Below are 62,430 nucleotides of genomic sequence, written 5' to 3' on the forward strand. Positions count from 1 at the left end.
GCTGCCTAAGTAAAGAACGATGTTGGCACAATGTAATATTATTTATTATTTATTTATTCCTTTAGACCAGGGCACTTTGTATCGAAGGAGTTGTCGTAGAAACTTCGAAAAGGGTTCATTGGATTGGAAATTGGAGTGGCTTGTGCCCTTTTTAACAGCCGAAAGTGATTAGAAGGCAACTAATACCCCTTCCACGCCCACCATTTCTCCAAACACATCCAATCAAAATTTTTAGATGGCCATTTTGTTCAGCATAGTTGAAAGTTCTGAAAACTATACCTTTGAGCACGACACACAAATATAAATTATGAAATTATGTTTTTGAGGAGGAAACCCCCCCCCCACAGCCCTCAGGGAAAGGGTTGTAATTTATGCACTGGGGGCCTATAAGGTTTTTTATAGAAAGCGTTGTCGTAGAAACTTCAAAAAAGGCTCATTCGATTGGAAGTTCAAAAGGCTAGTGCCCTTCTTAATAATCGAAAGTGATTGGAAGGCAACAACCCCCCCCCTCTCTCATCATTTATCCAAACGCAGCCAATCAAAATTTTGAGATAGCCATTTTGTTCAAAGTAGTTGAAAGGTCTGGAAATTATATCTTTGAGGATTATACTCAACCCACAGCCCTCAGGATAAGGGCTGTAAGTGATGTCCTAGGTGCATATATGGTTTTTATTGAAAGCTTTGTCGCAGAACCTTGCAAAAGGGCTCAATCGATTGAAAATTCAAAGGGCTAGTGCCCTTTTTAATAGTCGAAAGAGATTTGAGGACAATTAACCCCCCTCTCACGCCAACCTTTTCCCCAAACACATCCATTCAAAATTTTTAAATAGCCATTTTGTTCCACGTAGTTAAAAGTTTTAGAAATAACGTCGTTGCGAATGATAACCCCCTCCGAGCCATCGGGGCAAGGGTTGTAAGTAATGCCCTGGGGGCATATAAGGTTCTTATAGATAGTGATAATGAAGAAACTTCAAAAAGAGCTCATTTGATTGGAAATTACAAGGGCTTGAGCCCTTTTCAATAGTCGAATGTGATTGGAGGATAACTAACACCCCCCTTACACCCACCATTTCCCCGAACACATTAAATCAAAAATTTGTGAAGGCCATTTTCTTCGACGTAGTTAAAAAGCCCGGAAATTATGTTTTTGAGGGGGACACTACCCCCAAAGCCCTCAGGGCAAGGGTTGTAAATTATACCCTGGGGGCATATAAGGTTTATTTTATAGAAAGTGTTGTCGTAGAAAATCCAAAAAGGAATCATTCGATTGGAATTTTAAGAGGCTAGTGCCCTTTTTAATAGTCGGAAGTGATTGGAGATAGCAATTTTTCAACGTAGTTGAAAGTTCTGGAAATTAGGTTTTTCAGGATGACAATCCCCACCCCCCTATCCCTCAGGGCAAGGGTTGTAAGTTATGCCCTGGGGGCATATAAGATTTTTATTGAAAGCGTTATCGTAGTAACTTCAAAAGGGCTCATTCGATTGGAAATTGAAAGGGCTAGTGCCTTTTTTAATAGTTGAATGCGAATCGAGAGCAACTAACGCCCCTCTTATGCCCATCATTTCCCCAAACACATCCAATCAAAAGTTTGAGATAGCTGTTTTGTTTAACGTAGTTGAAAGTTCTGGAAATTAGGTTTTTGAGGATGACAACAGTAGAGTACTAACTTATAATTTGCTTGTCTTATGTTCCTTCCTGTGCTATTTGCTTGCCTTATGTTCCTTGGTACCTTTCCAGAGCATGTACTTATGGATTTGCTTGCCTTATGTTCCTTCCTGTGCTATTTGCTTGCGTCATGTTCCTTGGCGCCTGTCCGAACAAAGTGATCCCCCACTTTTTGGGGCCAATCACGGAGAGCGGAGGCTACTCCATATACGATAAACTGATTAGTAATTGGATTCAAATAAAAGGAGTGATTTTCACTGTAGTTCATATTAGTAGGTGAATTGAATTTAGAGATAAAAGTATATTTAAGACAATATTAGTTGATAAACTTAGCAGAGCATTTAAATTATAGGAACTTGATGGTAGAGTAAGCAGTAGCAGAGATAATAGACGAGTAACAAGCACGGCCTTGAAATTAATACGATGATGTAGACTAGGCCTTGAATGGGACGATATGTATGGTAGATACGTGATATCATCGAGTAAATTTAAAATGGAGGAGCAATTATGTTTTGCTGCGAAACCGAACATTGTGCATATAAATAGACTTCAGGCAGCATTAGATGCACTAGTGAAATATATTGATGAAAACAAATTGAATCAGTGATTATTATTGTTTTAATTATGCTCAATAAAACTGTTTACAAAGATATTTTTTCTTTCTATAGTAGGTTAGCGTGTATTTTTTTTTTAGCGTGGAAAAAGAAAAAGTAGTTGGAAGTTCTGGAAATTAGGTCTTTGAGGATGACAACCCCCTCAAAGCCTTCAGGGAAAGGGTTATAATTTATGTCCTGTGGGCAAATAAGGTGTTTATAGAAAGCGTTGTCGTAGAAACTCAAAAAGGGCTAATTCGATTGGAAATTGAAAGGGCTAGTGCCTTTTTTAATAGTCGAAAGTGATTGGAAGGCTTGACATTCTTATAGTAAAGATCGATGTGGGTACAATGTATTATTTTTATTTATTTATTTATTATTTTATTTTAGACCAGGGCACTTCGTATCGAAGGAACTTCGAAAAGGGCTCATTCGATTGAAAATAGAAAGGGCTAATGCCCCTTTAATAGTCAAAAGTGATTGGAGGGCAACTAGTTGCCCTCCCGCGCCTACCCTCCAATTTGCCCATTATGTTTAAAAACTAAATGTGGCCTTAAGATTAAATCCGCACAGTATTAATGCTAATTCCATATAAGGCATCTCAGCAGTATCCCAAGAACGACTGAGGGTAGAGGGTATTATGTTCAAACTTTCGGGGCTACTTCTGCTCTCAAAATTAACCAAATCAAAATAGCGTAAGTGTATCCAAGCTATCAAAGAAAGTAAATAGATTTTTTTTGCGAATGGTATCAAGTTTTCTATTTCAGGTCAACTAGAGGAGCTAAAAAACTAAATTAAACACTACTATTTGTGTCCAATTTTTAAAAGGGTGTATGTTGTTAAAATTGCTGAAAATTTTTGGTCTGCCCAAAATTATTTTTTAAAAGAAAAGTAAAGAACTCCCTTAAACCAAAGATAAGCAAAAATAAAATCAAATAATCTACCAAGCGTGAAACTACAGCAAATCAGCATCGATAAATAAATGAAACCCAAAACGAACAGAAATTACTATAAATAACTGAGTCAAACTCAAAACGAGCAGAAATTAACATGAGTAGGGCTCAAAATTCCTATGCCTTCCCAAGGCCAGACCGTAATTTGCACTTTACTGAAAAATATACAAATGAATGTGCATTGTCAGTTTAATATACATATACTGATATTTAGTAATCAAAATGTTAATATTATTTGATTTATTAAAGTTATAAAAGTAAAAACATTATAAAAGAGAACAAGAACTATACATTTCAAATGAAATGAGCCTCTTCTAATGTTCAAACGACCACCCCTTCGATAAAAACCTTATATGCCCCTGGGGCATAACTTACAGCCCTTACCCTCAGACTTTGGGGGGTTCTATCCACCCCAAAGGCCTTGCTACATGATCTTTGGACGATTTTTTAACAAATGGGTATAAAAAAAATTTATTGTATGAATTTGTGGAAAATACGACGAGGAGGTTTCCGAGGCGCTTTCCGGAATTTATACAACCAATCTTTCCATAAAAACCTTATATGCCCCTGGGGCATAGCTTACAACCCTTGTGCTGAGGGCTGTAGGGGGGGGTCATTTTCAAAGACATAATTTCCAGACCTTTCAAGTACGCTGAAAAAAATGGCCATCTCAAATTTTAATTAGATATGTATTGGGAATTGATGGGTGTGTAGGGGGCGGGCTTGTTTCCCTCCAATCAGTTTTGACTATTAAAAAATGTACTTTCAATTTCCAATCGAATGAGCATTTTTGAAGTTTCTACGACAACACATGGCCATCTCAAAATTTCTATCAGAAACATTTCGGGAAAATACGAGGTGTGGAGGGTATACACCATCCGATCATTCTGAATCTTAAACAGGGCACTAGAACGTCTGATTACCAATTCAATGAGCCCCCTCCGAAGTTTATACGATCAGCCTTTCTATATAAACCTTATTTTCCCTGAGGGCATAACTTACAGCCCTTGCCCTGAGGGTCTGGAAGGTGGGTTTTATTCCTCAAAGACATAATTTCCGGAGCTTTCAATTATGTTGAACAAATTGGCTATCTTAAAATTTTGATTGGATGTGTTTGGGGAAATTGTGGGCGTGGCAGGGGGGCTAGTTGCCCTTCAATCACTTTGGACTATTAAAAAGTACACTAGCCCTTTCAATTTCCAATAAAATCAGCCTTTTTCGAAGTATCTCGTCAAAAAATGGCCATCTCAAAATTCTATCTAAGACATTTCGGGAATCCTTGCCCTGAAGGCTCCGGGGGGGGCGGTCATCCTCAGAAACATAATTTTCGAACGTTCCTTTACGTTGAACAGAATGGCAATATCAATATTTTGATCGGATGTGTTTGGAAAAAGGGTGGGCGTGGGAGGGGGTTAGTTGCCCTCCAATAACTTTCGACGATTAAAAATAGCCCTTTCAATTTCCAATCGAATGAGCCTTTTTCGAAGTTTCTACGACAACAAACTGCCATCTCAAAATTTCTATCAGATACATTTCAGGAAAATACGAAGTGTCGTCGGGGAGGTGGGGTATACACCCTCTGATCACTCTGAATATCAAAAAGGGCACTAGAATTTCTGATTACCAATCCAATGAGCCCCTCCGAAGTTTAAACGATCACCCTCTCTATATATAACTTATATGCTCCCAGGACATAACTTACAACCATTGCCATAAGGGCTCTGGGGGGGGGGTGTTTTCATCCTCAAAGATATAATTTCCAGAACTTTCAACTATGTTGAACAAAATGGCTATCTCAAAATTTTAATTGGATGTTTTTGGGGAAATAATGGGAGTGGGAGGGGCTTCAGTTGCCCTCCAATTACTTTCGACTATTAAAAAGGGAACTACCCCTAACAATTTCCAATCGAATGAGCTTTTTTCAAAGTTTCTACGAGAACAAACAGCCAGCGCAAAATTTCTATCAGATGTATTTTGGGAAAATTCGAGGTTCGGTGGGGGGGGTATCCACTCCCCATTACTCTGAATCTCAAAAAGCGCACTAAAACTACTGATTAGCAATCCAATGATCCCCTTCCGAAGTTTATACGATCACCCTTTCTATATAAACCTTGTATGCCCCAGGGCATAGCTTACAACCCTTGCCCTGAGGGTTGCTGAAGGGGAGGGGGTGTCATCCTCAAAGAAATAACTTCTGGACCTTTCAACTACGTTGAACAAAATGACTATCTCAAAATTTCGATTGGACGTTTGGGGAAATGGTGGGCGTGGAATGGGTGTTAGCTACCAATCACATTTGACTATTAAAGAGGGCACAAGCCCTTTCAATTTCCAATCAAATGATCTCTTTTCGAAGTTTATATGAAAACTCCTTCGATACGAAGTGCCATGCTCCAGACGACCCCCCCCCCCCAAAAAAAAAATAATACATTGTGCCCATATCGTTCTTTACTTAGGCGGAACTATTGCGCTGCCTATGAAAACTGACAACGTATAATTTTTTTTTCATGAAAAAGACTATGTCAGTGAAAACGAACAGAAACTAATTCAAAAAAACTTTTTCAACAAAATAAGTTTTTCAAAGAAAAGTAAAGAACTCCATTAAGTCAAAAATGAGTGGAAATAAAGTCAAATATTCTTCCAAGCGTAAAACTATAAAATTTCGGGAAAACACGTGGTGTGTGGTGGGGGGGGGGGGTATCCACCCTCCGATCACTCTGAATCTCAAAAAGAGCACTAAAACTTCTGATTACCAATCCAAGGTGTCCCCTCAAAAGGTTATATGATCTCCCTTTCTACATATACCTTATATTCCCCCAGGGCATAACTTAAAACTCTTGCCCTGAGGGCTGTGTGTGTGTGTGTGTGGGGGGGGGGGGGTTGTCGTTCTCAAAGACATAATTTCCAGACCTTTCAATTACGTTGAACCAAATGGCTATCTCAAAATTTTGATTGGATGTGTTGGGAAAATGATGGGCTTGGCAGAAGGGTTAGTTGCCCTTCAATCACTTAACTATTAAAGATAGCCCTTTCAATTTCTAATAGAATGAGCCTTTTTCGAAGTTTCTACGACAACAAATGGCCATCTCAAAATTTCTATCAGATGCATTTCAGGAAAACACGAGGTGTCATGGGGGGGGTATCCATCCTCCAATCACTCTGGATCTTAAAAAGGACACTAGAATTTCTGATTGCAAATCTAACGAGCCCCATCTGAAGTTCATAGGATCACCCTCTCTATATATACCTTATATGCCCCGGGGCATAACTTACAACCCTTGTCCTGAGGGATCTGGGGGAGGGGGGGGGTCATCATCAGACATGATTTCCGGACCTTTCAACTACGTTGAACAAAATTACTTTCGACTATTAAAAAGGGAACTACCCCTAACAATTTCCAATCGAATGAGCTTTTTTTCAAAGTTTCTACGAGAACAAATAGCCAGCGCAAAATTTCTATCAGCTGTATTTTGGGAAAATGCGAGGTTCGGTTTGGGGGGGGGGGGGGTTATCCACTCTCCCATTACTCTTAATCTCGAAAAGCGCACTAAAACTACTGATTAGCAATCCAATCCCTTCCGAAGTTTATACGATCACCCTTTCTATATAAACCTTATATGCCCCCAGGGCATAGCTTGCAACACTTGCCCTGAGGGTTCTGAAGGGGAGTGTTGAAAATTCTGGGAGTGTTGCAAGTGTTGCAAAGAAATAATTTCTGGACCTTTCAACTACGTTGAACAAAATGACTATCTCAAAATTTCGATTGGACGTTTGGGGAAATGGTGGGCGTGGAAGGGGTGTTATTTGCCAATCATATTCAACTATTAAAGAGGGCACAAGCCCTTTCAATTTCCAATCAAATGGACTCTTTTCGAAGTTTAACTCTTTTCGTAAAACTATAAAATTTCGGGAAAACACGAGGTGTGTGGTGGGGGGGTATCCACCCTCATATCACTCTGAATCTCCAAAAAATCACTATAACTTCTGATTACCAATCCAAGGTGCCCCCTCAAAAAGGTAATATGATCTCCCTTTCTACATATACCTTATATTCCCCCAGGGCATAACTTACAAACCTTACCCTGAGGGCTGTGTGTGTGTGTGGGGGGGGGGGGGGGTTGTCGTTCTCAAAGACATAATTTCCAGACCTTTTCAATTACATTTAATCAAACGTCTATCTAAAAATTTTGATTGGATGTGTTGGGAAAAATAATGGGCTTGGCAGAAGGATTAGTTGCCCTTCAATCACTTAACTATTAAAGATAGCCCTTTCAATTTGTAATAGAATCAGCCTTTTTCGAAGTTTCTACGACAACAAATGGCCATCTGAAAATTTCTATCAGATGCATTTCAGGAAAATACGAGGTGTTGGAGGGGAGGGGGGAGTATCCACCCACTGATAACTCTTAATATCAAAAGGGCACTAAAACTTCTGATTGCCAATCCAATGAGTCCCCTCCGAAGTTCATACGATCACCCTTTCTAAATATACCTTATATGCCCCGGGGCATAACTTACAACCCTTGTCCTGAGGGATCTGGGGGAGGGGGGGAGGGAATTAAATTAAATTTAGTTATAGAATTAAATTAAAAAATAGTGTTTGTGTCAGGATTAAAAATTGTTGAAAAAGTCTCTCCAACATACAAATAGCAACCCAAACTATGGATTCTTATAGAAATTAGTTTACAAAACTTTTTTCTCAAAACAAGTTTTTCAAAGAAAAGTAAAGAGCTCCATTAAGCCAAAAATTAGCGGATATAAAGTCAAATAATCTTCCAAGCGTAGAACTACGGCAAGTCACTATCAATAAATAAATGAAACTCAAAACAAACAGAAATCCCAGGCAGCGCAATCGCGCTGCCTAAGTAAAGAACGATGTAGGCACAATGTAATATTTATTATTTATTTATTTCTTTAGACCAGGGCACATCGTATCGAAGGAGTTGTCGTAGAAACTTCGAAAAGGGCTCATTCGATTGGAAATTGGAGTGGCTTGTGCCCTTTTTAACAACCGAAAGTGATTGGAAGGCAACTAACACCCCTTCCACGCCCACCATTTCCCCAAACACATCTAATCAAAATTGTGAGATGGCCATTTTGTTCAGCATAGTTGAAAGTTCTGGAAACTATACCTTTGAGCAGGACTCTCAAATATAAATTATGAAATTTATGTTTTTGATGAGGAAACTCCCCCACAGCCCTCAGGGCAAAGGTTGTAAGTTATGCCCTGGGGTATATAAGGTTTTTATAGATAGAGTTGTCGTAGAAACTTCAAAAAGGGCTCATTCGAGTGGAAATTCAAAAGGCTAGTGCCTTTTTTAATAGTCGAAAGTGATTGGATGACAACTACCCCCCTCCCCCCGCCCTCTCACCATTTATCCAAACACATCCAATCAAAATTTTGAGATAGCTATTTTGTTCAAAGTAGTTGAAAGGTCTGGATATTATATCCTTGAGGATGACACTCCCTCCACAGCCCTGAGGGTAAGGGCTGTAAGTCATGCCCTGGGTTCATATAAGGCTTTTATTGAAAGCTTTGTCGTAGAACCTTGAAAATGGGGTCAATCGATTGGAAATTCAAAGGGCTAATGCCCGTTTTAATAGTCGAAAGTGATTTGAGGGCAACTAACCCCTTCTCACGCCCACCTTTTCCCCAAACACATTTATTCAAAATTTTTGAATAGCCATTTTGTTCAACGTAGTTAAGTTTTATAAAATAGGTCGTTGACGATGATAACCACCTCCGAGCCCTCGGAGCAAGGGTTGTAAGCTATGCCCTTGGGGCATATAAGGTTTTTATAGATAGTGATGCTGTAGAAACTCCAAAAAGGGCTCATTCGATTGGAAATTAAAAGGGATTTTGCCCTTTTTAATAGTCGAAATTGATTGGAGGATAACTAACACCCCTCTCACACCCACCATTTCCCCAAACACATCCAATCAAAATTTTGAGAAAAAAAATGAAAATAAGGTATTGGAAATAAGATGATAAATGCTAGTTTCTTTGACAGGATTGTTTCAAATCCACCAAGCTTGTATTGATGTAATCATCTAAGTTGAAGTGTGGATGAAAATGATATATTTTTAGTTCATATAACACCAGTTCACTCAATCGTCAACGAACACTCAATCGATTACAATGAAACCACATTTGTAACGAATTAATATAAATAAAAAAAGAGATCGCCTGTTGATTCCTCGGTCCTCACCAGTCGTTGCAACAAGTCTAATAACCAAATGTAGCTTAGATTATGGGTAACTAAATTAATTCGGTCCAAATTGGTACAAATCCAAAAGAGAGCCCCTGGCGATTCCTCGTCCTTCACCACTCGATTCAGCCGGTGAATATAAGGGTTCCAGCTTCTGGTGCGAAAGCAACAAGTGTGTCTGCTTCTTCATGTGTGCTGCACAAGTTCGCTTCGTAGTCCGGGTTCGGATCTATAGTCATTTTGGATGGGACCAGTTTTAGCACCTTCATTCTATCACTGAATCCACCAGAGAGGTAAATGGTAAATCTCAATTCAGAAAGACAGACATGGCTCCACAATTCAGAAATACATTCGATAAGTCTTGCCTTACTCTGACTGCATAAGCAAAATATCCCAGTTTTCTAGCACCATGCTCTTCGTAACGATAAAACTCTTCGTCACTGTACTTCCTCTCCGCTCGTGACATCCACTACTGTTCTTTAGAACAATAGGATTCCCGAAAATGTTTACAAGGCCGAACACTCCGTCATACAGATCAGCTGCAATATGCAGCTCGGTTGTAAATTTTGGGAGTCGATTTAAAAGCCTTGCAAGGATTCGTATCGAAATGCCTCAACGTTTTTGGTTTTGTCTGGCACTTGCGACCGGGTTAACGGCATGAAATCTACCACGACACCAGTTCCCGTGACCGTGTTAATCGGAACTTCGCTAGGCCAACTTTTTGAACTTGCAGAGGTGCGAATTAACTCGAGAAAACTTGACTTCGTACCCGATCGAGGTTTAAAACGTTCACTAGCTACTGCTTCCTAAGCCCTGTTTAATGTAGTACTGATGGTGGGGTGTAGTACTCAAATTCTGAGGTACAGATCCCATGGTGTACTACTGCAGGGGTGAAGTAGTACATTATGTTGATGGTAGTACATAAGACAAGTAATATCCCTGACTCTAGGCTAGGGTAGGCTATGCCCAAATGATAGATAAACACAGCATTTGGCATAGGGTATCCAAAATAACAGATTTGTAGTAGATTTGCTTAAGTTGGTATCAGTAACATCAAGACTAATATATCCTAAAAAATCCCTGATCTAACTTAGCCTAATTACAGTATAGGCCAAGTCTACATAGAAAGGTCACAATAATTATGTTAATCAGACAGTTTGAGATTAAAAACTCATTCTTAATTCCAACCTGGTCTTGAGTTTTCACCTTGAAGCCTATCACTCATTTCCAGCAGTCTGAAAGTTATTTAGGCTACCTGTCCTTTATATTATATAGTTATATAAGGCAGGCACTAGGTGTCGTTCAGTTCCTTTTTTCAACTCTAACCGCTAAAATTATATCTTTTCAATCACAACACCAACCTCAAGCTTAATCAGCAACAGAGTTCACAAAATTGTTGTTGTTGTTGATAGTACTTCCGGGATGTTACCCACTGCACACATGACATAAACAATGTTTTCAAATACTCACAATCACTTAATCTTTCACAACTATATTCAAAGGTTGGCTTAATAGAGGACAATCTTTGCAGATGACCAGGGCAGGTTCTTGGCTTAGAATTTGTAAGGGGACTGTCACTGTCCCATTCTTATCAGCAGATAATATTTTAAGCTAAATTATAATATCAAGACCAGATTATGAAACCTCTTCTGATGCAAACAATAAGATGTTTCATGCAAGGGGAGCAACTTATCTGGCGTTCTGGAACATCGCTGGACTCCAGGATTGTACCTTCTGACACGCGCAAGAAGTGCTCTGATTGACAAAAAGCTACTAAAGGAAGTGAAAATGCTGAATCTCATACCAACCATACCTGCCAAGAGGAATTATCCTTGGAAGATGAGTCTTAAGCTCCCACAAGTAGTTTTTTACTGCTCAAATATTCCGATGAGTTTTGTGCCTTCATGAGATTTGTGCTTGCATTAAATGATTTTTTTGTTTTCCTTATATTTGATGTCGAATGATCGTTTTGAAATAAATTTACAAAGCGTCTTTTCGACAGTAACACAATAGTTAAAAAAATAACCTCTAGTTTCTGAGATTTCAAGATGGATATATTTCGGCTAAAAATGATACACTTTTGGATGCTCACGGGACATGTTTATGGACCGAAAAGGTGACAACCGAGTCTACTGATTATTTTATGAATTGCTGTCTTTTCATCAGCTTCCATAGCCAAAGAATATAGCCTACAGTTGGTAAGCCTCAAATAGTATATAGCAAGCATGGTTAAGTGTATAGTGTATCCAGTTTAGCTATGTTCCTGCTAAAATGGGATGTAAAAGTTCTAGTTGAGGAGCTTCTTGCTAGGCCTACCTTAAGGAGAAGCTGAGTTGGGTGAATAGGCTAAACTCAGGACCAAAAGTATAGCCCTGGAAGGCTGTTATCAAGCTACTATCTATCCGGTAAAATTCTACTTTAGCTACTTTTGGTTATCTGGGAAAAAGGTTAAGTCAGGAAAATGAAACTTTTATGGATGGGTCTACAGGCTAAAGTAGCCTATGTCCTGGGAAGGTAGGTAAATTTTTACCAAATCATATTATTGACTTACAAATAAAGTGAATAAGCCTATACCATTCGATGCCCTTTTTTATGCTGATTATGAATATAATAATCATTTTTGTCCATGGGCATAGGCAGCATATTGTCTAGGGGGGGGGGGGCAGTTGATAGTGTGATGGGAGGTCCTTTTATCAAATGCTTTTCCAAACATCTGCTTTTTCAGCCATATCTAATGTAAATTTGAAGGTCTAGGGGGGGGGCAGCTGCCCTGACTCCCCTCCCTATGCCCATGTTTTTGTTGGAAATGAATTTTAGCCCCTCCCCTATATGTCAATTCAGGATATATATTTGCACATTTGGGGGTGGGGGGGGGCTAAAATTCATTTCCAACAAAAATGATTGTTATATTTGTAATCAGCATAAAAAAAAGGCATCAAATGGTGTATTCACTTTAGTTGTTAGGCTACTCAATAATATGATTTGGTAAAAATTTACCAGAAGGTATTTTGAAGTACCTACCTCCACTCCTTCTTCCGCTAGAGGGTCCTGACCTTTAAAAATAGGCTACATGTGTTATAAAAGTGAAATCTTGCAAAATATATCTTCTGCTTAAATGAAGAACAATAAAATTATTTTCAGCTTCACAACCTTGCTCAACCCCAGTTTATAAGGATTTGAAGATATGCAAATAAATTTCCTAAATTTTGAAAAAAAAACAACATTGATATGGCTTAAAATTTTACTCACATAATAGGAATTGCATCTTAGGAACTAAAGCCAGAGAAAAAGAAACTCATAACTGTAATTTAAGGTAAAATGTTGTTTTTTTCAAATTTTCAATATGTATAGACCTGTCATGTAGGCAAATTTCAGGACCCTCTAGAGGGAGAAGTAGTGGATGTAGATACTTCTGGCAGTACCATATGAGTAGAGGGGATGGCTTTAAGCAATTGATTGGTTCTTCAGCAGCTGAAAGAGATTTGGGATTAGTTGTCATTGAAGAATTAAAATTCCACAAACACACACAAACAGCAGTTGCCAAAGTACCTCTAAGACCCTTGGAATAATTAAGCATACAGTACATAGCAGATTGTCTAAAGTCATTACAAAGCTTTACAAGGGTCTCATGCAACCATTCCTTGAATTGGGATGTGTGTTGCCACACCCCTTAATAAGGGTGACCAACAGAAAATAGTCTGTTCAAAGGCACACAACCAAAGCTGTTGATGGATCCAAGAACCTTGTCTATCCATCTTGCCTGAACAAACCCCTGCTCCCAACACTTGTCTACAGACAATGCAGGGGTGATGTCATCATGGCTTACAAGCTACTGAATGCTGATTCCTCTTCTCAGAAGCCTTTCCAACTTGACAAATCATTCAGGACAAGAGGGCATAGTAAAAAGCTGCTTTGGAAGAGAGCTCACAGCAGACTCCATAACCACTGTTTCTCCAATAGAGTAGTGGTCCTCTAGAACAGTCTTCCCAATGCAGCTGTCACTGCTTCCTCTGTTTATGCATTAAGATTGCCATTGGTAAGAATTGGTCCACCAAACCAATGGCTCCCCATCATTACTGACCAGCAACACTACAGGATTTTTTCCTTATTTTGCTGGACAATGTGATTTAAGGTAATGAAAAATCAGATAAAAAAGTAAAATAACCTAAAAACAAATAAAATCCAAAACCAAAGAAATAAAACAACCAATATCTACAATTGTTGCAACTGTCCACATAGGTCACAAAAGTGAATAGCATTGCTTTGACAAGAACACCAAAGCAACTAGATAAGAATAACTAAAATGAACAAAAAGTTAATTATTCTGTTGCAAAATAATTTTATTGCTTGCTACTATTGCTGCAATTCTCTTAGGTCTTTATCTGATATTTTCCCTTTGTAATTTTGTCAAACCTTATTAACCCCATTAACTACTGATTTACTTTTAAGAAGAATGTTATTGGGTCAATATTCAAATTACCTGTATTTCTATTTATTTGTTAAACAAAAACTTGGAAAAAGAAGTTTTTCAAAGAAAAGTAAAGGGTATTTTAAACTTAAAATCAGCAGATACAAACACATGCTAAATTCAAACTCAAAACAAGCAGAAAGTACTGTTAAAAAATAAATAAAACTCAAAACAAACAGAAATTAAATAAACAATCATAGCAAAAGAGCATACAACAAGTAATAATATAAATGAATAAATAAATCTTAAAGCAAGTAATGCTTAAAGCAAGAATATGCAAATCAAGCTTAAAACTAAAAAAAATATTTTGCTATTGAAGTATAAATGAAGCCCGAAACAAACAGAAATTAAATAAACAATCAATGCAAACAAACATACAATAGATACTAATATAAACAAATAAATAAGTCTTAAAACAAATGAAACTTATATTGAATATGCAAATCAAACTTGAAACAAACAAAAATAACTGCAAACAAGAGTTTGGGTATTGCCTCCTTCTCTCACTGTAAAAGTCTAAAACCTACTGCATCATCAGTGCTTTACTGAAAACCAATTTCATGACAAATATTTTCTTTTGTACTTAAGATTGAAAATAAACATTAAAATTATAGCAACATTTTGAACTGATGAGCTTTCAGCAATTAATATCCTTATACATCAAATATTCAGTTTAATTTATTAGCTCTTTTTAAAGTTGTTCATAACAAACACAGTCTCACTACAAACAAGTGTTTGGATACTGCCTCCTTTCTTAGCTGTAAATAAAAACCAAAAACCTACTGTGTCATTGGCACTTAAGTGAAATCAAATTATGTTACAAATATTTTCTTTTCCAGTTCTTACAGCATTGAAAATAAAATTACAATGAAATAAATTCTTGAACTGATGGATCTTTCAACAATTAATATCATTATACATCAAATTATACATCAATGCGAATTAAGGTAATTAAGGTAATATTCAATTTGATGTTGTTTATACTTTCCAAGACTGTTCAAGACACATATAGTTTTCAGTGAAGTGCCAATGATGCAGTAGGTTTTAGACTTTTACAGTGAGAGAAGGAGGTCATACCCAAACTCTTGTTTGTATTGATTTTTGTTTGTTTTGTTCTAGAATGTTCTATTTTCAATCAAATGAGCCCTCTCTGTAGTTTATATGAGTATCCTTTCTATAATGACCATATATATCCCCAGAGTATAACTTACAACGCCTCTCCCTGGGGTTTGTGTTGACCCTGGAGTTTTAATGTCTGATGGTTGAACTATTTTTAACAAAATGGTCACCTAAAATTTTTATTGGATGGGTTTATCCATCCAATAAACCCAAAGGCGCAGGGGGCAGGAGGGGCTAGTTGCCCTCTGATCATTTTTCACTCTGAGAAAATAAACTACAACTTTTAATTTCCTTTCAAATGAACCCTCTCTGAAGTTTATACAAGCATCCCTTTCATAAGAACCACATATGGCCCCAGGACATAGCTTACAATGCCTGCCTCCCAGGCCCTGGGGGTATGTGTTGACACTGGAGTTTTTGTTATCTGACCTTTGAACTACTTTGAAAAAAATAGCTCTAAAGGTTCTTATTGGATGGGTTTGAGGAAAATAGGGCATGGAGAGGAGGGCTAGTTGCCCTTTAATCTCTTTTGACTCTTAAAAAGTGGACAAGAACTTTCAATTTCCAATCATATGAGCCCTCTCCAAAGTTTATACAAGCAACCCTCCACAAGAACCATACATGTCCCCAAAGCAATACTTACAACGACTGTCCCAGGCCCTGGGGGGGTTGTGTTGACACAGGAGTTTTTCTTATCTGACCTTTGAACTATTTTTAATGAAATGGCCATATGTAAAGGAGTTGTTGTTATATGATCTTTGAACTATTTTTAACAAAATGGCTACCTCACATTTTTTATCAGATGTAGATTTGGGGAAAAAGGGCTTGGGGGACTAGTTGTGCTCTGATTACTTTTAACTCTTAAAAAAGGCACTAGAACTCTCAATTTCCAATTGAATGAGCCCCCTTTGAAGTTTATATGACAACCCTTTCTATATGAAGTGCCTCTGGGTAAAAATACATGGAGTGTGGGGGGAGGCTAGCTGCCCTCCAATCACTTTTGACTCTTAAAAAGTGAATAACAACTTTCAATTTTTAATCAAATGAGCCCTCTATGAAGTTTATACAAGCATCCCTTCCATAACAACCATATATGCCCCAGGGCATAACTTACAATGCCTACCCCTGGGCCCTGGAGGGCTATGTTGACAGCAGAGTTTTTTGTTATCTTAACTTTGAACTATTTTTAACAGTATGTCTATCTCAAAATTTTTATCTGATGCATTTAGGGTGTGGAGGGGGGGGGGGCTAGTTGCCCTTTGATCTCTTTTGAATCTTAAAAAATGAACAAAAATTTCCAATTTCCAATCAAATGAGCCCTCTCCATAGTTTATATGAGCATCCCTTCAAAAAGAACTATATATGCCCCTAGAGCATTACTGATAACACCTGCCTCTGGGCCCTGGGGGTTGCGTCGACACAGGAATTTTTGTTATCTGACCTTTGAACTATTTTTAATTAAATGGCTATTATAAAAATTTTATCGGATGGGCTTGGGGAAAAAAGGGTGTGGGGGGGGTGTGCATATCTGAAAAAAGGGTGTGCATATCTTTTGACTCTTAAAAATTGAACTAGAACTTTCAGTTTCAAATCAAATGAGCCTTCTATGAAGTTCTATACAAACATCCTTTTCATAAGAACCATACATGCCCTTTGGACATAACTTAGAACACCTTCCCCTGGGTCCTGGGGGGTTGTATTGACACTGGAGTTTTTCTTATCCAACCTTTGAACTATTTTTACCAAAATGTCTCTCTCAAAATTTACGTCAATTGGCTTTGGAAAAAGAAGGCGGGGGGGGGGTGCTAGCTGCCCTTGGGTCTCTTTTGACTATTAAAAAGTGAGCTTGAACTTTCAATTTCCAATCAAATGAGCCCTCTCTGAAGTATATACAAGCATCCCTTTCATAAGAACCATACATACCCCTAGGGCATAACTTACAACCCGGGGCCCTGGGGGGGTTGTGATGATACCTGAGTTTTTGTTATCTGACTTTCGAGCAATTTTTAACTTAATGGCTATCTAAAAAAATTTTATTGGGTGTATTTGGGGAAAAGGGACATGGGGGCGTAGTTGCCCTCCAATCTCTTTTGACTCTAAAAAACTGAACTAGAACTTTCAATTTCCAATCAAATGAGCCATCTCTGAAGTTTTTACAAGCATCCCTTCAATAAGAACCATATATTCCCCCAGGGCATAACTTACAACACTTGCCCTTGGGCCCTGGGGGGCTCTGTCAACCCTGGGGTTTTTGTTATATGGATTTTGAACTATTTAAAAAAAAGCTATCTCAAAGTTCTTATTGGTTGGGTTTGAGGAAAAAAGGATGTGGCGGGGGGGGGGCTATGTGCCTTCCAATCTCTTTTGACTCTTTAAAAGTGAACTAGAACTTTCAATTTCCAATCAAATGAGCCCGCTTTGAAGTTTATACAAGCAGCCCTTCCATAGGAACCATATATGCCCCAGGGCATAACTTACAACACCTACCCCCGGGCCCTGGGGGGCTGTGACAAGACCATTTTTTTATATGATCTTTGAACTATTTTTAACAAAATGGCTATCTCAAAATTTTTATTGGATTCATTTGGAGAAAAAAGGGTTGGGGGGCTGGTTATTCTCTGATATCTTTTGACTCTTAAAAAGTGAACTAGAACTTCCAATTTCCAATCAAATAATGAGCCCTCTCTGAAATTTATACAAGTATTCCTTCCATAAGAACCATAAATGCCCCCAGGGCATAACTTACAATGGGGATTTGTGTCAACACAGTAGTTTTTGTTATCTAATTTTCAAACAATTTTTTTAAAAAAATGGTCATCTCAAAATTTGTAGTAGATGGGTTTGGGGAAAAAAGGGCGTGGGGGGGCTAGTTACCCTTCAATCTCTTGACTCTTAAAAAGTTAAGTAGAACTTTCAATTTCCAATCAAATGAGCCCTCTATGAAGCTTATACAAGCATCCTTTTCATAAGAACCATACATGCCTTCAGGGCATAACTTAGAACACCTTTCCCCAGGCCCTGGGGGGTTGTATTGACACCTGAGTTTTTCTTATCCAACCTTTGAACTATTTTTAACAAAATTTTTATCTCAAAATTTTCATCAGATGGGTTTGGAAAAAGAAAGCGTGGGGGGGGCTAGTTCCCCTTGGATCTCTTTAGACTCTTAAAAAGTGAACTCGAACTTTCAATTTCCAATCAAATGAGCCCTCTCTGAAGTTAATATGAGTATCCCTTTCATAAAAATCATATCTGCCCCAGGGCATAACTTACAATGCCTGCCCTGGCCCTGGGGGAGGGGGGATTGTGTTGATACCTGAGTTTTTGTTATCTGGCTTTTGTACAATTTTTTACAAAATGGCTGTCTCAAAATTTTTATTGGATGCATTTGGGGAAAAGGGTGTGTGTGTGCGGGGGGGGGGGCTAGTTGCCCTCCAATCTCTTTTGGCTCTCAAAAACTGAACTAGAACTTTCAATTTCCAATCAAATGAGCCCTATCTGAAGTTTTTACAAGCATCCCTTTCATAAGTACCATATATCCCCCCAGAGCATAACTTACAACACCTGCCCTTGAACCCCAGGGGGCTGTGTTGACCCCAGAGTTTTTGTTATATGGCCTTTGAATTATTTTTAAAGAAACGGCTATCTCAAAGTTCTTATGAGATGGGTTTGAGGAAAAAAGGTGTGGAGGGTGGGGAGCTAGGTGCCCTCTGATCTCTTTTGACTCTTAAATTTCCAGTCAAATGATCCCTCTTTGAAGTTTATAAAAGCATCCCTTCCATAAGAACCATATATTCCCAAGGATATAATTAACAACGCCTGCCCCCAGGCCCTGGGGGGTTGTGTTGACACCTGAGTTTTAGTTATCTGACTTTCAAACAATTTTTAACAAAATAGCTGTCTCAAAATTTTTATTGGATGTATTTGGGGAAAAGCAGACGTGGGGGGGGGGGGCTAGTTGCTGTCCAATCTCTTTTGACTCTCAAAAACTGAACTAGAACTTTCAAGTTCCAATCAAGTGAGCCCTCTCTGAACTTTTTACAATCATCCCTTCCCTAAGAACCATATATTCCTCCAGGGCATAACTGACAATGCCTGTCTTTGGACCCTGGGGGGCTGTGTTGACCCCAGAGTTTTTGTTGTATGGTCTTTGAACTATTTTAAAAGAAATGGCTATCTCAAAGTCCTTAACAGATCTGTCAAAGTTCTGTCCTTTTTTGAGGAAAAAAGGACATGGAGGATGGGGGTTAGGTGCCCTCTGACCTCTTTTGACTCTTAAAATGTGAACTGGAACTTTCAATTTCCAATTAAATGAGCCCTCTTTGAAGTTTATACAAGTATCCCTTCCATAAGAACCATAAATACCCCCAGGGCATAACTTACAATGCCTGCCCCCGGCCCTGGGGGGGTTTTGTTGACACTGGAGGTTTGTTATATGATCTTTGAACTATTTTTAACAAAATAGTTATCTCAAAATTTTTATTGGATGCGTTTGGTAAAAAAGGGCGTGGGGGGGGGCTGGTTACCCTCTAACCTATTTTGACACTTAGACACTGAACTAGAACTTTGAAATTCCAATAATGTGAGACCTCTGTGCGATTTACATGAGCATTCATTCCATGAGAGCCGTGCTTGTCTACAGGGCATAACTTACAACGTCTGCCCTGGGCCCTTGGGGGTTGTGTCAACACTGAGGTTTTTGTTGTGTGATCATTGAACTATTTTTAACAAAATGACTATCTCAAATTTTTTATCAGATGCATTTGGGAAAAAAGTGTGTGGGGGGGGGGCTACTTGCCCTCTGATCACTTTTGACTCTTAAAAATGGCACTAGAACTCTAGATTTCCAATCAAATGAGCCGCCTTTGAAGTTTATACAACAACCCCTTCCATATGAAGTGCTTCAGGAAAAAATAAATAAATAAATAATAAAACATTGGAGCCATATGGCCTTTACTATAGGTAATGCTATAGCATTGCCTGTGGTTGATAAATTAGTAAGAATATGCTTTTCATAGCCAGCGCAATAGCACTGCCTAAGTAAAGAACGATGTTGGCACAATGTATTATTTTTTTTTTGTGGTTTTAGACCAGGGCACTTCGTATTGAAGGAGTTGTTTTAGAAACTTCGAGAAGGGCTCATTCAATTAATAGTGATTGGAGGGCAACTAGCCCCTCCCCCCCCCATGCCCTTCATTCCGCCAAACACATCCAATCAAAATTTTGAGATAGCCATTTTGTTCAGCATAGTTGATTTCCAGATAGAAAATATGTTTTTGAGGAGGACACTCCCTCACAATCCTCAGGGCAAGGGTTTTATGTTATGCCCTGAGGGCATATAAGAACTATGTTGGCACAATATATTATTAATAATTTTTTTCCTTTAGAGCAGGGCACTTCATATTGAAGAAGTTGTCATAGAAACTTTGAAAAGGGCTCATTCAATTGGAAATTGGAGTGGCTTGTGCCCTTTTTAATAGTCGAAAGCGATCAGAATGCAACTAACACCCCTTCCACGCCCACCATTTCCCAAAACACATCCAATCAAAATTTTGAGATAGCCATTTTGTTCAGCATAGTTAATTTCAAGATAGAAATTATGTTTTCGAGGAGGACACTTCCCCACAGCCGTCAGGGCAAGGGTTGTAAGTTATGCCCTGGGGGCATGTAAAATTTTTATAGAAAGCGTTGTTTTAGAAACTTCCAAAAAAGCTCATTCAATTGAAAATTCAAAGGGCTAGTGCCCTTTTAATAGTCGAAACTGATTGGAAGGCAACTAACACCCTTTCCAAGCCCACTATTTTCCTAAACATATCCAATCAAAATTTTGAGATAGCCATTTTGTTCAACGCAGTTTAAAGTTCAGCAAATTATACCTTTGAGCAGGACACTCCCCCCAGTCTTCAGGGCAAGGGTTATAAATTATGCCCTGGGGGCATATAAGGTTTTTATTTAAATATTTGTTGTAGAAACTTGAAAAAGGGCTCATTCAATTGGAAATTCAAAGGGCTAGTGCACTTTTTAATAGTCGTAAGTGATTTAAGGGCAACTAACCACCCTCTCACACCCACATTTTCCCCAAGTACATCCAATCAAAATTTTTAGATAGCCATTTTATTCACCGTACTTCCAAGTTTTCGAAATTAGGTCTTAAAGGATGACAGCCCCTCCACCCCCCAAGCCCTCATGGCAAGGGTCTTAAGTGATGCACTGGGGGTAGGTAAGGTTTTTTTATAGAAATTGATGTTGTAGAAACTTCAAAAAGGGATCATTCGATTGGAAGTTGAAAGTGCTAGTGCCTTTTTTATGGTTGAAAGTAATTGAAGGGCAACTAACCCCCTCTCACGCCCACCATTTTTCCAAACACATCCAATCAAAATTTTGAGATATCCATTTTGTTCAACGTAGTTGAAAATTCTGGAAATTAGGTCTTTGAGGAAGACACCCCCCAGCCCTCAGGGCAAGGGTTGTAAATTATGCCCTTTAGGATGATAACCCCCTCAGAGCCCTCAATACAAGGGTTGTAAGTTATGCCCTAGGGGCATATAAGGTTTATATAGAAAGTTATAGAAATTTCAAAAAGGGCTCATTTGATTGGAAATTGAAATTGCCCTTTTTAATAGGCGAAAGTGAGTGGAGAGTAATTAACCCCCCTCTCACGCCAACCATTTCCCTAAAAACATTCAATCAAGGTTTATAGATAGCCATTTTGTTCAACGTAGTTGGAAGTTTTGGAAATTATGTATTTAAGGATGACAAACCCCCCAGGGCAAAGGATGTAAGTTATCCCTTGGGGGTATAAAAGGTTCTAATAGATAGAGTTGTCGTAGGAATTTCAATAGAGTTTCATTAAATTAGACATTAAGAGGGCTAGTGACCTTTTTAATAGTCGAAAGTGATTGGAGGGCAACTAACCCCCTCTCACGCCCACCATTCCCCCAAACACATCCAATCAAAATTTTGAGATGGCAATTTTGTTCAACGTAGTAGAAAGTTCTGGAAATTAGATCTTTGGGGATGACAACCCCCCCAGCCCTCAGGATAAGGGTTGTAAATTATGCCCTGGGGGCATATAAGGTTTTTATTGAAAGCGTTGTCGTAGAAACTTCAAAAGAGCTCATTGGATTGGAACTTGAAAAGGCTATTGCCTTTTTTAATAGTTGAAAGTGATTGGAGAGCAAGTAACACCTCTCTCACGCCCACCATTTCCCCAAACACATCCAATCAACATTTTGAGATAGTCATTTTGTTTAACGTAGTTGAAAGTTCGGGATATTAGGTCTTAGATGATGACAACCACCCTAACAGCCCCTAGGGTAAGGGTTGTAATTTATGCCCTGGGGGCATATAAGGTATTTTTGGAAAGCGTTGTTGTAGAAACTCAAAAAGGACTCATTCGGTTGGAAATCGAAAGGCCTATTGCCCTTTTTAATAGTCCAAAGTGATTCGAAGGCTTGACATTTTTATAGTAAAGATCGAGGTGGGTATAATGCATTTTTTTTTTTTTTTTTTTTTTTACCAGGGCACTTTGTATCGAAGGAGTTCTCGTAGGAACTTCAAAAAGGGCTCATTCGATTGAAAATAAAAAGGGCTGATACCCTTTTTAATAGTCGAAAGTGATTGGAGGGCAACTAATCCCCATCCCCCTACCCCCCTCCCATTTGCCTAATATGTTTAAAAACTAAATGTTGCCTTAAGATTAAATCGAAATGTACTGTGTTAATTCTAATTCCCAATAGGGCATCTCAGCAGTATCCCAAGTACGACTGAGGGTATGATGATCAAACCTTCGGGGCTACTACTGGTGTTAAAATTTAACCAAATCAAAATAGCGCAAGTGTATCAAAGCTATCAAAGAAGGTAAACAGATTTGTTTTGCAAATGGTATCAAGTTTTCTGTTTCAGATCAGCTAGAAGAGGTATGAAACTAAATTAAACACTACTATTTGTCTCCAGGTTTTTAAAAGGGTGAATGTTGTTAAAAATTGCTGAAAATTTCTCTCCAGTAGACAAATAGGAGGCCAAACTATAAAGTCTTAAAAAAAAACGAAAAGATTTAAAGCATTATTTTCTTTTTCCCTGAAAAGACTATGTCAGTATAAAACGAACAGCAATTAATTAAAAAAACTTTTTTCACAAAACAAAACTATCAAAGGAATTTTCGGAGTACAGATATACTAAAAATGAGCAAAAATAAAATCGCGTTCTCTACCAAGCATAAAGTTGCAACAAATTTGCATTAACACGTAAATGAACCCAAAAATGAGTAGTAATAGCAATAGTTAGTCGGGTATAATAGGTAACAAATACCACTTAACATGAGTTGGGCTGAAAACCCCTATGCCTTCCCAAGGCCAGAACATAATTTGCACTTTACTGAAAAAAATACAAATGAATGTGCATTGTCAGTTTAAAATACATATACTAATATTTAGTAATCAAAGTGTTAATATTATTTGATTTATTAAATTTATAAAAGTAAAAACATTTATATTTTTTCAGTAAAAAAAACGCTTAAGTTTTTTATTGTTTTAAAAAATAAAGTTGTGACACGAGTCAAACTTTAGCGTAAAGATCGAGGCGTTGAGGAGGGGACAGCCTTTTCATATACGGAATAATTTCTGTTCATGAATAATTAAAACGAAATTTGTATATTAATTTTACTTTTTTTGGCTAAATGGCTTTCTCGAAATTTTGAGCTGACCTAACTTACTATATTCGTAAATTTGTATTACGTATATTAGGGGATTCGGCTCTAGTGATAATTAAATAAAAAAAAACAAGTTTTTTTAACTGAACGTAAGGAGCGACATTAAAACATAAAGCGAACAGAAATTAATCCGTATATAAGAATGGCTGTCCCCTCCTCAACGCCTCGCTCTTTACGTTAAAGTTTGTTATTGTTTTAAAAAACAAAGTTGTGACATAGAGTCAAACTTTAGCGTAAAGAGCGAGGCGTTGAGGAGGGACAGCCCTTTTCATATACGGAATAATTTTTGTTCGTTCTAAGTTTTAATATCGCTCCTTACTCTCAGTTAAAAAAAAAAATTGTTTTTTTTTTTAATTTCTGAACGTTTTTGAATTAATGCAGCTTTGATTTTATCTCACCGTACATGAATAATTAAAACGCAATTTGCGTATTAATTTTACTTTTTTTTGGCTAAATGGCTTTCTCGAAATTTTGATCTGACATAACTTACGAATTAAGTTACGTAACGAACTTCTATATTCGTAAAGTTTTATTACGTATATTAGGGGATTCGCCCCCTAGTCAATAACTCGCTCTTTACGCTAAAGTTCAAATTTTGTTCCAATTCAGTAAGAATGACCCTGTAATCACAAAGGCCATTAATTAGAATAAATAGCTCTGATGAAAGTGCAAAAAAATTAGCGTAAAGAGCGAGTTAATGACTAGGGGGCGAACCCAATCCTATAAGTAATTAAGTACTTAATGTACTTATACTAATGTTACAGAACGTAATTATACTTAATGATATTAATGCTACGTGTAAACAGTACGGGCTAATTCCACAACTCATAGCCCTTTCTGGTATATGAAGGATATTGCCCCCTCCTAAACACCTCACTTTTCACTCTAAATTGTTATTTATTACTTTAAAAATCTTCTTAATAGTCTAATTAAGTGACCATTGTCTTTTAGGAGTCCTTATTAATAATTGGGGATAAAATACAAACATTAGCGTAAAGAGCGTGATTCTGAGGAGGAGAAATTATTCCGTATAAGAAGGGTTGCCCTCTCATCAATACATTGCTCTTTAAGCTATAGCTGTTAGGACTTTTAATAAGGCTTTTATTTTAATTATACGGCCCTTGTGTTTCACTAGCCGTTCTTAAAAAGTGGGAAAACCAGTCAAAATATAACGTAAACAACAAGGTATTGAATAGGAGGAAAACCTTCATATACGGAATAATTTCTGTTCGGTTTGTGTAACAGAAATTATTACGTATATGAGGGGTTCTCACCCTCATCTCTATACGCTAAAATCACAAAGGCCGTTTAATTAGAATATATAGCTCTTTTGAAAGTACTAAAAAAGAACTTTAGCGTAAAGAGCGAGGTATTGACGGGCGAACCCCCTAATATACGTAATAATTTCTGTTCGTTTTATGTTTTAATGTTGCTGCTTACTTTCAGTTAAAAAAACTTTTTTTTTTAATTTAATTTCTGATCGTTTTTTAAATATTGCTGGGAAATCCGGCACCCCCTTCATGGAAAATTACCTTCCCCATAAAAAATTTCTCCATGGAAAGATCATCCCATTTTAACCCCTCCCCTAGCCCCCCCCCCCCACCAGAAAAAATCCTCCTGAAAATGTCTGTATACTTCGCAATTACCTATACTATATGTAAACAATATAGGCAAAGTTCGAAACTTGCCGCCCTTATCCTGGGGCTGTGGGGGATTAAGTCATCCTTAAAGACATAGTTTTTAGATTTTTCGACTATGCTGCACAAAATGGCTATCTCAAAATTTCGATCGGGTGACTTTGTTAAAAAAAATGAGCGTGGGAGAGGGCCTAGCTGCCCTCCAATTTTTTTGGTCATTTAAAAAGAGCACTAGAACTTCTAATTTCTGTTTGAATGAGCCCTCTCACGATATTCTATGACCACTGGGTCGATACGATCACCCCTGGGAAAAAAAAACAAACAAACACGCATCCATGATCTTTCTTCTGGCAAAAAACACAAAATTTCACATTTTTGCAAATGAATGGTGTGATTCATCTGAATCAGATGGTGTGATCTTCATTAAGATTCTATGAATTTTAAGGGGTGTTTTCCCCTTAATTTGAAAATAAGGCAAATTTTCTCAGGCTCGTAACTTTTGATGGATAAGACTAAACTTGATAAACCTTATATATTTGAATTCAGCATAAAAATACAATTCTATTTAATATATCTACTGGTATCAAAATTCTGTTTTTTAGCGTTTCAATTACTATTGAGCAAGTTTGCTCCTTACTTACAGTTCGTTACCACAAACTCTTTGATAAGGTCCTTGTCCTTTTTAATTGAGAAAGTATTTTAATGTAATTTTTTTTTTTTTTTGCTTTTATTAAACGGGTTGAGGTGCTTTATAATCTCGGCTCTAAGCTCCTGAGGAGCATCATCTTTATCAGTAGAATCCATAATACCTGTTTCTACCTTAGAAATAATTTTTGTATATGAAATCTATGTTGGAAAACAGAATTTAGAACCTTTCGACAAAATTGCTTCCTGTTGACTAGTCAAAGCTTTAGATGATACATTCTTAATAGCAGGATCTAGACAAAATTGAGGATAGAAAACATCCGAATCCTGGAGCTTCTCAAACAAAAGTCTTAAATTTATCAACCAAGCGAACCTTTGACAGGTGGAAATCAGGGTGAAAAGACTTAACAGTCATGTCCTTAATTCTGAGAAAAATCTCAGATGGAAGGTTATTCCTCTCTTTTTTATTCTTTGTCATGGCTGGCCAATTCGCCTTAAGATCTTTCATCAGAATGACGTATAATCAATATGTAAGGAATGACTAAAGGTATTAAGTTGAAAGTTTCAAGGGATGTCGAGGGAGATAGTGAAGGGCTATTTTAGGACAACCAACCCCCTTGTCCTTTTTCAGTGAACCCTTATCTCATCACTGATCGAAATTTAGAAAAAGAAATTTTGTTAAAAACAATCAAAAGATCTAGTAACTATGCTTCTGGGGATGCAATACCCTCCACAACCTCCTATAGCAATGATTGTAAATTATACAATTTGTCCATTTTTACATGTGGGGTTTATCACTAGAAAATGGGGACGTTTGATTCTATGAATGTTTGGAAATGATAAGGGCATTAAGTTGAAACCTTGGGAAATGTTAAAAGGTGTGTTAATCTAAATCAAAAGATAGTATGTGCATCCAGTTGATCAAAAAGGCGTATCTACTCTAGAACCGCTTAAAAATTAGTCAGATGGCAGCCAGTCCTTTTCCTTTTGTAGCTGCTTTCCCTCCAAAGATATCTGATCAAAATTTTGGAATAGCTATCTCGTTTAAAACAGTTTAAAAGTCAAACATTTTCTAGATCGACAAAACCTCCCACAGTCCCTTGGGCAAGTTTTTTAATCTCTATAAATTGCCCATTGCTTATATACAAGGTTGACTATTTGGAAAAGGGGTCTTCTAGTTTGATCTTGAGTCGCCAAAGAGGCTATGGGTATTAAGGTAAAACTATTCAGAAATGTTAAGGGAAATTTCAAACAGAATAAAAAAAACACTATATGCAAGAAAGGTGTCAAAATGACGAAAAAGTAATAACTAAGGAAGCGCTAAGGGTATTATTTTGAAACTTTAAAAGTATGTCGACAGGAATGTTGAAAATGCAACGAAGAACAACCGACCTCGCCCCTCTTGTCCTTCAAAATGCCCCCTAACACTGACAGAGATCTTATTGTGCCATTTTATTCAGAATGGTTACACCATCAAATTGCTGCTCTTCTGGGGATGCCGTACCCCTTTGGTCCTTGGGGTGAGGAATATAAATTTTTCATTTTTTAAATACAAGATTTTGTAATTTGCCCCCCCCCCTTCTATTGTCCAAGGGTATTGAGGAATAATTTCGGGAAATATTGACGAGTATGTTGAGTTATATCAGAAGAAACTACCTATATCCACGTTTTAAAAGAGGTGTATCTGTAATATCTTAGGAATGGATATGGGAATTAACTGGGCTGCTATTACAACTACTCCTATTTTGGTTGCAAATGAGACTGGTTGTGATTGTTGATGTGAATACTTCAAGTGCGACAACCTGCAAATGTGACTGTTACTGCTTACAACTGCTACTGCGTCTACTTGTGACAACTTTAAGGGAATGTTGAGGAGGATGTAGCACTTTTAATCTTCAATGCTGAAAAAACATCACTCCGATGTTGTGAAACTTTGATGAACCTTCGATGTTGAAATGTGGTATGTTGAAAAATTTAAAGTTTTGGACTCGAGAACAAAAAGCACATTAAGTTGAATATTTAAGTCAAATTTGAAAGGAACAAAATTCAATTCAATATGGAGCTTCTCCCCCTTTCCCCTCCCCCAAAAGTAAAATTATGTGGCCTACTCCGTCTACTGCCAACTTGCCCTATACCTAGCGTGTATGGGAAAATACAGCTCAGTTATAGGAACCATATATATGTAACTGGAATTAAATTTTTTATCCTCCTAATAAATAGTATTGATAAACCGTTATATAATTGGCTAATAGATTCGAAAAGGTAGTCATTGCTGAAATTATGCAACTGATGTAGTAACAGTTAAGATATAATCAGATATAGGAATAATGCTAACAATGTTCTTATGATAGCCATTGACACAAAAACAGGCCTACGACTAGTAATTTCACCGCCGTCTAGGTAATGGCGTTCCCGTCCAGAGTAGGAATATGAGATAAGGCATTTTGTGGAAAGGGTGGAAGAGGGAGTTCTTTTTCCAGTGCTAGTTCCGAGGATCAAGTATCAATTGCTGCTGACGGCTGATGAGCGGGAAATGACTCTGTCCTAACTTTTGAAGTACGATACTCCTTACCAAAACCGCTTGGTCGGGAGATATAAAGAAGACGAATATTGACACTACCACAGCTTTTCTACCAAGAATGAAAAAAAAATCATAAGTAACCCCCATCTAAAAATATAACACCTGACGGGGGCCAATAGCCAGGCTATTATATATATATTATTTTTTTTTTTTGGGGGGGGGGTCGGGCAATGACCTTTAGTGGCTTGATCTTCTACTCAGTTTTGTGCATAAATTCGTAATAATAAAATTTGGACATTAGATATCGGCTATCAGATAAACAATCAAATACGAGTACTCAAGGAGTGATACAATGCGACAAAAACTCATAAGAAGCGGATGGATGTTGATGAGATAGATATGATATAATCCAAATTAGGAATTGTGTACTTTAGATCCTAGTAATTTTTTTTTATCTTTTCTTGGTTACACACAAAATCCACAATTTTTATACATGTTGTTGAAGTTGTTGAAGTTGTGTTTGATATTAATATCGATGTAATTTACTATTTTCAGTCATACCCCTGATCACTTATGTCTGTGATTTTTCTTTGTCCCATTATATATACCTCATTATATATTGGACTTTTATCAGATTATATAATCTTTATTCATTAACATTAAATCACTCCGAATTTGGAATGTCGGATTGTATCACTCTTATAATATAATTTGTATGTCTGATTTTATGTTCCTACATAAATTTAAATATCAAACTGTATTACTTCTAATAATTACAATTATTCCAAGTTAGCATTGAATGAATACATTGCCCATGTCCAGTACTATCATTGTTTGAAGATGTATGGGGGGGGATGCAAAATGTGTTTTCATATCTAGGGGACAATTTATTTTTACTTAAAATATAAAAAAGGCATTTCAATAAAAGTCCCGAATAAAGGTATTTTTCAAAATGTCCCCTCCTCCCCCTCTCCCAATTTTCTAGGTATGAGTGCAATTGGTTTGATGAACCATACAAGATTACGCCATCAACCATGATGCTTTATTAATCGTTGCTCTTAAAGTGTGTTTGAAAAACGAGACTAATACACACCAGAATGAACTTTTTATTATTCTTTGTTACTGTAGTGTTCTTGTTTACTGTTTTGTTCTTGTCTATTATTTTGGTTTTTTCTTTTCTTTTTTGCTGTATTAGTGGCCCAAAAATTGTTTTTGTTATATTTCCAGCAAATGTGTAGAACAACTTAGTATAGCTTGGCTATATAAAAGCACAGCAAATGAAAGTTAGTTTTCTATTCTGCATTCATCAATATATGCTAAGACTGAAAGCTTTATACAACAGTGAAAGGCTTTATCTCAACAAATTACACAAGTTTTGATTTTGGTACCAATTGGACTGGAAAAAAAAATTCCCTACAGCAAATACAAAATCGGACGAGGTGATATTGACCATTTTTCGTCTTTTCTTCTAAATTGATGATATTTTAAAAACAACTTAATTTGCATGTATAGAAAGTCGATCATAGGTGAATCTGGTACGTATATTACGATTATGCGCTTTGCTTTTATTTTGAACGTTCATGTTTAGTCCCCCTCCCGTCCCATCCTTAAATCAAGTGTCGATATAGGTCTGAGAACAACATTACGCGAAGTTGAGTCCATAGAGAAAAAATTGGACTGCTAATACAGGGAAGAAGTCATGTCCACATTAATTTATTCCAACCTCCACCCTAAACGTGACCATCCCAAATTATTAGGAACCAGTCAGCAACTTCTCACGACTAGGTAAATCATTGATTTTGATTTAAAAAAAAAATTGCAGCTAATTTGAAATTGCAAAAGGGTTAGAGATTCATCACATTGATTAATTTTTCATATGTCTTCTTCATCTTCGATTTAGACCGGAACATTAAAGCAACTTGTTCCTATTCAAGATTTGCAATCAATATTGCATTCGATGCCATTTCGATTACAGCTGCACCGGTCACTATCGCAGTGAAAATTTTCTTTGGTGTTGCTGAAGATCCGTGAGGATAGGGTGCAGCATACCGTTCTGGAGTTTTCATCCCAAATTCTCAGGATCAAGGGCAGTGTTATGAAGCTCGATCCAATCTTGTACTTAAAGATAAGCTCAGAAACAGTGAAATTTCGCTGCTGCTGAAGTAGGAGGTAGATCTTGGGGATGGACGAAAGTTGTAGACGTCGCTACTTTTCGCTGAAACATACGGTGTCGGTAACTGCCAAGATTGTTAGTAGGCTTTCCACCGTACAATATGGAAAGTGCAGCCTCTTTTGCTGCTTTAATCTTTTCTTTCGAAGCATCAATTCGAAAAAATGTTGAAGCATTTTTCTTAAACTGTTCGTTGTGTCTCAGCAGTTTAAGCGTAATCCTTTTGCCAAGTCCATATAGACAGAAAGTTATGTCGTAGCCACGAATTGCATGAGCACAAGGAAGCAGTTTGCAGGTTTTAGTCAAAATCTTCTTAACAATGGCTTTGATGTCCCAAGTTGCACCTGAAGTGGTTGCCTTAGGCTCACTGTGCAGGTAGACCTTGTGGCTCTCTGGAATACAATGAAGAAATAACAATACTAGCAAGTCGGAATTATCACCAATAACTACAGTATACCATAAATTCGTAGATCCAACTGCTGAAAGCACAATAAGCAAATCACTACCAACTTTGGCTTGGACGGTTCTGAAACATTCTCCTCGTAAATAATCCGAAAGTAAATAGGCGAAACGGGTTTTATTCTTTTTGCACGAAAGGAATTCCTCTATTTTTGGTGGCCAGTCTCATTTCTGGGTTAAACAGTTCTTCCCGTCTAGTGACCTGGTTTCGCTTAAGATGAACCATATCTTTTGTCGAAGAAGCGATATCGTAGCCATCAAAGACAATAATGGTGTCTGGATATTTGACCAAAACGTAATTCCAGTATCGGTCTAAGATCTCCGAAGATGTTTCTTTACTTGTTGAGAGAATCCTGTGAAGCAAAGCATCCCCGTCTAAGATGTAGGTGAATGTCAGACTAAGCTTTTCCCCAGTAGTATCAATTTCTGAAAGTTGTTTGATCGCTTATGCCAGATCTGGTCTATTTGGCTTTCAGAACATGCCAGAATCCTATCCTGTGTCGCTTTTTGACGATTCTGGCACGTTCCAAAAGCCAAATAAACCAGAGCTGGCAAAAACTATCAGACAACTTTCGGAATTTGACAATATTGGGGTAAAGCTTAGTCTGACATGCACTTACATTTTAGATGGGGGCGATTTGCTTCACAGGATTCCCTGAACGAATAAAGAAACATATTCGGAGATCTTAAACGGATACTGAAACTACATTTTGGCCAAAACCGACGGTAGACAGACTGGACACAACTTCTTCTCTGCATTAGTAGCCCAGTTTCCTTCTGTATGGATTCAACTTCCCATAATGTTGTTCTCAGACCTATATCGACGCTTGATTTATGAGCGAAAAAAAGGGAGGCAAAACATGAGCATTCAAAACAAAAACAAGGTGTATTTTCGTTATCTACGTACCGGACAAACCTATTACTGACTTTCTATAAGTGTAAATTTAGTTGTTATTTAGAAGTCGTCATTTTAGAAGAAAAGACAAAAAAAGTTAATTTCGCATCGACCAATTTTGCCCGATTTTGTATTTGTAGTAGAGAATTTTTTTTCCGGTTCGAATCATCCCAAAATCAAAACTTCTGCAATTTGTTTAAGGCAACCCCTAAAATTAATTTTGATTGATTCAGTTTCATGACACTGTGATGACTTAATACAGTTTGATGACTGTTTAACCCAAGGCGAGTATTTTGTAAAACGGGTGGAAGCTTATTGCTTGACGGTTTTTTATTGCCTTATTTTATAGGCAATGCGTAATGGACGGTAGGAAAAAAACCATCGGTCCATTGCAGGCCAAAATTGAGGGATTACACATCAGAGACACGAAGAATTGGACACAATGTAGATGGAACCGAATTGTAATGGTAAGTATCTGCTCTGTTTTTTAGGACTTCTTATGTAACATGTATACCATAAACATATTATTTATATCATAAATGTACACTTGGGGAGTAGTAGAAACCTTAACGGTGTCCCCGCAGGTTTTGGCTGTCCCAAGATTGAAATCTTTTTTTCTTTTTTTTTTGCTTGGGAGTACGCTAATTTTATATTGTGATATATCAGAGTCCTCACGGCATCGCACGGAGATGTAGCAAACTCTCCGCAACATTATTATGTAGACCACCCTTCATACAGTTAATTAAAAAAAACTTTCCACAAAATAGATTTTTCAATAAAAAGTAAAGAACTCCATCAAACCAAAAATAAAATAGAATCAAAACTATCTACCAAGCATACAACTACCACAAATCAGTATCAATAAATACATGAAACCCAAAACGAACAAAAATTAAAATAGATAACAGAGCCAAACTCAAAACGAGCAGATATTAATATGAGTAGGGCTCTAAACCCCATGCTTTCTAAAAGCCAGAATATAATTTGTACTTTACTGAAAAAAATTCAGATGAATTTACTGGAAAAAAAATATGCATTGTCAGTTTAATATACATATGCTGATATTTATTCCTTAAAATCTTAATTAATTTTTGATTTCTTAAAGTTATAAAAGTGAAAACATTTAAAAGAATTTCCTCAGTAAAGCACAAATTATATTTGTGATAGATACTAATAAAAACGTTCGTAAATAAAATTAAACAACTTTCGAGAAAGCCTAACAATTTAGAAGTAAATTAGCTTATCTTAAATAGCACGGAGAACTTAAGAGATTGTAATTCTTTAAATATTTATATATAGGCTACCTGATCTCAAGGCGGTATTCAGGGGAAGGGCTAGGAAGTTTTGCAGAATGGGTTTGCAGAAATTACAAGAAAAAAATGGAAGAAAATATCGATATTTTCAGTGTCAATGATTCTCGTTGTCGCTTTTCTTCTAACCGCTGACAATTTGAGACAATTTACTGTCTTTTCATATTGCAGGCTTACCAAAGATATTTGATTATTAAAATAAGTCCAATTTCTAGCAACGATATCTACTGAGCTTTAAACTTTTGGTTTTCTTTTTTAAGGTTTTTGAATTCTCATTGTCTCTTTTCTTCTAACCGCAGACAATTTACTGTCTTGTCTATATCCAATAAAAAATTATATATCCCATTATAATTTCCGGACCTTTCAACTACTTTGAACAAAATGGCTAGCTCAAAATTTTGATTGGATGTGTTCGGATAAATGGTGAGCGTGTAAGGGATTTTAGTTGCCTTCCAATCACTTTCGACTATTAAAAAGGGCACAAGCCACTCCAATTTCCGATTGAATGAGCCCTTTTCGAAGTTTCTACGACAACTCCTTTGATACGAAGTGCCCAGGTCTAAGACCAAAAAAAGTTATACATTGATAACCCCGCTGCAAATGATAACCCCTGGTCTAAGTTTCACCTTAAAATAGATTTTCAGATAAACTGTACCCCCTGAAACAGGCTAAATCTAAGACATGCTGTTATAATCCTTCATACGCAGGAGACTAAACTAGGCATATCATATTACCAATTATCTATTCCAAACTGACAGACTAGTTTTCTTAATTTAATTTTTAATTATCCCCCGCAGTCATTTCCTTTACGACTTCTTAGAATTCCGGGGAACCCCCACCCCTTGCTTATGACTTTACAAAACATCTCCCAGATTATGTATCCCATTATATTATAAGCAAAAAGTGTGAGTAGTGTCTTGGGGAACCTCTATTGTTAAAATATTTATTAAACTGAGAAAACTTTTTTTTCAAAAAATTTATTCAGTCGATAAATTCTACATCACTACATTCAAAATTTTTACATACACTTTTAAGGCGAATACTCAACATTATACAGCAGTTTGATTAAATCTTCATTGATATAATCATTTAGCACAAATACATTGTAAATATGCTTAGATTGGTTCTAGGCGAATACCCCCCCCCCCCGGAAAATGCCCCCCCCAGGGTAAATACCCCCCCCCCCCCAAAAAAAAGAACCCCCCTCCCCCGTGGAAAATAAGGCTTTCCAAATTTGAGAATTTTATTTCAGTTTTATTTTTTAATTTCCGTAGGGGGGGATGGGATTTTGGTACTTGTGTGTTATGCGCCACTCACTCAAGTTTACGCTGTGTAAAATTCAAGAACACACCGGTTTTTTGTCAGTTTCTTCGTTACTTTAGAAATAAGTTTGCGCTTTAGTTTTGCACATTAGGGGGGGGGGGGTAAGCATAGCGGGTCTGCATGCAAAATGTGTTTGGTACAATTATTCTGCATATTAGATAGATAGACAAATAAGTGTATTTTAAAGCCAAAACAGAAATTACAATAGATAGCCTAGACAAACTCAAAACGAGTAAAAAGTAAAAGGAGTATGGCTGACAACACCCATGTCTTCTTCAGACCAGAAAATAATTTGCACTTTGCTATAAAAAAAAAATATAACCGTACATTGCCAGTTTGATATACATATTGTGATATCTATTCCTTATAATCTTAATACTTCTTTATTTGTTGAAGTAAAAAAAGTGAAAACATTTAAAATGCATTTTGTTTTCAGCAAAGTGCAAATTACTTTCTGGTCTTGAGGAGGTGTGGCGGTTGTTAGCCCTACACATGGTAGTTGTTGCTATTTTGAGTTTGAATAGGTTATTTATTGTTATTTCTGTTCGTTTTGGGCTCAATTCAATTATTTATGGTGATCCGTCGTAGTTTTACGCTTGGAAAATTATTTGAATTTATTTCTACTCATTTTTGGCTTAACGAGGCCATGGGCACCGGCAAGGGGGGCAGGGGGCCATGGTTCCCACCTGGAAATTTGGGACTACGTAGTAATTATAAGGAAACTAAAGAAAAAAAGCAGAATAGGGAAAAACCATGGAAAAAATGTTTGTTGCCCCACTGTCGGCTGCCTGCCAATAGATTTTGACCCATAATAAGGAAAAATATATTTTCTAATTTGTGACTGAGTGACCCCTAACAAGTTTTCCACAAAACATTTCTACATGATTTGGATACTGCAAAAAAAAAAAAAAAAAAAAAAAACAAATTCTTCATAGTAATGAATGGTAAGTAAATAACGATCCTTGTCAATAACATAAACCTGATAATAGTATTTAATACTTGGAAAAACGGTCATTGAAAAAAAAATACTTGGAAAAAACACTTAAATAAAACATTGCATTTACTTTATACTGTTTTTTTTTTTTTTTTTTTTTTTTTTTTTTTTAGTTAGTTAGTTAACAAAATTTCCAGATACCTTGCTATTCTTCTGTGATTTTTAGTGGCCATATGCCTCGAAAAATTGTTTTCTGACTTCAAACTGTCCAAATACTGTACCCCCCGGAAAATACCCCCCCCCTCCCGTTGACAAGAAGGCTTTCAAATTTGAGAATTTTATTGGACTTTTATTTATTTTTTTATTTCTGTAGGGGGAAGGAGTTTTGTTACTTGTGTATTATGGGTTCAAATATTACGCCAAAGTTCAAATTTTGCTCGGATCACAAATCCCTGAATCACAGGACCTGTTTAATTAGACTATTGTGTATTGTGATATATCAGATCCCTCACGACATCGCACGGAGATATAGCAAATTCTCCGCAACATTATTATGTAGGTCAACCGTTCTTACAATAACCCCTGGTCTAAGTTTCACCCTCTTAAAATAGATTTTCAGACAAACTGTACCCCCTGAAAGAGGCTAAATCTAAGACATGCTGTTATGATCCTTCATACGCAGGAGACTAAACTAGGCATATTATATTACCAATTATCTTCCAAACTGATAGACTAGTTTTCTTAATTTAATTTGTAATTATCCCCCGCAGTCATTTCCTTTACGACTTCTTAGAATTCCGGGGAACCCCCCCACCCCTTGCTTATGACTTTGTAAAACATCTCCCAGATTATGTATCCCATTATATTATAAGCAAAAAGTGTCAGTAGTGTCCTGGAGAACCTCTATTGTTAAAATATTTATTAAACTGAGAAAACTTAAAAAAAAAAAATATTAAGTCGATAAATTCGACATCACTACATTCAAAATTTTTATATACACTTTTAAGGTGAATGCTCAACATTCTACAGCGGCTTTATTAAATTTTCATAATAAAATAAACAGCAGTAAATGAAGTCAACATTACATTGTAAAACTAGCTTGTATATGTTTTCTATTTTGAGTTACTACAGAAAATTTTTCAAGGAAATTTTCAAAAACGGCCATGCTTTATAATCCCTCCCAAAAGTGTCGAATATTTGATTAAATTCTTTAGGAAGAATGTAGATTCCTATTCAGTGTCCTTCTTCAAGGGATGAATCGATAACATCAAGACAATGGCTGTAGGATAGTTTACAGTATTTTTCTGCTTAGATGATCCAAAAGGATACAAACACTTTCAATTCTAGCATTTTCAAAATCACTTTCCAAAATATTTAGAATCTGAAGAGACTTCATTATTGAGGTAAAGCACTATAGGATGGTTCTCAGCAGTAAAGGGCTAGGCTCACGTAGCTGATTTCGGGAACCGATATCAGCATCAGTGGACAAACGATAGCGGTAAAAAAAAATTAGTTGAAAGAAAAATATATTGCGCAAAATTTTCAAAACAAAAAATCATGGGCACAAATAGTCAACTGAAGTTTATTAATAGTTGCTTGATTGATCTCAGCTCAGTTTTCAGTTTATTTCTCAGCTCAGTTGTGGGGTCTTTCACCACAGATACCTCTGGCTGACTATTTATATGTATCCCAATTTTTTTGTGATAATCATGATGAAAATCAGCGCTGATTTTGTAAATAGGCACCGAAAACTAGAAAGTTTTTCAAGCTCAAATCGACGCCGATTTCTTTTAAAATCGGCGCTGATTTGGAAATCAGTTCCCGAAATCAGCTACGTGTGCCCAGCCCTTAAGTTCCAAAATACTTTCGTGAAATGCAAACACCAAAAAGAGTCGTTGAGCTGGATGAAGCTTCGGTGAAATTCAAATCTAAACACATCTGATTATTATTCATGAGGGCTAAATCCTGACTGCAACTTACATCAGAAATTACATAAGCCTTATGTTCGATCCACTCTTCGTAACTATGCCCATTTTCGAAGTTTAGAGCATTTCAAGGAGGCACACTTGTGCCTCTTGAAAGAGGCGACCCACCACAATGTTAAGCGATTTCCGGTCCTAGCGGTCGCAGAGAGACGGCGGTGATCGCATTTTGTAGCCTAAGCTCAAACTAAGAAAAATGCAAAATTTCACTCCCCGCCATCTTTATCTTCATGGGGGAAAGTGGGCCGGAAGTTTCGACCCTCCCAGCACAGTCCCCTTTTAACGTTGTCCGATCGGGCTGAAATTTAGAGGATAAGCTTTTCTAGGGCGTGGGAGCTTATCCTCAAAATTTCAGCTCAATCCGATCACTTCTTCCCTGTTTTCCAAAAACCAAACATAGCCACTTAATGTTCATCAAGTTATTTTTTTATCTGACACTCCTACGTGCCCCAGTTTGCAACAGATCCGGGTGAATGAGGACTCATTCGAACCGGAATTCGACCTGTTAGGGCCTTTTGATATTTTCAGACCGAAAAATTATCCCCTAAATTTACATTTACGAAAAACCTTGTTTTCATGTTAATTTAGGCATGCCGCCAAAAACTTGCATTGGCATTCGTCTTGGAACTAAACGAGGCGAATCTGACTGAAGAATGTCAAGAGATTTTAATGACGCAAGTCGATAACAAAACAAATCAATGTGGATTTACTGTGGATAGAGTTATAGAGTTTTGACTGCAAATCCTGAAGATAAAGCTCCCAGAGAGAACACTTTGAGAAGACAATAGTCTCGAAGCTAAGTTTAGGCTAGACTAACACAAGAACGTTTCTTTAGTTGTGATACTTGCAAAAGAATAAACAAATGAAATAAAACAAGAACCTTCAAAAGCGGAGGGTTTGGGGGGCGGCAGCCCCCCAACTTTAACTCCTGACACGATCAGCTAACAGTTAGTCAAGCAATATAAGTAATAAACTGTACAAAAACGTGCAGAAATTATTTGAAAAAAAAAACTACGTTTTCTAAAGAGTTAAAGAGGCCGAGTCACGTGTTCGAACCTTAAAACGTACAGGGATTTGGAGGCACAAATCCCCAAATCCCCCGCTTTTGCAGCCTTTAAATAAAAAACAAGTTTTTTAAACTGAAAGTAAGGAGCAACACTAAAACTTAAAATGAACAGAAATTAATACGTATGTGAAATGGACTGTCCCCTCCTCAGCGCCTCGCTCTTTACGCTAAAGTTTGACTTTCTCAAAGGTCTATTTTTTTTAAACAATGAAAAACTTTTCCGTAAAGAGCGAGGTGCTGAGGAGGGGACATCCCCTTTCATATACGGAATGATTTCGGTTCGTTTTAAGTTTTAATGTTGCTCCTTACTTTCAGTTTAAAAAACTTGTTTTTATTTAAAGGCTGCAAAAGCGGGGGATTTGGGGATTTGTGCCTCCAAATCCCTGTACGTTTTAAGGTTCGAACTTGTGACTCAGCCTCTTTAACTCTTTAGAAAACGTAGTTTTTTTCAAATAATTGAGATAAAGCACGCATGCTTAATTCATACAGAAAAAGATAGCTTGTATCAGCCAAATTAATTTGTAAAAAGATTGAACATTTATAGACATTTGTATATTCTAAAGGTTATTGAGATTAAAATTAAAACGGCTTTCATTGAAATTACCCAAAAAACTGCTTGTTTTCCCAAAACTAATGGCTAGCTTTGATTGGAGGAGAGACGAAGGGCACAAAATGAATTATTTTCACAAAATGATGGCGACTTATTAACAATTTGTCTTGCATATGAAATAATTGTAGGGTAAACAAGCTTCACATAGTCTCCTTCAGCTCTTAGATTTTCTACAGCTAGTCCCAGGCTAGGCCCAAAATTTATCTTTTTAAAATACATTCGGAAATAGAAATGCTTGCATGGGGGATGCATTACTACTTTTGCTCAAAAGAAATGCACTTGGAGCGGGAAAAAACTTAACATAAACTTTTACACCAGGAGGCAAAAATTGAGAAATGCAAAAAAAAAATATAATTAATGCGACTAATCAAATGAACCATGTCGTTTGATTTAGTTCGATCTTCTTCCCTTAGATAATATCCTAATGATGATCTGCGTGTCGCCTTCGCAGCAGAAGGGGCTAATAGATCACAAGTTAGTGTGGATGGATAGGTGGCTAAATTATTTCCATTTGATATAATTTTGTCATTTACGTATGTATGTATATTTGACCAGGGAGTGTTAAAAGACAAGTTTGAAAGCTTTGCCCATTTCGGTCAGTAATTAGTCGTCCATATTTGGAAATTTTTAGTTTGATTTCTAGTAATTAATTACGCAAATCGACAAACAAATTTTTTGCCCCCAAAAGCGAAAAGGCACTGGGTTTTCATGAGATATCGGCATAATTCGGCAATAAGCTCCATATCTACTGTGGTGGTGATGTGTTGGCTAGCCGAAACAGTGAAAATAGGGGCGTATGGAGTTTTTCAGAAAATTTGAAATTTTTTGGTGACCAATGTGATTTTAGGGATCAATTTACAACCTGTGTAACTAGAATTTTAAGCAAGTCCCATGGGATATACTTTCTCATTTCCACTTTATGTACTGTCTTAGAACCCAGAAGCACAAATTGTGTTTAGCAGGTTTAGTAGGGGTTGATCGTACACTAGCAAGAAAGTTTTCAAGTTGATTGTCAAAAATGTTTTTCAGGGCAAAGCAAGGCTCATTACCCACTCATGTTCCGACAAATTAGCCAAATGGAATGTGGTGGGAGTTCAAGATGTCCTGCTATCGCATTTGGTTGGTCCAATTTATTTACAAGGAATAGTTATTGGGCAACGTGTTAACATTCCTATTTTACGAAGGTTGGTTTCTCTTTTCCTCCCTCTCTGTCTCTCACACTCTCTCTGTATCTTCCTCTGTCTCTCCATCGCTCTCTACACGCTTTCTTCCTTTTCTCTGTCTGTCGTCTCTTTGTCTGTGTCAGGTTGTGCCGTTACAGTGCTTTACAGTTATTTTGATTTTGGTATCTATTTTTGGTTTCTTCTTTTTGGCAATCTTTTCGACCGAACGCTTTACTGGAGCATCACCGATAGAGTATTACTGAAGCGTCACCTGTAGAGCATTATATAAATGTTAAAATGCTTACTCTCCTTTGATCTCTTTGTAACGATTCCAGCAACTGACAAGTATTCAAGTATACTTGTCCAACAACAGACGAGTATTCAAAAAAGTTAAAAAGTATTATTATATATTTACTATTATTTTTCCATTTTGGAATATCCTTGAAATACCAATTTTTTCCACCGGACAGTCCAGTCAACAAACAAATTCGGAGTAATATATATTAATTTTTGAAGTTATACCTACAAAGGAGACATGCTAGAACAAAAAGCGACATTTTTATATTGCAAATTTTAGCCCTATTTTCATGGTTAGTTTTGTGTTTTGTTACTTCATCCCCAGTCTTCCCCCAAAAAAATTAAACAAGAAAAATGGGTTTTAATTTCTATAAAGCAGTGAATACAAAACACTTAATTAAACAAAAATACTCCGAATATTTCGGCTCTACGTCCGGGAGCCTTTCTCAACGGAAAAACAAAAAAATTTCTGACATCAACATACAAAAAATACTACACAAACAAAAGACAAAATATGAATAAATGAGAAAAAAAACTCACATATTAAATAAGCAATTTCATTTACTGGCGTTTAAACAATATCGAATATTTATAATGACTGGAACACGCCTTCTCACAGACTATAAATCGAAATATATTAAAATATTAGAATATATTTATACTTAAACAAAAAAGGTCAGCTAACCCTTTTTTGTTTAACCTTTTTTGTTTTAGTTTAAGTATAAATATATTTATACTTAAACTAATATATATTTATATTTAAAAATATATTTATACTTAATATTTATACATGACGCCCCCCCCCCCCCAGTGGCGTCATGCGCCCTTAGGGTACGCAGAGAGAAGTAAAGTAATAATTAATGAAAACTAATGGAAAACAGATAAAAATAGGGAGGGGGGAAAGAAGGAAATATGATTCATCGATGCTTGGTTCATATTATAAAGTAAAAATTCTATATTTTTGCTTATTTTCTTTGTATAGCCTAGGGCTATATGAGACCATTAGAGGGGAGATGTGGATGAATTGTCAAAAACACAAACCGAACCATGGGAGTAAGCAAAAAATTAGCAATGTAAAAAAAATTATATTTTTGTTCTAGCAATCTGCATCTGAAGAGCATTCTACAATTCTGAATCTTTGTTCCATAATCTGAAGAACAGTGTAAAGTGTGGCTGAGCTTTGCGGCACATTTGACACTCTGAGAATGAATACTGGGTTTCATTAAGTGGGCAACCACCAGAGCTAGCTTTGTTTAAATTTAGTTATTTGTTTCTGATCAACAGCTGGTTCACGATCCCAAATAACACCCACATGAAAAAAAAGGGTATAGTCTAGCACTATATCTCAGAATTAGGGGGGGGTAATATTGGATGTGACTCTGAACACCCAATAAACTGCACTGATCATGGAAACAGAATTCTAACAAATGTCCACCAACAAAAAGGAAAACCCAATAAACCACACTTATGAGGCAGATACACTGAAAATGGAACGCAGTAATAATAGAGAATGTTTTTATAAAAGTAATATTCAGAAACTATCTGTGAGATCTTGTGAAAATATATATTTAGCCCTAATCAACGTGAAAAGCCAAGCATTTGGTACCGGTCATAATGATTCCATAATTTAATGCTGCTTAGAAAATATATTGTTCTATAGTCATTTAAAAGTCAAATTCGTTGTTTATTGTAAAGTAATTGAGGTTTTGAAATAAAAACAATCCAGGATATTGTAAAGAAAAGAAGCAAGATAAAATGTTTCAAGCAAGCAAAGTAATGGTCAATTTGAAAATACAAATTTTAGTCAATTCTTCCTATTCTGTTTGCTTCTTCCATGCAGCTACCACTTGGGATATGTGTACTATCTCGCCTTTTAGAGTTTTTAGTATACCAGGTATCAATCTTAATTTGTCTCTTCTGTACACCTGGGGTGTTCGGTAATATCTGATAAGAAAATTTTTTTTTTCTTCATCTATCTAAAACTGTGCTGTATCTTTTAAATGTTTTTAGTGTTGTTCTGGAAGTTCTTTCCCCTTAAGTAAAAAGGATTTCTTGGGGTTCTATACAAAAAGGGTCGTAATCATAGGCTTCTAAGTAAAGCGCCAAACTTGTCAGTCCTGCTGAACTATATTGAATAGTAAGCGCCCAAATTAGCGAATTTTGGTCACCTCGTAGGGTGACCTTTTTGGCAAGCAAAAATTGACGAAAATCTTTGGTGTACACTGCCACTGTTAAATATATTCTTTCAAAAGTTGAGTATTTTATTACGACCTCAGTCAAATAACGGCTAGCATCTTGAATTATTGATTCCTGATCAGTAGCTTTATTAAATAGTACGGCCTCAGTGGCTTGTGATCAAGCGTTTACAGGCAAATATGCGAAAGATTTGGTAGCTTCAGTACATGGGCACTCTATATAAATTATATAACAGTAAGATCAAGGCTTAGTGATTTTTGGAACTACATCCTCGGCACGTATAAACAGCTCCTCCCATTTACTCTGTCATTAGTGGGTCAGTGTCAGTGACACCAAACGTGGTACAATTGTACCATTTTGGTACATTTCACCTCTACTGGTACAATTTAGTACAATTCCATAAATATGGCACATTATACTATAATATGGTACAATGTGGTTCAATTCAAAATTTTTGTACTTATATCTATATTCTTTGACCAACAAATAATTTGGTTTCATTCTGATCTTGATTGGCGTAGTCTAAATATGAGAGAGCCAACCAGGCGCCTGTTGTCCTTCTTTTGTTAACTGACACTTCATTTCCGGTGTCCTAAGATCGACAAAAACATCTTTCTGTGTATCAACATCAAGTCTTACCGATTGACAGTGAATCTATAATGACACTTGGGTTCGTGATGGTTGGGAATGTAGTGGAACAAAAACAAAAGCCAACCACCCAAGGCACAGTTTATAGAATTAACAGTATGATCATACCCTATCTCACCCATTATAAAAACCCGGACCAAGGTGCGAGTGCTCCAGAGAACGTTTTTGCAGATATAAACATAAGCGGCATTAGATCTTTTCACGGGTAGACAAGTCAGATTTCTCTTGGACACGAAACAAGTGGAAACCCGCTATTACGAATGATGCACTTTGTAACCATTTCTCATTGATTGACGGGAACAGACTAACCCGCTAATGTAGAAATAAGTGGGAGGAGCTTTTTGTTCGTACCGAGAATGAAGACCAGAAATGATCTGCGATAAACTTGCTGGATAATTCTATAAACTGTGACCCAAGGTGAATCGCCTCAGTTTGAAAATTTTTATTAAGCACAAAGGAGCTTGCTAAGAGAAATTAAAAGTAAGAAGAAATTTAAAATAAGGCGATATAGCTCAACTGCAAATATATATATATATATATATATATATATATATATATATATATATATATATATATATATATATATATATATATATATATATATATATATATATATATATATATATATATATATATATATATATATATATATATATATATATATATATATATATATATATATATATATAGGTAATGTATATATAGGTAAATATTTACCAACTGCTAGTTTGGTTAATGCTAATGAAATAAAAAAGGATGAATATATAATAGTTTAGAGACAAATTTCGGCTAAATATTTGCACATTAGGGGGAGGGGGTGTTGGGCAAATAAACGCATAAATTAAATAAGTAACCTGACCTCGGTACCTTCTCCTCCCCCACCCCAACCCCAAACGCAACACATTAAATATCTCATACGCAAATAAAAACACACTATATATTGTATTTATCTAAATCGGCGTTTTGAATAATCCCGTAGAAAAGGGTTTTTAGTCGCGTCTACAGTTAGACATATATAAAAGAGTAGGTATAACGAAGGAGTAACTATATTGTGATATATGACATAATATATTTTGCAATGAAACCAGTCACAAAAAAACCGCCTGACAGGTTAACTACAAGAGACCGCTATAGAGAAATGCAATGCAAAGCGTGGTTTTCTTTGCGTTTATGATATTTAAACTGTTGTTTTTGGGGTTTAGGGGTACTTAGGCTAGGTTAGGTTACATATTTAATATAAGCTATGTTTACCCCCCCCCCTAATGTGCAAATATATAGTCCAAATTTGTTTATAGACTATTATATATTCATCCTATTTTATTTTATTTCATTAACATTAATCAATCTTGACTTCTTTAGCAGTATATAGAAGCCACCATCTAATGCATAAGTAACATAAGCCACCATCTAATGCATAAGTATATATATATATATATATATATATATATATATATATATATATATATATATATATATATATATATATATATATATATACGAGCAGTGAAAATTGCAAATCATCAGCAATGTTCTTGGTGCTCTTCAGCCAAAAATATAGGAATAATAGGATTTTAGCCAAAATATAGGCATTTTATAGAAGTGCATTAAAATATAGGAATTTATTGGAATTTATAGGCGAGTCCGAACCCTGCATATATATATATATATATATATATATATATATATATATATATATATATATATATATATATATATATATATATATATATATATGATAGCGCGCCATCTGTGCATTCACGCGCTCAGCAGGTCAGTCGGCATCAAGCCGTAGTCGAGTGAACATCGTACGTGCGCTAGTTTAGTTATTGTGGTAGTTTGAAATGTGTGCTGCAATAGAAAATCCCGCCAAATGTGAAGTGCGTGCTGTTATAAGGTTTTTTACAGCCAAAGGTTACTCTGCAGCAGCTATTCATCGTGAGCTTTGTGCCGTGTACGGACCAAAAGTTATGAGCGAAGGAGTTGTCCGTGAATGGGTACGTTTATTTAAAAGTGGACGAGAAAACGTTCATGATGAAGAGAGGAGTGGTAGACCATCCTTGGTGACTGACGAACTCGTTCTGACAGTTGATGCAAAAGTTCGTGAAAATCGACGTTTCACAATGGCGGAGTTGTCTACTGATTTTCCACAGATTTCTAAGACTCTTTTGTACGAGATATTGACAGCAAGATTGGGTTACCGCAAGTTCTGTGCACGATGGGTGCCCAAAATTCTTACCGACCACCACAAAACTCAAAGAATGGCCTCTGCATTAGACTTTCTGTCACGTTATGATGACAATGAAGAACCATTGTTAAACAGAATCGTGACCAGTGACGAAACCTGGATTAAGTACGTAAACCCTGAGACAAAAGAACAGTCAAAGATGTGGGCACATTCAGATTCGCCTACCAAACCAAAAAAGCCCGGCAAGATTTTTCTGCCAGAAAACTGATGGCAACGGTGTTTTGGGATGCCAAAGGGGTGTTGTTGGTTGAATTCATGGAACGTGGGACGACCATTAATCAAGATGTGTACTGTGAAACACTAAAAACATTACGACGGGCTATACAGAACAAACGCCATGGTATGCTGACTTCTGGTATCGTTTTTTTCCACGATAATGCCCGTCCTCACTCTGCTCGCAGAACAAAAGCCCTTCTTGATTCTTTCAAGTGGGACGTTTTCAACCATCCACCTTACAGCCCAGATCTGGCGCCAAGCGATTATCACCTCTGCATGCATATGAAGAAATGGTTCGGGTCCCAGCGGTTTGATGACGACGAAGAGCTCAAAGATGCGGTCACAGGCTGGCTCAAGGCACAAGCAGGTGATTTTTATGCAGAAGCAATTTCAAAGCTTGTGAAGAGATACGATAAGTGCCTCAATCGTTATGGAGACTATGTCGAAAAATAGTGCAAAGATGTAGTTGTAAGATGTATATATTAAAATATTTTTACTTAAATTGGTGTATTTTTTTCAATCGACCGGAGGTTAGTTTCTGAATTGCCCTCGTATATATATACATATATATATATATATATATATATATATATATATATATATATATATATATATATATATATATATATATATATATATATATATATATATATATATATATATATACTCTCATAACAACTGCTACGTTTGTTAGTTTTGTCCCTTTTTAAAGAAGCTGCTGGAAACGAAATTTGTCAATACTTGCCCAAGTTCTTTCTAGCTCTTTGCAGCTTGCCCCATTCAAGTGCTAGAGCAGAGAGACAGTTCTTGATTTTGTCGGTCACCAAAACGAAAAATTAAAATTCGCAAAATGTCTTGAGTTTATTGTCCATGATGAGATGTAAGCCACTTGTCTTCAGGTTGTCAAGTGGAGTATATGACTTAGTAGTTCGAAGTAATTTTACTTATGCTATCGAAAAATGGAAACATGTAGATCTACTTATTCAGAACTCGACGCTAGTGAATACTTTAAATTTGAATGAAGGCTCGGACGATTAAAGCTTTTAAAGTGCGACTTTTTTTTAATTATGACTACACATTTTTCTTCTTACTTTTCAATTTGTATGATTTGCCTGACCTGAAGACTATTAACACAATGTTTTTTTTTTTTTTAACTAATGATTGTATGGTATATAAGTTTTCCTTTTCTTGGTAGACCTTGTCAAATTTTAAGTGCATGTTTTAATTCACCTAATTTTACAAATAAACCGGTAGCCGATTGCGTCATTTCCGTTTTGAAATAACATAGATTGTATTGGTTTTTGATTCCCTTGAATACGAACGAGAGAGAATCCAAAAAAAAAACAGTTCACAAAATCTCATATTAATTGTTTTAAAATTTGCAAGAATTCTTTGTAAGCAGCTTATCCCTTATTTAAAGACAAACTTTAAAACAGAAACTGGGGGACAAATTTCAAAAGCCGTCACTTTCAAACACACCTCAGATTCTAAGCGCTCCATCACCTGAATTGCTTCATGAATATGAGTTGTAGCTGTTTTTCTTCGTTGATTGCTTTTTAATTTTTCAATATATCTGAATTTTATGACCTGAAGACCCTTGATAAGCCGGGCTTTATCAGCAGGATTTCCAGAATCCAAGATTCCTGTCTATTGTTTGACCTCTCGGATGTACTGCACCTGATATATTATGCCTATCCAGTAGTACATACCTACAGTCCAAAAAAAGGATTTTTGAAGTTATATGTATCCGAAATTTTCAATCATGGTATGAAAACGAAAGAAAAAAGGAAAAGAGAAAAAAAAACAAAAAAAAGGAAAAAAGATTGTGTAAATCCTAATGATTATCCTCCTATAATAAAAATCGATGCTTGATGGTGCGCGTGCGGCGGTAGCCGCACGCGCCAATTTTTTTTTGACCATTTAGTAAAAACAGATGCGATTTAGTAAATTTTTCGAGGCCATGGTGGCAACCCTTGGAAGGCGACAGGAACGATCCTACCCTCTGTCGAGATCTTCATAAAAGGAAAAAGGGGAATTTTATAGAAACTACTAAATTAAGAAGCAGGTCTTAGCAACTACTCCTTGACATTATACTGTAAGGATACAATGTTAAAATGCAACTTTAGCCCCTGATTTGTATCAAAATTGTCATTTGGGATCAATTTCAAGCGGTACCATAAATGGTCGAAAGGACTTTTGTTGGCCTGTAGTAAAACGTTTCTGTAATAATATATGTTGTTCTAAACAATTTCTTCAGGTCCTGTCAGGAGTAATGCATTATATAAGAAGAGAAAGTGAATTAAAATGTCTTATACAAAATTTTCAAATATAGTACTTTATGTCGCCGACGATCCGCGTGTTACGCGAAGCGTAACACGCTTCGCGTATTTGACAGTCATTAGATAATGGTGCGAATTTGTATTATTCGTAATTGCGAAAGCAGAAAGAAACGTGGTGATCCGGCGAAGTGGTTTGCTACTGTCCCATCTCACAAGTATGACCTAACTGATTGGCTTATATAGGATTTCCAAAAAGGGGGGCGGGTAATTCTTTCTATTATTTATATACAATGTACAGGGGTTTTTAATAGTTCTTTCTTAATTGTTTTCAGGTTCTCTATTGCATCCAGAGGTCACTCTAATCGACCCTATCTTTTTAAAAGATAAGTTAAAGGCAGTAGCAGCATAGTTTCTGACGTAGTGCCTAAAAGGCTTAATAGTCAACAGACTGATCTACAGCTTTTTTTTTAATCTGTAGATAGTTTTAATTGCTCCACAAATAAATACGCATCGAGAAAGCCATTTAGCCAAAAAAAGTAAAATGAATATGCAAATTTCGTTTTAATTATTGATGTACGATGAGCCAAACTCAAAGATGCATTAGTTCAAAAACGATCAGAAATTAAATAAAACAAGGCAAGTTTTTTTTTTAACAGAAAGTAAGGAGCGACATTAAAACTTAAAACGAACAGAAATTATTCCGTATATGAAAAGGGTTGTCCCCTCCTCAACGCCTTCTTCTTTACGCTAAAGTTTGACTCTGTCTCACAACTTTATTTTTTAAAACGATAAAAAACTTTAGCGTAAAGAGCGAGGCGCTGAGGAGGGGACCTTTTAAGTATGCTAAAAAAATGGCTGTGTAAAAATTTTTATTGGATGTGTTTGGGGAAATGGTGGGCGTGGGAGGGGGTTTGGTTGTCCTCCTGTAACTTTCGACTATTAAAAGGGCACTAGCCCTTTCAATTTTCAATCAAATGAGCTCTTTTTGAAATTTCTACGACTTTCGATACGAAGTGTCCCGGTCTAAAAAAAGAAACAAAATAAATAAATAATACATCGTGTACACATCGCTCTTTACAGTGCTATTGCGCTACCTATGATCAGGGCCGTCACGTATGGGGGGAGGGGGGTCGCCCCCCTAACGTTTTGGTCACTCGGGATAAAATAATGGTGCTCTGCGCCACGATTTTTCCGACGCCGTTAAAATTCTTTGTTCGGTTCAGTAAAGACTACGAAAATACTGACATGTCATCTACATAAATTTTGAACTTGATAGTTAAACTCATCAGTCTTACCGACTCCTGCCGTGTTTTTACAGATGGCGCGACAACTTTCCATTTGGTTAAATAATCAGCATTAAAATAGTGACATGATATGTACCGAAATCTAAATCTCGGTTTGTAAACGCAGCTGCTTACCGACTCGTGCAGTGATTTTACGTACTGTATTTGAAACGGACATTATGCTAATTATTGACAAAAAACAGTCGACAAAATGACCAGCCAGTCGGTAAAATATCTTGATCCCCCCCCACCCTCCCAATCATTTTGGCTAGTAACGACACTGCCTGGGTTTTTGTTATATAGCTAGCTATTTTTTATTATTTTTCACCAGTGTTTTATTTTTTACGTCTTCTAATTTGTATACAAGGGCTCTTTGATCGTTAGTTATCAGTAGTATCCCCATAATTACTTTGACGACAGTCTTCCCCGGATTTCCACGACAGCCCTGTGACGTCACGACATCCCTGGCAAGATTCTGACAACATGCCCTGGCAAAATTCCCAGGATTCTAGGTGTTTCAGTATTTCCATATGATTAATCGGAGTGTGGTCGGTACAATACACAAGTAGTAATAATAGGGAATTCTAAGTGGGGCTCCTAGACCCTCGCACCCAGCCAATGCAGTCTCTGTTTCTACCGGCCAACTGGCAAGATTCCCAGGATCCCAGATGCTCTATCAAAGGGAACACAGCTGCCAAGATTCCCGGGATTCCAGATGTTCTAATTTTCCCTAGCAACTGCCATTTTGTCAAGATTCTTACCCATTTTTTGGCACATCGATTGTTTTCTTGTATTATCCCCATTTCATCCCACTATAAATAGAAGCCATGATTCGTAGCCAGTTTTTGCACGTCTATTGTTTTCTGGAAGATACCCAGGATTCCCGTGACCAGGTATAATATCGATGACGCCATCGTATGTGACAAGCTAGATTTCAACCCGTGGGGAATCCCTGCTTGTAACTGAACACGGCACACTCGTGGGTGTTGTGTAATGACTGAGTCTTATGTAAGGACGGCGCACACCTTGTGTAATGACAGTGCACACATCACTGTCTCAAAATACTTTTTTGATATTCTGTTTTTTGTCGAAACTTTCAAGGCATTTTTTTCTCTTTTAACTTAATGGCGGTGCATACTTTATGTTAGGACGGTGCACATCTTACGTAATGACAGCACGTATCTTACGCAATGATGGCGCACACATCACTGGCACATGATTTTTTTGGATTTTATTTTTCGTCGAAACGTTTAAAGCGTTTTTTCTTTAGTTATTTGTCCTCACTAGGATTCGAAAGTTCTATTTCCTTCCATTCGAAGAGCGCCTTAAGCATAAGGCCCAATAAGCTTTTTAAAAATTCTGTACCGAAAACTACATTTTAAAATCAACCGATTACACGCAAGCAGATTTCCAATTTTTCGCACACGCTAAAATGTCATGTTTCGTGCACCTGCGAAAATTGGTATGAAGACGGAAAATATCTATTTTCATATATTAATGTTCTTAATGTATTTTTACCGATAAAACACTGAAGAGTTGCTTAAATTATGTAAACAACTATATATTAGAGACGCATCCTAAACAACAAATCTAAAGGATTAAGATTATTGTAAATGAAACTTCATTAATAAAAACAAATTTACAGCAATATCAAAACAATGAAAAAGCAGTTAAAAACACGACAAATGGAAAAAAACATGTATGAATAGAAGAAAGGTAATTCCAGGTTACCTTTCTTCTGGAATTACCTGCTCTTAGCAGGTAATTCCAGGCGGAGCGGGCGTGTTGTTATGTCTTCCTTAGAAAAATGGTCCACCGCTTTGCAACACTTAGTCTTAACTAGTCAAAAGAGAAAGTTTATAATATATTTTTTTTGCTTTTGGCGAATGGAGTTGGACCTAGACTCGGCATATTGAAAGTACCAGTAATTGGAGTTGAAATCAGTTATGAATTACAAATCTAGTCAAAAAAACCCTTTTTTTTCTCGGTATTTCAGAGAACCCTTAACAAACATGCAGAGTTTTTTGAGCAAAGACTATGAATATTTCATACCACAGTCACAATACGTGCATTTGAATAGTATTTTCTCATCACCCCCAAAGACATTTTTGGATTTAAAAATTATTCTTTCAATCAATTGATTCGAGTTTTTCGCGAGTCTGGACTTTCATAATAACCTACAAAAGACACCCTGCCATTGTGACATTACACGCTTGTCCCCTAACATTCATGTGGTATTGAAGAACGGAACTTGGAATTTCATTACCAGAACGTGATACTCCAAGCAATTCATGCCACAGTACCACACTCTTACTGCTCTGCGGCAGCTTGCGAAGCCTGTCATCATCCTTTTAAGCGTCTTCTAGCGTTTGAACACCTTCAATGGATATATTTTCTGCTGCTATTATTTTCAACGATCCCTAGCTCTGTCCCAAAGAATTACTAACCATCGGCATCCTCTAACATCTCTCCATTAATCTTATAACATTTTTCAGAAATTTCTTGTTGACAAAGATGATTGCATTCCCTTAATCTGAGTTTTTTGCGAGTCTGGACTTCCATTATAATCTCCAAAATACACCCCGCCACCGCGACATTACACGACTGCCACCTACCATCCACGTGGCATTGAACAGCGGAACTCGGCATTTCATTACAGAACGTGATACTCCAAGCAATGCACGCCAGAATACCACTCTCTTACTGCTCTGAATTCATTTGTTTTGATCAAATAGAGCAGGATTTTCTTTTTAGCATTCAGGAAAGGGTTCTCCCTAAAAAGCTCTAGTATACCTGTTAGGAAAATACCAACAATAACCTCAAAAGAAATTTCATTTGATCAGTTTGACAGTTATTCAAATTTTCTGTGGTGCAACCCGCTTTAATTGAAAACTTTTAATTAAATTTCATAATCAAATCACAATTTCCCAATAGTTTTAAATGATAATTAGTTCCCTGGGAGAATTCGCTATTAAACTCTGTATCTTTGAGACGGTCAGGTTACGTTGAGGCTCACGAAATGATGTTAAGTATCGACCACTATTAAAAAGTGCGTGTTACTGAAGATGACATTCATATTTTTACTTGTGCAGTGCGTGTTCCTAAAATTCTGGCTAAGTGTCATTTTTCAGTGTATTAGATTCGATGTAACTATTTTTAAAAGTCGTCAGCTTTAAAAATGGTCTTCTCAGAAATGGTGTAGCTTTCCCTGGTTTGGCACTATATAAAGATTTGGTTGATTCACTTGTGGTTCTTATTTCAACATTAGACAATATTGTTGTTTACAGTCTGTGAGTCATCTAGTACATATCCATTATAGCTGGTGGTGCCGAGGTAGACACGCCTTTTGAAACAGTTTTGATACCTTGGATGATTAAATCACTCTCACCATTTGCACACTATTCATGAAATTCTTCATATTGCTGAGCCCTCTTTGCATGTTCATATTCTGAGAAATTGTTTCTTAACTGATTTTGATGAGTTCCTTATTGCTCATAGTTTTTTTTCGAAACAATTTCTTTATTCTCAATTCATCAGCTTAAAAAATAATGGGTTCTGTGCTGTGCAGAATACTTTCAGTATGGGAGTTGTTGGGTGCTGGTAAGGTAATGAATATTTTTTTACTGTTACCTTTTGTTTTGCACATTCTTTGGATAATGAATGACAAATAAATCTCTCACCATTAGGGTTGTGTGGGCACTTCAAACATGAGTATATCTAGTCTATTGTTGTTTATCCTTGTCGTCTATGGTCAATTTTCTTGCATGACTTGAGTTGCTGATTTTTTTTCTCCATAGATTGTACTTGGATATTTCATTATGTAAATGAATCTTCAACACTCATGAGGATTGATTAAGCTCCTGACAGATTCTTGTCACTCTATCTTTTGGTTTCATCATTATTTTTGTCAATAATAAGTTGTATGTGATTTATTTGTTCTCTAAATCAGAACTGCTGAATCAACACTAATAGACTGAATATGTGCTGCTGAGGTAGGTCGTAGTAATTAATCAATTAATTAAAACTTAATTATTAAACTAATTAATTAAATGATTAAACATATTTAGAAGGTCTTTTTTTACAAACATAAATACAATTACAATTAGTTTATTAAAATTAATTAAGCGAATTTAACAAACGATTTATTAAATAAAAACAATAAAAAATAAACTATCAGTTTTAAAAATACACATAATTTGCAAAAATTTCAAGCTCTTGGCGGATTCTAGTCACTTAGTTCTTTCGTTTTATCGCTAGTTTAGAAAATAATAAGCTATAGGTGACTTGTTTGAACAAAAGTCGTCAATGGAACTATTTTTGTAACCATTTTGACAAGTCTTGTAGTGCAAGAATATTATAAACAATCGTTGAAAGTATGTATATATCCTATTTCAGGTATTTGGGGCCCGTATCTGATCATTATACCTTCATCTGTGATGCTTAACAGGGAAATGGAATGTAAAAAATGGTGGCCCCTCAATTTGCAACAGGTCCGGACTACCAAAAAGAAGGGCCATACACTGGTTCCAGAATAGTTGAGATATTAAGAAAATATGGAACCTCCAAGATCAAACCTTCGACAATCGAGGAGTTCCACCACTTTAGATTACGACTTAAAAGTTGACTATAAACTTTGAACACAGTTTTAGAAATTCTATGCCATGGTGGCCTAAAATCTTCTCAAGTTCAGTGAAAGTTTCAAGATTGTGGTTTGAAAAATTCTTGTTTTATTGATATCAAAATTGTTTATTCCTTAAGCTAGTTTTTACATTATTTGTAGATCTTGCTTTTGATAATATATACATAATTTTTAAATATATTCGTTTTTCCCTAACTATGGATATACAGAGAAAAAGAACATCTTTCCCAATTCTTTTTCGCGCGACAATTTTTTTTAGCAGAGAAAGTTATCAAAATGTTCAATTGCTGAGTTTGAAAATTATTAGTTGAAAATTTTATGTAGGTTTTCTTTATTTTAGTACTGTTTTTGGTTTTAAGTTTTTGTAATGATGGTGTTCTTTTAGTCTAATGTGTATCTTAAGCTACCCAAAGGTATCTTTCAGGGTCATTCAACCCACTCGACGCTCAAAATCCTACCTCATCAAAAGTGAGGATAAGGCTATTCTAAACTAATACAAATGCTGGTGAAATTCCTTAGCTGGTGCAGAAAAAAAATTTAAACCCGGGTATAGTGGTCTTCTAAATATAAATACTGAACTTCTGAAAATAAGCATGCATTTTAGATAGATTTATGCGCAGGTACAGAGGCTCGCTGAATATACGTTTAAAGTTATAGTAAGAATTAATTTTGTTGTTTACGCCACTTTTCGATGATGCCAAAAGGACGGAAGAAGAAATTCTGGCAAAAGAGAAAAGAGCATTGATACCAGCAAAGAGAAAATTAAACAAAAAGTTGAAATTAAAAACATGACACGAAAAGAGAACGGAACGCTATTGAAAATCATAAAGCAGCCAAAAAATTTAGATAGAAGAAGAAAAAGGATCTATAATTATTGGAGTCACGAGATCAAGATACTACAGGAAAATCAATTCAATGACTCAATGCTAAGAACCCTTTCTTTAAAAATCAACGTTTGAAAGAGTAGACTTCAAACCAGAGGAAATCAGTCTTAGTGACTTCAAATTCTTTTTTGGAAGAGTGAATGACCTAATTTTGAGTTTCTGATTGGAAAAATTTGTAATTGTTAAAATTGTAATTAAAGTACTAAATTTTTGTAATTAAGGGGCTGTTTTTGTTGTTGAAATTTTGATTCTAGATTGATTTTGTTGAGTTGAGATTTTGAGAAAAAATGGAACCTCCAAGATCAAACCTTCCACGATGGAGAAAATCACACTTTAGATTCTGACTTCAGAGTTGAGTCTACAGTTTAAACACAGTCTTGGAGATTTTCTACTATGGTGGCCTAAATTCCAGGTGCGTAAATTGCTATCGTGACGGAAACTGTCCCCTACAGGCCTCAGTTTGCCCCTCTCTCCTGACATCAGTGTGCCCCCCCCCCCCGGAGCTCAGTTTGCCCTGAAATTTAGTTTCTGCCAAAACTCTTGTTAAAATAGGCCTTCATAATTCAAGCATCCAGAGAAACAGGTAAGTTTTCTCTAGTATATATTTGCCCTCATGGTACTATATGGCTCATTTTTCAATTCTCATGACATTTTCACTTGATTTAGGCTCCAACTCCCCCCCCCTCCAAGGATTTTATCGAGATACTATGAAAGAAAGAAAGAAAGGTGTGCCCTCGTATAAAGCCGTGCGAGTGAGAATCGTTAGCATGAAGGTTGACAATTCATTACAAGATTGACCTAATACTACAGTTTTCAAATAAAAATATTTGTTAAAAATTATCATTTATACATAAAATCAATCAATCAGGAACTCTAAAATAGAAAAAAGTAAAATTTAATTAATTAAAATTAAGAAAAACAAAAAACATGAAACACTTGATTCATAAAAAAAAGAAAAAATTAAACACTAATTTTGACAAAAAAAATGTCGATAAGGGGGTTAAAATGGCCTCTTGAAAGACCTTTTCCCAGGAGCTGTAGGGGTCATGTTATCCTCAAAGGCATAGTTACTGGTTTTTTTCAACTAGGTTAAACAAAATGGCTATCTCAAAATTTTGATCAGACTACTCACAGAAAAAAGGGGGTGCGAGGGCGTCTATTTTCTCTCCAATCCTTTTGGTCACTTAAAATGGGCACTAGAACTTTTAGTTTACGTTCGAATGATTCCTTTTCCAATATTCCGGGACTACAGGTTTGATATGATCACCCCTGCGGGAAACAAACAAATAAACACAACCGTGATCTTTTTTCTGGCAAAAAAAATACAAAATTTCACGTTTTTGGAGATGGAAGCTTGAATCTTCTACAAAAGTGTTTTCGGATACGCTGAATTCAATGGTGTGATTTTCATCAAGATTTCTTGACATTTAGGGGTTGTTTACCCCCTTTTCAAAAATCAGACAAATTTTCTTAGGCTCGTATTTTCTTATTGGTAGCACTAAACTTCATTCATTCTATATATTGGGAATCAGCATAATAAGCCAATCCTTTGGTATGTCTATTAAAATCAAAATTTCGGTTTTTAGTGTTTCGGTTACTATTGAGCCGCATCGCTCCTTATCTACAGTTCGTTACTACTAACTGTTTGATCTATGATTGCTGATAACTGAAATCGTTTATTGACCTTTGGGTTTAATACCGTAGGTATTCAAGGCTTGTACACTTTTTTTTATCTATGAAAAATTCTAGGAATGGTAGAGTTTCTTTCTTTCTTTCTTTTTGTAAAATTCCAGGGTGAAGCCAGTTTTATAGGTTTGTATAGTACCGTAAAAAGTGTATATTTGTCGCTTTCAATTTTTTCAAGTACCAACAACTAATATAATGAAAAAATGGTGCTATTTTCAATTCAGATCGGTTTTATTTAATACTCTACACTTTTACAAATACTCACAAATACATTTAATAAACAAATTCTGGGTCATAATCCATAATAGTTGGCCCTCTAGGTCAATCCTGTCGAGGAAACATTATATCACACTGTTAAATATTTAATATAGTCGCTGTCCTCCCTATGCCTACCGGCGTTTTTTAAATTTAATTTGAATGAAGCAAGACTAAGTTTTCGTCTTAATTCCTGTGATAGACCAATCCAAATTCCTGAACAAAAAATATAAAAAGAAAAATCAGACTGGACGCATGGCGTAAACGGAACAACCAACAGGCTTCTATCTCGTGATCTTCCCTGACGTGTTTCAACTTCTGTAAAAATTCCTGAAAAGCATTTTGGTAATAGAGAATAAAAATATTTTTAAACAGAAAATTAACGATTAAACACTTCCAAACTGTCTAAAGAATATAAAGAATCCGTTTCTTTAATTACGTTTAACACTTTTTTATTTGTTTTATTAATAATATTCGTATGAACTTTAAGTGTTGCCAGCCATACAAGAGAGCAATATTGGATATGTGATTGAATCAGTGCGAAGTACAGAAGACGAAGGATCTTAATAGGAAAAAAAGGCTTTAGTTTGTTTTGATTCCCGGATTTCTTTAAATTTTTAGACCCATCGCTGCAGAATGTTGTTTAAAAGATATTTTTCATCGATACACACCCCCAGATATTTGACAGATCCACAATCCGGTCTCTGAATGACCCCTCTAGACGTTTCGTGAGCTATAACAGAAGGTTGGAGCTTTCTTACTCTTGAAAATAGCAAAACATGAGATTTCTTTACATTTACCGTCATCTTGTTAGCATCCATCCACAAATAAACACGCTCCATTGTTTCTTGTTGTCGATGAACCAGTCCCTCAACATTCTGATTTGCACATCCAATGACGGTGTCGTCTGCAAAGCCCTGCAACACTGTCCGAATCCGAATCCATACTTGGATTAGACAATGAAGTGCTAGGGCACAAAATGCATCAACGAACTAAGGGGTGGGCCAAAATAAATTTTATATCATTTATGTAAATAATGAATAAGAGAGGGCCAAGTATTGAGCCTTGGGGCACGCCGTAACTGATTGTTTTCGATGAAGAATTATCGTTCTCTACAATAATTACTCGATCTTCCAGATAACTTTTAAACCACTTTAAACCAGGGTTTGATTACTAGGGTAATCAAACCCTGAAAAAGTACATTTCAGCCAGCAATCTGTTTCTCAGGGGAAAGTCATAGAACCTTCTTCAACTCCGGGGTTATGGTCTGTTGCTTTAACGAGGTTATCATGCAGGTCAGCTTTCAGCTGTCTAATGCATTTTGACTTACAATTAACAGATGAAGAATATCAATATACGTTCTGTTGTTCTCAAAAATCGTACTTTGAAAGTGGTGCCTATTAGGGAAGTGGGTGCCCTCTTCTCCTCCCTTATATTCTGAAAAATACTGTATGTGGTATTTTTATTGAAAAATGCCCTGTTATAATGTTTTTATATATAATAGAAAAGAAATTACCCCCCTCCCCTTAGATTTCAAAAAAAGCATTTTGCCCCCCCTTCACCATATAGTTTCATGAATTAACGCCACTGTAATTCTGTATTTGATTTTGTGCATCAGCTTTCAGCACCTTAAAACATATGTTAACTTGAAATATAGCTTGACTTACAGTCTGCTTAGACTCAGTGAGATATACCCTAGAAAACATGGTTGATAATCAAATAAGTTAAATTTAGCTTCTCTGACAATAAACATTATTACCATGTTTGGTAATTTGAGGCCCCCCTCTCTTTCGTACAGAAAATAAATTGCATGTATCAGTAACTAGTCACATATTCTTTGATTCTCTTTGATATTTCTTGATGTGTTTTTTCCCAGGATTTCAAATTTTTATTTTATAATAAAGATTTGCAACTAATTTTAAAGCTTCAAAAATTTTTTCTTTCACATACACTGATTGCTTCCATCATGCTATTAAGTACCCGAACGGACTGGATTAGCAACCTAGCCTAAAGTGTATTTCGTAAATGGGTTGCTTTGCCAAATTGACATCGTTTGAACAGTTTATTCTGTATATTGAAGGAAAAACATGGAATTAAGTCTAAATAAGCTATGTTATAAAAAGTGAAACTATATAAAAATAAAAATAGATCTTCATTTAACGAGGAATATAAAAAACGATTTGTTCTCATTTAGGGATATTTTTTGGATAACTCACTCATAAGATAAGCAAGAATATGTAGATAGGTAATGGAATTTCTATAATTATATTTCATTTTTGTATGATCAACCCTCCTCCCCCCACTTCTCTCTCAATGAACAAGGGGTTAGCGTCCCTGGAATATGAGTAGCTACTTAACTTTCAGGAAATTAAATGTAGATAATAGTACTAGTACGATCGTGTTTTATTTTATATATAATCACAACTTTGCCTCCCTCTCAATCAATAAATGGTTACTGGCCTCCTACCCCTCTGAATAGCGTGATAGTGAATATAAATTTAATAATATTATGACTAGACTAGGCAAAGAGAGTCACTAGTGACTGGTAAACGTCTTTGAACATCATATAGCCATTGTGAGGGGGGAGGTAACATGTCTGTGTAGATCATGGAAACTTTTAAATAGTAACATTCTAAATTACCAAATTTGACAAGAGAAAGGGGGAGGGATAATTTTTCCCTGGGACATATTTTGTAAGTTTAAAGTCTATATCTATTCATTATAATAACTAAATAATTTGTAAATGTGTTTTCATAAAACAAATTTGTGATAAAAGTTATCTCTCCGGCCATATTAATTAACATAATGCTAAATAAAACATTACTCGCCTCTTTTTCAGAATCACAACATTTCCTTTTCTCCGACATTTTATTCACTAATTTATTTAATCTACACTATTCAAAGTGATTCTGTCAATAGCTCTGTATCCCACTTTATATAGGGTATTTTCATATGATTATTGCATTTCCTTTTCTCAGACATTTTCTTCACTTAATTTATTTAATCTACACTATTCAAAGTGATTCTGTCAATAGCTCTGTGTTCCACTTTATATAGGGTATTTTCATATGATTATTGATTTCTCTTCTTATATGTACATTTCAGAGGGTCATGGGTTTCCCCATAGTCCCGGCTTTATATCAAGAACAAATTATCCAATCACAATAGCTATTACTCAATAGAAAACATGTTATGGAACTAATGTTTTTCCCAAGGTCTCTGTTGACAAAAACATTTCTGGGTTTTCCCCCGTGACCTTGAATTTGGGACTCAGGGACTACGTACTCCCTACCAAACGGGTATCGCGGTACGGTAAATATAACGTCACTCCCTACTGCTTTTGTGTCAAATTTGTATTCTAATGAAAATAAATTGCATTTAAGTCTAGAATTACATTTAAAAAAGAAAAAAAGTGTTGTAGGGTTTGCGAGATGCGGGGGGGGGGGGGTCTAAGCGGAAGCAAATCGCCTTTGTTCGTTTTGATCACAGCCTGTATGAAAGCTCTCAGAAAAGAATCTCACATTTTGACCAGTCAAGGCCGATACCCCTTATTTCATTGTAAATAAAGTCAGCCAAACTCTCAGCGTCAACCTTGTACATGTGGTAGCCATCTATGGCTCATTCTTTGATTTTCATATCATCAACATAGCACACTAAGATCGCAAGTTGTTCCTTTTTTGAAAGATCTTTTGTTTCGTCAGCAAGAACGGCAAAATATTTTGCTTCTCTGAATTCTTTCGTGATGGAACTTTTAATTTTGTTTCCTACAACCTAAATTTATTCATTTTGATACTCGTGTGATAAGTAATGGCCACAGGCCTTGCGAGACTTGTCCATCAGGTTCGGGTTGATTTCCGTTAAAAGACCTACCATCTCAATGAAATTCCCTCGATTTGCACTGGACTCTCCTTCATCATGGCCACAAAACGCGAGACCTTGCCATCCAAGTAAGGCTATAGTTTTTAGCAGAGCCTTTACATACCGTCTGTTCTCTAATATTTCCTTTTCCCGTTCTTTGGAGAGGTATGAGGCAACAGATTTTGCCGTCTCCGTCTGAATAGCTTTAAATTTGGTCCAGAAAATGGTACATGCTTTGTGCCGGTCACTGCTTTCGTGCTGCCTTGCCAGCTCTGAAATGTCTTCTAACTTTCTCAATCCTACATCGATGAAATCTCTTGCGCCATATCTTATCATAATATCATATGATATTATGTTTTTAACACGCCATATCATAAATTATGGGATACAGTATAATGTGACGGGCCGAATCCGACGAAACGATGCCAAAAGAAAGAGATATCCTTCAAATGGGTGACTTCACTGCAAATCTTTGAGTGTCTTCAATTTGCTGTTTTCTAATGACCTGGTTTTTGGTTTTTCAGGAATAAATCTAAAGCAAGAAAAGAATTTGGAAAAGGGAAGAATAAACTAAGAGCTTCAGAGTAGAAAATTGGGCCCTTCAAAAAATCAGGCAGAGGGGCGAAAAGTGAAAACTATAGGCGTCTTGAATAGTTTTGGAAAGAGCTAATAAAATTATTCTGAATTCCCATTGTTTTTGGAATCAAATCTCGTTGATAAGTTTTTTTTGTTTTGTTGTTTGGTTGGAGGGGGGGGGTCTGGCAATGTGGAGAGGGCCGGGGATCTGCTCCCATGATTTTTGGAATAAAATATCGTTAATTAGTTGGTTTTTTTAGAGGGGGGAGGGCCGTAGAGGGAAGGCCAGGAGTACCTGATCTTTGAACTTATTTTAACAAAATGGCTATCTAAAAATTTTGATCGGATGGATTTCGTGTAAAGAGGGCAGGGAGGGCTAGTGTTCCTCCGGCCCCCATTAACTCTTAAAAAGAGACCTAAAACTGTCAATTTCCAATTGAATGAGCCCTCTTCGAAGTTTATACGACCACCCCTTCCTTAAAAGCCTTATTTGCCCCCGCGGCATACTTTATAAAACTTTCCCCTAGGTTTTGGAGGGTTGTGTTAACCCTGGAGTTTTTGTTATATAATCTTTGGTCTATTTAGAACAAAATGACTATCTCATAAATTCGATCGGACGCATTTGGGAAAAAGAGGGTATGTGTACGGGGGGAGGGTAGAGGTAGATTCCCTCCAATCGCTTTTGACTCTTAAAAGGGAAATAGAACTATCAATTTCCAGTCAAATAAGCCCCTTTCGAAGTTTATACGACCACCCCTTACATAAAAATATTCAAGTCCCTGAGGAATAACTTACGACACTTGGGTGTTGTGTCAACCCCGGAGTTTTCGTTATTTCATTTTTGAACTATTTTGATCAAAATAGCTATCTCAAAATTTTTATCGGATAAATTTGGGGAAGAAAGGGCATGGGGGGCTAGTTGCCCTCTTACCGCTTTT

General features: G+C 36.4%; 1 protein-coding gene across 1 annotated transcript; it reads left to right on the forward strand.

The window, feature by feature from the left end:
- The first annotated feature begins 11,604 nt into the window (after window positions 1–11,604).
- Window positions 11,605–55,143, forward strand: LOC148940856 (inactive double-stranded RNA-specific editase B2-like). Its single transcript, XM_089104798.1, has 4 exons — window positions 11,605–11,619; window positions 32,392–32,509; window positions 40,297–40,451; window positions 53,990–55,143. Exons 2-4 carry the CDS (start codon window positions 32,402–32,404, stop codon window positions 54,036–54,038), a joined length of 312 nt encoding a protein of 103 aa, XP_088960924.1. The 5' UTR covers window positions 11,605–11,619; window positions 32,392–32,401; the 3' UTR covers window positions 54,039–55,143.
- Window positions 55,144–62,430: the final 7,287 nt, after the last annotated feature.

This window comes from Artemia sp. Qi Xiang Cuo, chromosome 19 (assembly GCF_049724085.1).
Source record: "Artemia sp. Qi Xiang Cuo chromosome 19, ASM4972408v1, whole genome shotgun sequence".
NCBI lineage: Eukaryota > Metazoa > Arthropoda > Branchiopoda > Anostraca > Artemiidae > Artemia > Artemia sp. Qi Xiang Cuo.

What these genes read in the sequence shown, in the direction of transcription:
- LOC148940856 (XM_089104798.1), top strand. Translation starts at nt 32,402, where the DNA reads ATGGACGGTAGGAAAAAAACCATCGGTCCATTGCAGGCCAAAATTGAG. An exon ending in GATGGAACCGAATTGTAATG is followed by an intron (nt 32,510 to 40,296) that starts GTAAGTATCTGC and finishes AATGTTTTTCAG; the next exon opens with GGCAAAGCAAGGCTCATTAC. An exon ending in AACATTCCTATTTTACGAAG is followed by an intron (nt 40,452 to 53,989) that starts GTTGGTTTCTCT and finishes ATCCTATTTCAG; the next exon opens with GTATTTGGGGCCCGTATCTG.